At 37.1% G+C, this 72,089-nt stretch overlaps 3 protein-coding genes across 3 annotated transcripts; 1 reads left to right on the top strand and 2 right to left on the bottom strand.

Moving 5' to 3' along the window:
• The first annotated feature begins 26,554 nt into the window (after positions 1 to 26,554).
• LOC149815520 (BON1-associated protein 2-like) lies at positions 26,555 to 27,115 on the top strand. Its single transcript, XM_089990559.1, has one exon. The coding sequence runs from the start codon at positions 26,555 to 26,557 to the stop codon at positions 27,113 to 27,115; it is 561 nt and encodes a 186-aa protein (XP_089846685.1).
• Positions 27,116 to 30,050: 2,935 nt separating this feature from the next.
• On the bottom strand, positions 30,051 to 32,804 carry LOC149815521 (GDSL esterase/lipase At4g10955-like). The gene is made up of 2 exons (XM_089989048.1): positions 32,609 to 32,804; positions 30,051 to 31,868 (listed from the first exon to the last, which is right to left on the bottom strand). The coding sequence occupies exons 1-2, from the start codon at positions 32,722 to 32,724 to the stop codon at positions 30,848 to 30,850; spliced, it is 1,137 nt and encodes a 378-aa protein (XP_089845174.1). The 5' UTR covers positions 32,725 to 32,804; the 3' UTR covers positions 30,051 to 30,847.
• A 14,408-nt stretch (positions 32,805 to 47,212) lies between these two features.
• On the bottom strand, positions 47,213 to 53,061 carry LOC149815522 (urease accessory protein G-like). The gene is made up of 7 exons (XM_089988785.1): positions 52,851 to 53,061; positions 52,551 to 52,745; positions 51,435 to 51,495; positions 49,256 to 49,457; positions 48,406 to 48,527; positions 48,156 to 48,260; positions 47,213 to 47,478 (listed from the first exon to the last, which is right to left on the bottom strand). Exons 1-7 carry the CDS (start codon positions 52,979 to 52,981, stop codon positions 47,395 to 47,397), a joined length of 900 nt encoding a protein of 299 aa, XP_089844911.1. The 5' UTR covers positions 52,982 to 53,061; the 3' UTR covers positions 47,213 to 47,394.
• Between the last annotated feature and the right edge of the window lie 19,028 nt (positions 53,062 to 72,089).

The following is a 72,089-nucleotide window of genomic DNA, read 5'->3' on the forward strand; positions in this document are numbered from 1 at the left end:
TTTAATCAATATGAGGCCGATTTACAAGAGGGTATGTTTGGTTGCATCCCATGTGATTTGGAATCAAATGTGATTGGAAGTCATATGATTTCAAATCACATATTTCACCGTATGATTTGGAATCATATGAGATTCACTTCAGTTTCAAATCGCATTATGTTTCTCATTTGCATGATATTCCATAAAAGAAAGAAGCTTTTCTGCTGATGCAAAAGCACTCCGATAATGACCTGTCTAGGACTGCTTTTATACATACAGTCTGTGACCAAACTGATCTCATATATACGGAGCCTAGTTCAATGATTTAAGCCCCCATAATTTAGTAAGCAAATTAGTGGATGCCTTTTTAGCTTCAACAGTTCCACAGCATAACCCCTCTTCATATGCTGGACTTAGCAGAGGAAGTCAAATGATTTCCATGTTCATTAATCTTGTCCCAAATTGGACCATTAGTCTGAATGGCCTCCTTCAGGAAATTTGCCAAAATCTTGTTTTTGTTTAGGAGTCTTGGAGAGTATATGTGCTGGAAAAGTGAGCCTCCAGATTGATCCCCTTTAAGTGAGACTGCACCTTGTAATGAGTAATCACAATTTGATTAATGAATGATAAAGGAAACTTCAATCTCCCAGCATGCTGATAAAAAAAAAAGAACCGTCGGATCCCCCAAAGGAGGCAGTAAACACAAAGTCTCCACAGCAATCCTAAAAAACTAGTGGTTTGCCATTTTAAAAAAAAAATGCCAGAGAGTAGTATGTGTTGCAATAATTGTGCATTGATCACCATGAACCTCCCAACATTCAGATAGCACTCCGATTTCCGGTGGCGTAGCCGCCTTGCCGTTCTTATTTACTTCTTGAATTATGATCTACTTCATTAACATTAATTGAAATGATTGGTTTAACAATATATATATATATATATATATATATATATATATATATATATATATATATATATATATGGTTCCCTGATCGTTCACATTTTATACTAGGTAAGCAGGCTTTGCTAATAGAATTAGATAGATTACAACAATCCTTAGTTTTACCAACTATACAAAGAGGAATTGGAAAGGCTTTCTCCAAGCGACTACTTAGAAACAACTCTCATTTCAAAGCACAAAAGAGATTACTGTGGAACTTCTGCCCAACATACATTGAGAATTGATCACCAGTAACTGAGTCTAGAAGAACATCCAGAATCCCTTGCTTTATTAGATGGTAAAAATCAAGATTAGGAAACTATCTGCAAGGTTCTGAGTGGTTTGTGCTCAGTCATATGCAAAAAAATGTACATGTTCTTAGAAATAATTGTTGCGCAGAACTGGAGTACATATTCGCATACATGTCATAGACTCCAACTGCTAAATTATTGGAATGGTTACTATAAATGTATGTTCTCTAAAAATTGACCATAAAATTGCAAATAGCACTCTATCCAATTTCTTATGAAACGCATCCATGGGAGCAATTCCAATTACCTCCTAAACCTGTTCTTGAAAACCAATTCAGCACTTGGTGATGCTCTTTTCATCATATACAATCTAAGTTCAAGACGCCACTTTGCATATCAAGTCCTGCGCAAGCGATGGGAAATGGTTATCCTCTCCAGTATTTGTGCATTCTTGAGCGTGAATCTCACTAAATCCAGATCAGATTCAGAGAAGTTCAGCATCCTCAAGACCTTAAGAGAGTGAATTTGACAATGGAAAGGACTCTGACCTTCCCAATAATCTGTCTTAACTGTAGGTTTAGGAGTGTAAACCCTCTGCATGAACAGAAAAAGAGGGAGTAATATGTAAAGCAAATTAAGCAGTTGAGAAAGCTCATACTGATTAATGTTAACTTTACAAACTAAAATTAAGCAGTTGAGAAAGCTCACTTTAACAACCAACTCCTGCAAAAGAGGGGAGTTGCTCAACAAGTAATCAAGCAATGCAACCCAGGACGGTTCCCTTAGATATAATTCTATCTCCAACTTCTTCAGCATTGTGGGAGTAGAATGTGAGGCTAATTTCCAGATGCATCTTGATGAACAACCCTACCGTAAACACCCCAGATTTTCCAAATTCCAAAAAATTATCCTTCTAGCAATTGGGTTAATTTCTAATCATTTCTCGGATTTACTTCTTTGTGGAAGATCCAAAATTCAGGTTCATTGGACCCAAATCTGGATCCAAATCAGATATCTGAATCCAATCCTGAGCCCGCTCCTATTTTTAATCTAAATCTGAAAAATTAAAATCAATTATCTGTGTGTGGCTCGAATATTTGGATCCAATCTCTATTTGGATCCATTCATTTCATTTTCTTAGTTAGAGATCCAAACTCCATTTTTACTCAAAAGCTCAGATCCAGATCCGTTTTTAAAATCCAAATTTAAAATTTGTTCTTTTATTTCAAAAACTCTCTTTTGCAATTCAATATTTTGTAAAATCTTTCAAAATTTCATCTGGATCTTATTTCTTAAAGCATTTGCATTTTATATTTTTTTTCTAAAAATAGAAAAAAAGAAAGAAAAAGAAAAGAAAAACAAAATATCAAAAAAATAAATAAATAATGAAAAATGAATTCAGAATTACTAAGAAAAGTTTTTTTGAAAAACCTCCACAACTAAGCTTTTTTTTTAATTTTCAAAACTTAGAAGGCATTTTTGAAATTTTTTTAAACCACCATCTCCTTTATAAGGAGAGGGAAGACATCGAACAAGAGGAGGAGGATCAAATAATTTTTCAAAGGGCTCTCGATCAATTTTCAAAAGAAAAGAAAAGAAAAGAGGATATCCTCTTTCCCTCTTTTCTTTCTCCCTTTTCCCTCTCTTTCCTTCTTTCCCTTCTCTTCTTCTCCTTCTTCTCTTTCCCTTTCTCTCTTTGTCCGATTCTCTCTTTTTCACAGGTGAAAATCCTGCTGGAGTTTCCCTATTGAATCTACGGTGAAGAACTTGGATCAACTTCTCTCTCAATTGATTCCACTGGATCTCCAATTAGCTGGTAAGTTTTCTTCTTCATTTTATCTTCTCATCTCTATGCCTTTTCTCCTCCCTCCTCTTCTTTTGTATTTTGTTTGGCATGTGCTCGGATTCACGGTGAAATCAAGTCTGAATTTATCGTGAATCTTCATTTGCAATGGAATCCAATTAAATTCGGAATCGGATGATCCGCCGTAATTGATTTCACGATGACTCTTTGATTCACTGTGAAATCCATCACATCTGTCGGATTTGATGTTCACGATGAATTTCTAGTTCACCATGAAATCTTTGATTTGCCAGATCCCTTTGCTGGAATCATTCACTGTGAAAATCATTATATCTTGTTATAACCAGGATCAAAATTGATTTTCACGATGAATCTCTGTTTCACCGTGAAGTTCCTTGGCAGGAATTCATCACATCTGTAGGAATCCATTGCTTGGCCGGAGACTACCGTGGATTCTTTCATATCGGCCATGAAAACCTCAATTTTATTTCTGTATTTTGTTTCTAATCTGTAGTTTTAGCTTTTAGTTCATTGAAATTTCACTTTCAGTAGTTGTAATCATAATTTCTGGTTTGTGCGTTTTAGATCCAGCGTATTTTCATTTTCCTACGCTTCTTACATTCTCAGCATCATCATTGTTTTTCTTATTGTTTCTCTGCAATCTGTGTGGATCGATATCTGGCATTTTCAATCCAGCATCACATCCTCTTTTTTTTTTATTCATGTCTTCTTCATCATTCCTATGTCGCCTGCTTTGCATCGATCCGTTGCTCTGCATCCCTCTGTTTACCATGATTTACATCCTGCTACTATCATTTACATAACTTCATCACATGTTGTGTTCTCATCTATGCCTCATTAGCATTTCACGCACCTCATTCCATTATCATCATCGGCAATGTATGGCATTGTCCCCGCAACGTCGATTTGTGTGTGTGCTGCATATGATCGATCTGCACTTTTATTTCACCAGCTGCAGTGTATGTATCATCGTGTGTTTGTGCAGTTGAATATTCTCTTCCCATCCACATTGTCTTCATTGTGTTTCTTTGTTTCATTTCTTCTGCATTATTCTTTTCTCTGCATCATATATTACATCCTATGTTGTTATGCACTCTACATCATCTGTATTTTCAAAATTCCATATCATATCCTACTCTACAATTTCCTTTCACTTTCATCTAAGTTGTGTTCTGATCCTTGCATGTCATTTACACTTGTATAGCATTTGTTCATTCTGCAATTTGCACTCACCGTATTTTATATTTTCACTTATCATATTTCCCCTTTTCATTTTATCGTATAAGCATTCTCCTGTGTATTGCATTTATTCATTCCTTAATTACTGCATCAGATAATACAAATGTTAATCCTAATTCATTTCTTCATTTCGTATCATTTAGTCATCACATTCCTTTTCATTTTGCATATCATCAACTTTATGTTTCTTTTATTCTGCTGCATCACATTTTCCTCTTTCAAATTCACTGCAATCAATTGTTTCAATTTCATTACATTTCTTCATTTTAATATAGGTGTTTCTTGCTATACACGTTCTATACATTTGTGACTTTTCATGTTTATGCATCTCGCATCATAGTTTTGCATTCTCTCTGTACTTCATGATTACCCTTTGTAAATGAGCCTTTTGCATTTGGAGTTCTTCTCTTATCATCTATGCATTTCTATCATTACACTTTCAATTTCATAACATCATTCTTTTTCATTTAAATATATTTTGATTCATATCCATCTAAATTTTACATTTACTTTCTTTCTTCACATCTTTTATTTTGTATTCTTGTATTTTGCATTCTCTCTTGCTTTTGTATTGTTTCTTGTTTTGCAGGGAAGCACGAAAGATTAGCTTCGCTTTTGGATTAGAAGATTTCATTATTCATTTTTAAATTTGAAAATTATAATAATCTCATTTAATGAGAATTTCTATTTCCTGTTTAAATTAGAATGTATAAGCATGTAGTTGCATTTTAAATTCTCGTAATTGACTTTGCATTTCATTTTTTATCTTATTTTTCAAAAAACACTATGGTATAACATGAATGACATGTGCACCATTCTAATAAAAGGTAAATAACCCTAAGCAGATGATTCGCATTTATGCCGATAGTTAGAATGCGAACAATACTTAGGATTTTTATCTTTTATGGAATAAAATTTGACCTATACTTTGGGTCCTTTTTTAAAAATATCATATTTTCTTCGTTTATCAGAATTTAAAATAGATTAATTTGATGTATATTTGTGGCCATAGTCATGAATGTATTAAAGATTAATTTGTTTTAAATTCTATAAAAAAAAAAAAAACATCTTTTAAAATGAAATCTTTTTGAATTTCTTTATTAAATGCATTCATCATAAAATTACATCATTTCATCATTTTCATTTTCAACAAGTATTTCCAATATCAAAATATTCCAAGTGATTTTCGAAATTCAATTTCAAAAATTACTTTTAAACTCTAAATTTTCAATTTCAAAATTCCCATTTTGATTTCAATTTCAATTTCTTATTTCAATTCCAAATTTCAATTTTGAAAGTCATTTCCAATTTCAAAGTTAAATTTCAATTTCAAAATCTAAACTCAAATTTGAATTTTCAAAATTCAAATCTCAATTTCAGATTCTTATATCAATTTCAATTTCAATTTCAATTTCAAATCCAAATTCAATTTTATTTCAATTTCCATTTTTATTTTCCATTTCAAATCTCAATTTCCATTTCAAATTTTATTTCAAATAAATTTCTAAAGTCATTTCAAAACACTTTTCAAAGTGTATTTTCAAATCCAATTTTGAAATTCATTTGGAATTATAATTCTGAAATCTCAACTCAAAATGATTTCAAAGCATGCATCATATTTCAAATCATCATTTTCAAAATTCATGGCATAAGCATGATTCAATATGCATTTAAGATTTTGAAATAATTTCTCAGTCAAATTTAGGCAAAGCAAAAGGTATTGATTCAATCCTTGGTTCGATTATCCCTGGTAAAGGTGTCAGGAATGGTTGAACCTTGTACCGACGAGCGAGTCCTTATTTCCTATATTTTTCAAAAACGGAGGTGAGTTAATTTTCAATTTTCTTAAAATTAAAGAGAAATATTTGAAATGCGAAAGGATCCCGCTCAAAGGAAAAATTTTGCAGGGATAACAGATTTGGCGACTGTGATGGGACTCGTCTTTTATTTGATCGAATTAATGCCTTTGCCTTGTTTAAATTTGACTGAGTTATTATTTTTCAAATGTCAGCTTCATTTTCATGCAGCCTTAGAGACCAAGAATCATACCCAGCTGACATTAATGCATATAGGATTAAGTATGGTTTGGTAGGACCAAATTGAGGAGATTTATGCATGTTCACTTAGACTTAGGTCTGAAATACAACCCTCCTCAATCTAGGGATTGAATGCAAACAATGTATGCAAGTTTGTGCTTCTTTATGATTTTCAAAAGTTTTATTTCTTTAAGACTTTGCATTAGAGCTATCTAATTTCCTGCATGCTTGAATCATATTTTCAAAATATCCTCACCTATATTGTCCCAGTCTTCACGTTCCTAGGTTATCTCACTGAACCATAGTTCGAGAAAGAGCCTCATAACTGGGCCACTTATTTGGGCTAATACCCCCCCCCCCTGCCACGTACTAAGAGCCATAGTCCGAAGTATATCGGTAGGTGCTCAAGGATGTTGGAAAAACCATTACCGTAGAACTGGAGAAATTTCTCTGCCACATACTTCGAGCTTTGGCTTGAGTATATCGGTGTATTATGATTGAATTCAGATGATTAAAACCTTAGAGTTAGGATTATGGTCCTACGAGCTCTTTCAAAGTTTGCATATTAGAGTCAGCTTCGAGGGAGTGTTGTTTTGCGTATCATTTCTTATATAATCTTGCTTGTTAAGGTGGATGTTACCTTGTAACTCTTGTTTATTTCTGGTATTTCCTTATATTTTCAAAACCCTGGATATTCCTTCCAAAATTTCCCTCTATTTTGGAAAATTCAGGTGTATATTTCTCTCTTTCTTCATTTCTTCAGATCAGTTTTTTCAAAACCCTGGAAATCCTTCTCTAAAATTTCTCCTCTGTTTTTCAAAAATTCTAGGTGATTTTCTTTTTTTTTCTTCCTTTCTTCTGGATCTCGAATTTTCAACCTAATTTTGATCTTGCCTGCTAATTTTTCTCTTTTCTCCTGGATTTTGATCCTTATATTTCAATCTTGTTTTCAAAATCTCTTCATGTTACTCTTCTTGTGTTTCTCAGTAAATCCCCTGATCATTGCAGTGGGAAACTGTCAGCCCAAATCTTTTGTTTTCTCACTCATTCTTCCATCATGGTTGACGACCCCGCCTGGGTAACAAGGCATATTTTTAGTTGTTTACTTCCTTTATAAGAGTAATAACACAATTGTCATGACTTTCGTGATGACCCAATCCCTGGTAATGGAATATCTTTTCTAACTTGTCAACCTAATTTTTAAATATCTTCTTCATCATCTCTCTTTTTTCTAAAATTTCTTTAGTCTAAACCACCCCCTTTATTCTACAGATGAAGCATTGGTGTTGTGATATGGGAAGAAGACAGTACAACGGTACAAAAGAAATGAACTCTCCAAGATTGGCTAGAGGTCAGGATCAGACAGGCGATGATGACATCGATCCCGCCATGTACAATTTATTTCAAAAGATGATGATCAAGATGCAATCAGATCTAGCTAAGGCAGGTTCAGGAAAGAAACCATCCAAGGGAAATCTCATGAGAGAACCTGTCAAAGTTACCAAAAAAAGGGTTCAACTTGACAGCAGTTCAGAAGGGACAGATTCAACAGAAGAAAACTCAGAGGAAGAGCAACCTACATTTTTCCAAAATCCCCTATATCAGCCCAAGAAAATCGTTGAGGAGCCTGAGCCAGTTAACAAGCCTGAGTTTCAAATCCCGATAGAAGATCAAATCCAATTGCAATTGAAAGAGATGACCCACATGGTCAAAGATCTGCAAGCTCGGGACAAAGAAAAGAGAGTTTATACCAGTGAAGATTTTTATGACGACCTAGAAGGAGATGACAACCTGGAGGACCTTCCTCGTAAATTCATTAAGTTTGATGGAACAAGCAATCTCAAGGCTCATTTAGCCATGTTCTTTGCAGAATGCAACCGGTTTAAGAGGGACAATAGAGCCTTGTTCATATGTTTTCCGTGCAGTCTAGAAGGTGTTGCAGCAAGATGCTATGCTGAACACATCAACCCGATTGAACTACGAGAGTTCGTCAAAGTTGTTAATTTATTCATTGAAAGGTTCTTGTTTAATACTGAGGCACTATCAACCCTCAATCATCTGTATAATCTGAAGCAGAATGACAAAGAAAAAGCCAGAGACTTGATTCGCAGATGGAGAGACACCTGCAACAAAACGAGAACCCCCATCTCAGAGGAGCACGCACTCCAGATTATCCTGAACAACTTCTCTTAACCTCTCAGAGGTCTTATTTTCACTTCACCTTCCAAGTCATTCATCAAAGTTATTGAATGAGCTGAATGGCTCGAGATGGGGAAGGACAACAGAGTTTATGAAGGCATCACCCTCGTCAAGAATAGTCAAGATTAAAAAAAGAAGACAAATTTCACTTTCTCCACCAACTCTGGCAACAATAACAGCAAAGGTAGCAAGAACAACCGTGCAGCTCAAGGGAAAAAGTCTTTCAAACAGAGCAACACGACAGTTCAGTCCAACTTTCAACAAAAAGAAAAGATAAAGCGTGACGGTTGGGGTAGCAACCGCAAGTTTACTCCCTTAGAGTAGCCGCTCGAAGAAGTCCTTGAATACATGCTAACCAAGGGTTTGGTGAATCTTTCAAAAGCCACGGATCCTCCCACAATCATGGGAAGATTCATGAATCAATTCTGCAAATTTCATCGGGCAGTAGGGCATGACACTGATCACTATTTCGTCTTCAAAAATATCATTCAAGACTGCATTGATAAGAATTTCCTTGTTGAAGATGAAGAAGATGATCAGTTAGTCGTCCTGACCAAGCCTTTTCCCAATCATTCAAGGAACTGACAATGCCAGTGCTTTCCCATTTTTGCTTTTGTCGATTTGAAGAGATGATGTAATCTCATTTCTTTCCTTGATTTGTCACTCTTTTCTTCAATGCATCAGTAGAATTTTCAATTTTCCTCATAGTTTGGCAACATCGTCTTTGCTTCTCTTTTTTTTTGCAAAATGTCTTCTTTTACGAAGAGTGACCTCTTTTGAAGGGCCTCCCGAATCAATCAAAAATCTCATCACCTTGTTATCTTCATAAAGCATTTTTCAAATATCCTTTTTCCCTATTACAGTGGGACATCTTTTAAAATTTTATCTTTACTTCAAAATATCCTGTATGCAAACAGGATCAAACTCTTTCATCGCCAATTTGTATCAATTTTCCATCAATTTCCTATTTTGTTCCCTTTCAGGTTAAGGAATAAACCTAAGCCTCTTTCTAATGAGGCATTTCCTTATCCCCATTCAGGATAAGGGGAAATCTTGAAACATTATTTTTACCCATAACATCCTATGGACATACAGGATTGAGAAGGTTTTTCACCATCGTTTTTTTTGTCATCTCTTAATCATCTTCTTTTCTTTCCATTCAAGATAAGGGATAATCCAGGAATCATCTTCATAAGAACGATAGGACTATCTATAGGGATCTGTTCAAAATCAAGAAGATTTTAAAATCTCCCTTATGATCACCGAGGGTTTTTTTTCGAAACAACGGTCTTTTTCAAAAATCAACCTTGGGGTTGAATCCTTCTACAAAAACTGGTTTCAAACCAGTCTTTTCAAAATCAACCCTCATGTTGATCTCCTTTTTTTGAACCAGTCTTTCTAAAATCAACCCCGTGTTGATCTCCTTTTACAAAATTGGTTTTGAACCGGTCTTTTCAAAACCAACCCACGTGTTGATCTCCCGTTTGCCAAAACTAGTTTCAAATCAACCTCTTTCAAAAATCGACCTTTGGGTCGAGTCTCCTTCCAAAGTTATTTTTCATCGATCTTCTCAAAATCAATCCTCGGGTTCAAACCCCTTTCAAAACTATTTTCGCGGGTCATTTCCAGATCCACCCTCAAGATAAAATCTCCTTCAAAATTCATCTTTGTGAAGCAATTTCCTTCCAAATCCAGCTTTGTGTTGGAATTTCCTTCCAAATCCAGCCTTGTGTTGGACTTTTCTTTCAAATCTGACTTTGTGCTAGATTTTCCTTCCTATTCCAACTTTGTGCTGAGCTCTCCTTCCAATTCCAACTTTATACTGGACCTTCCTTCAAAATTTCTGCTAAGGATTCCATTAATTTAAATATCAAGTAAATTCTTTCACCAAGAATTCCAGGATATTTTGCCAATTTGTTACCAAAGCTATTTGTTGATCTCAAAATTTCATTGCACAAGAAGATCACCTCAAATTACCTCTAGTATTTGTCTCAAAAAGGTGAAACTTTTTGCGAAAAAAGGATAAAATTCAAATATTTTCCCTGCTGATCAACCAAGAGGATGAAAGAAATATCCTTGGTATGATTAGCAAAGAAATATTCAATGATGTTGAAAAGCCAGAAGCGAAATGATATTGATCATAGCTATGATGCATTTTAAAAGTTGATTCTTTTGGCAAGAAAGTAGTGAAAATATTCTGAGCAATATAGAATCCCCTCAAATTTTCCAATAAAGCAAGTATAATTGATTATCTGCAAAAGGGATCTCTCAACTATCGTCAAGTTGAAGACTGATATGCGAGTTAGACCCCTGAGGATAAAGAAGATTCGAATCACCTCTAAGTTGAAGGAATGTGTGATGTATCCTTCTAGGAAAAATTCAGACCATCACGGTTTCTTCATTCAAAGAATCCATATTTTTCATTCCCGTTCAGGTAAGAGTTAAACTCGAACCTCATTCTGATGAGGTATTTCTTTCACGTCCCGTCATGGTTTCCCCATTCTGACGAGAAATCCATATTTCTCATTCTTCTATAGGTTAAGGGTTAAACCTAAATGTTATTTTCGAGGTATTTTTATCCCATCCAGGTCAAGGGCTAAACCTGAATTCTTCTGCATTTTAAAAGCTTATTTCGTCTCAATCCATGAGACATCTTCTACATTTTCCCCTTTTTCAAAAGCTTTAGGGATTGTATTTTTACAACCTCACTTCGTGAGGAGCATTTCTCAAACCAATTTTTTTTCCTCTAAATTTGGTGTGTTTTGTCTTTGCCACTAAGCTCAGCTTTTAATCGGCTTAGCGACAAAGAGGGGCATCTGTAAACACCCCAAATTTTCCAAATTGCAAAAATTATCCTTTTTGACCTTAAGTTCCACTGTCTGAGTCATTCAGAAGGGCAATTGGGTTAATTTCTAATCATTTCTCGGATCTACTTCTCTGTGGAAGATCCAAAATCTAGGTTCATTGGACCCAAATCGAATTCAAATCAGATATCTGAATCCAATCCTGAGCCCGCTCCTTCTATTTTTTATCTAAATCTGAAAATTCAAAATCAATTCTCTATGTGTGGCTCAAATATTCGGATCCAATCTCTATTTGGATCCATTCCTTTTATTTTCTCAGTTCAAGATCCAAATTCCATTTTTACTCAAAAGCTCAGATCCATATCCGTTTTTAAAATCCAAATTTAAAATTTGTTCTTTTATTTTAGAAACTCTCTTTTGCAATTCAATATTTTGTAAAATCTTTCAAAATTCCATCTAGATCTTATTTCTTAAAGCATTTGCATTTTATATTTCTTTTTCTAAAAATAAAAAAAAGAAAGAAAAATAAAAAAAGCAAAATTTCAAAAAAAAAAAAGAAAATAATGAAAAATGACTAGAATGACTAAGAAAAGCTTTTTTAAAAAAACACCACAACATACCTTTTTTTTTTCAAAAGTTAAAAGGCATTTTTGAATTTTTTTTAAACCACCCTCTCCCTCTCCTTTATAAGGAGAGGGAAGGCATCGAACAAGAGGAGGATCAAATAATTTTTCAAAGGTCTCTCGATCAATTTTCAAAAAGAAAAGAAAAGAGGATATCCTCTTTCCCTCTTTTCTTTCTCCCTTTTCCCTCTCTTTCCTTCTTTCCCTTCTCTTCTTCTCCTTCTTCTCTTTCCCTTTCTCTCTCTGTCTGATTCTCTCTTTTTCACAGGTGAATATCCGGCTGGAGTTTCCCTATTGAATCTACAGTGAAGAACTTGGATCAACTTCTCTCTCAATTGATTCCGTCGGATCTCTAATTAGCTGGTAAATTTTCTTCTTCATTTTGTCTTCTCATCTCTCTGTCTTTTCTCCTCCCTCCTCTTCTTTTGTATTTTGTTTGGCATGTGCTCGGATTCACGGTGAAATCAAGTCTGAATTTATCGTGAATCTTCATTTGCAATAGAATCCAATTAAATCCAGAATCGGATGATCCACTAGAATTGATTTCACGGTGACTCTTTGATTCACTGTGAAATCCATCACATCTGTCGGATTTGATGTTCACAATGAATTTCTAGTTCACCTTGAAATCTTTGATTTGCCAGATCCCTTTGCTAGAATAATTCACCGTGAAAATTATTATATCCTGTCATAATCAGGATCGGAATTGATTTTCACGGTGAATCTCTGGTTCATCGTGAAGTTCCTTGGTTGGAATCCATCACATCTGCCGGAATCCATTGCTTGGCCGGAAACTGTCGTGGATTCTTTCAGATCGGCCGTGAAAGCCTCTCTTTTATTTCTAATCTGTATTTTTATCTTTTAGTTCATTGAAATTTCATTTTCAGTAGTTGTAATCATAATTTCTGGTTTGTGCGTTTTAGATCCAACGTATTTCCATTTTCCTACGCTTCTTACATTCTCAGCATCATCGTTGTTTTTCTTATTGTTTCTCTGCAATCTGTGTGGATCAATATCTAGCATTTTCAATCCAGCATCACATCCTTTCTTTTTTTTATTCATGTCTTCTTCATCATTCCTATTTCGCCTATTTTGCATCGATCCGTTGCTCTGCATCCCTCTGTTTACCATGATTTACATCCTGCTATTGTCATTTACATAACTTCATCACATGTTGTGTTCTCATCTATGCCTCATTAGCATTTCACGCACCTTATTCCATTATCATCATCGGCACTGTATGGCATTGTCCCTGCACCGTCGATTTGTGTGTGTGCTGCATATGATCGATCTGCACTTTTATTTCATCGACTGCAGTGTCTGTATCATCGTGTGCCTGTGCAGTTGAATATTCTCTTCCCATCCACATTGTCTTTATTGTGTTTCTTTGTTTCATTTCTTCTGCATTATTCTTTTCTCTGCATCATATATTACATCTCATGTTGTTATGCATTCTACATCATCTATATTTTCAAAATTCCATATCATTTCCTACTCTACAATTTCCTTTCACTTTCGTCTAAGTTGTGTTCTGATCCTTGCATGTCATTTACACTTTTATAGCATTTGTTCATTCTACAATTTGCACTCACCGTATTTTATATTTTCCCTTATCATATTTCCCCTTTTCATTTTATCGCATAAGCATTCTCTTGTGCATTGCATTTATTCATTCCTTGATTACTGCATCAGATAATACAAATGTTAATCCTAATTCATTTCTTCATTTTGTATCATTTAGTCATCACATTCCTTTTCATTTTGCATATCATCAACTTTATGTTTCTTTTATTCTGTTGCATCACATTTTCCTCTTTCAAATTCACTGCAATCAATTGTTTCAATTTCATTACATTTCTTCATTTTAATATAGGTGTTTCTTGCTATACACGTTCTATACATTTGTGACTTTCCATGTTTATGCATCTCGCATCATAGTTTTGCATCCTCTCTGTACTTCATGATTACCCTTTGTAAATGAGCCTTTTGCATTTTGAGTTCTCTTGTCATCTATGCATTTCTATCATTACACTTTCAATTTCATAACATCATTCTTTTTCATTTAAATATATTTTGATTCATATCCATCTAAATTTTACATTTACTTTCTTTCTTCACATCTTTTATTTTGTATTCTTGTATTTTGCATTCTCTATTGCTTTTGTATTGTTTCTTGTTTTACAAGGAAGCACGAAAGATTAGCTTCGCTTTTGGATTAGGAGATTTCATTATTCATTTTTAAATTTAAAATTTGTAATAATCTCATTTAATGAGAATTTCTATTTCCTATTTAGATTAGAATGTATGAGCATGTAGTTACATTTTAAATTCTCGTAATTGACTTTTCATTTTATTTTTTATCTTATTTTTCAAAAAGCACTATGGTGTAACACGAATGACATGTGCACCATTCTAATAAAAGGTAAATAACCCTAAGTAGATGATTCTCATTTATGCCGATAGTCAGAATGCGAACAATACTTAGGATTTTTCTCTTTTATAGAATAAAATTTAACCTATACTTTGGGTTCTTTATGAAAAATATCATATTTTTTTCGTTTATCATAATTTAAAATAGATTAATCTGATGTACATTTGTGTCCATAGTCATGAATGTATTAAAGATTAATTTGTTTTAAATTATGTAAAAATACAAAAAAAATCATCTTTTAAAATGAAATCTTTTTGAATTTCTTTATTAAATGCGTTCATCATAAAATTACATCATTTCATGATTTTCATTTTCAACAAGTATTTCCAATATCAAAATATTCCAAGTGATTTTCGAAATCCAATTTCAAAATTTACTTTTAAACTCCAAATTTTCAATTTCAAAATTCCCATTTTGATTTCAATTTCAATTCCAAATTTCAATTTTCAAAGTCATTTCCAATTTCAAAGTTAAATTTCAATTTCAAAATCTAAACTCAAATTTCAAATTTCTAAATTCAAATCTCAATTTCAAATTCTTATATCAATTTCAATTTCAAATCCAAATTCAACTTTATTTCAATTCCATTTTCATTTTCCATTTCAAATCTCAATTTTCATTTCAAATTTTATTTCAAATAAATTTCTAAAGTCATTTCAAAACACTTTTCAAAGTGTATTTTCAAATCCAATTTTGAAATTCATTTGGAATTATAATTCTGAAATCTCAAATCAAAATGATTTCAAAGCATGCATCATATTTCAAATCATCATTTTCAAAATTCATGGCATAAGCATGATTCAATATGCATTTAAGATTTTGAAATAATTTCTCAGTCAAATTTAGGCAAAGCAAAAGACATTGATTCGATCCTTTGTTCGATTACCCCTGGTAAAGGCGTCAGGAACGGTTGAACCTCGTATCGATAAGTGAGTCCCTATTTTCTATATTTTTCAAAAACGGAGGCGAGTTAATTTTCAATTTTCTTAAAATTAAAGAGAAATATTTGAAATGCGAAAGGATCCCGCTCAAAGGAAAAATTTTGCAGGGATAACACCTACCCAAACAAGTTGATCTTGATTCGTTAAGCATATAAGTGAAAGAAATGAATTGGTTAAGCTAAGATTTTACTTGGATTCACTAAGTTGCAACTTTGTAATAAAAAATTATAACTTTATCTTGGTTTCATGGATGAATAAGGAACAAACAAACACCCCTTGAAGAAAGAAAAGCAAAAAAAATGCCTTCTTGAATACAAAGCTTATCATTCTATGGAACCAATGGCTATTAAAGCTTTAAACTAGAAGGGTGCACCACAACAAAGTCGTGGATTAGCGACGACCACATTCCGTCGCTATTCCGTCGCTAACAGGCTTAGCGACGGATTAGCGACGACTAGGCGACGGTATGCTTACGTCGCGAATTTTTCGACGCTAACTGGCGATGGAATAAATTAATCGCCAGGTTCGTCGCTAATTGCGACGGAATAACGAGCGATATATTTCGTCGCCAATCCGCTGGTACTAAACGGCGACCACGGCTTGGCGATGGATTTATGTCCGTCGCTAGATTTATATGCATAGCGACGGATGGTTCCGTCGCTAATCCGTCGCAAACATGAAAAAAAATAAAAAAATTATTTGAAAAATAAATACCGAGAACTGTACACTTTATATTTCTTGTAAATAAAAAACAAACTGCACAAAAAATTCCATATAAAAGGAATCTACAACAATTAATCATTTCACCTTAAAATTAACAAGTTCAATTAACTACAATTCAATAATTACATTTAAGAAACAAAAAAAAAAATAGAACTTCAACACAATTCTGTAATCATCACCAAGATTTTGTGCGTCTTCTTCTTCATTGCCTTTATCTGTCCCTTTAGCTCCGCTACGCTGATTATCGCTAGCAGCCTACACAAGAAAAGAACAGTCAGTATTGATAAACAAAATATAATAAAATAAATTACACACTATATGTGATTCTATCATGTGCTCATATGTGTTCTAAGGCAATAAAAAAACTTTATATGTAATTCTATCATGCTCATATGTACTCTAAGGCCGGCAAAAAACTATATATGTGATTCGATCATGCTCATATGTGTGCTAAGGCAGTCAAAAATTTGAATATGTGATTATAGCATGCTCACATGTGTTCTAAGGTAGACAGAAAAACTCTATATGTGATTCTATCATGCTCATATGTGCTCTAAGGCAGGCAAAGCAAAAAACTTTATATGTGAATATATCATGAATGATATATGTTCTAAGGCAGTAAAAAAATTCTATATGTGATTTTGGCATGCTCATATGTGTTCTCAGGCAGTCAAAAAACTGAATATGTGATTATAACATGCTCATATGTGTTCTCAGGAAGTCAAAAAACTGAATATGTGATTGTAGCATGCTCATATGTGTTCTAAGGCAGTCAAAAAAACTTTATATATGATTCTATCATGCTCATATGTGCTCTAAGGCAGGCAAAAAACTTTATATGTGATTATAGCATGCTCATATGTGCTCTAAGGCAGGCAAAAAACTCTACATGTGATTCTATCATGCTCATATGTGCTCTAAGGCAGTCAAAAAAACTTTATATGTGATTCTATCATGCTCATATATGCTCTAAGGCAGGCAAAAAACTTTATATGTGATTATAGCATGCTCATATGTGCTCTAAGGCAGGCAAAAAACTCTATATGTGATTCTATCATGCTCATATGTGCTCTAAGGCAGACAAAAAGTTATATATGTGATTCGATTATGCTCATATATGTTCTAAGGCAGACAAACAAAAAATTGAATATGTGATTATATTTGAGAGGGACCTGCAATCGAAGATCCTCTGTTCATCACAAGATTATTGATCTCATCTCGGAGAAAGGGGGCGACGGTGTCATGGAAGTAGTCATTCATTGTGTCCTTAATGATCTAGCGTACATCATCACCGGAAAGAATATGCTGCTGCTTCTTGGAGCTTATGTCGACGGAAGAAGTCTGTGAGCTGTAACTGGAAAAAGCAATAACTGGTGAAGTGTTTAGATTACTCTCAAACCTGAACACGCGACCCTTTTAGGGTTCACCTGCTGCAGTCACCCATGCTGCAGGATCAAATGATGGATGCTGAGTAGCGTCATTGTCATATCGCTCTACCATCTGTTGCTCATATGCCTCCTACAAAATAATGTTTAAAGTATGCATTAATAATTAATGATAACATTATGATAACTTGCATATTGCAATGATTATTAATAGAATAAATACATATTGTCGTCGTTCTCGCCTTCTCTGATACGAAGACTCCCGTGGTCTTCCGTTTATGTGTTTCAACAAACACATCCTTATATATTACAGTGCCTCATTTTTTTGCTTCCTGCGAAGTTAAATGACAAAAGATTTAGTTCACAAGTTTGCAACAATACTTGTAAAATTAATATGATATATTGATGAGTTACCATTTTCTTCAAGTGGCTCCCAAATGTCTTAGATTCACCTGTGTGTAGATGGGCATCGGGCATTTTTGCTCGATTTTGTGCAGCCTTCGCAGAGCGATTTCGAAATGCATCTCCTGCCCACTTATCGCACATTTCATCCCAATAATCTCTCCTGATAGTAATAGGGCCATGGCCCTTCCACTGTAGTGGATCATCTATTACGTCAGATGCTTTTTTTGCTGCAGTCTTCATAGTGTGCAGCCTGCCGGGGTCGACCCCCTGCCAGGGTCGACTCCCTGCCGGAAAGGCAGGGGGTTAACCCCCTTCCGGGGTCGACCCATTGTCGGAAATGGCAGGGGGTTAACCCCCTGCCGGGGTCGACCCATTGTCGGAAACGGCAGGGGGTTAACCCCCGCGTTTTCCGGCAGGGGGTTAACCCCCTGCGTTTTCCGACAGGGGGTTGCCCCCCTGCCTGAAAATGCGGGGGGGTGCCTTCCTTTACCTGTCTCCGGGGGTTGGGACCGGCGAACGGTGGGACCGGGGAACGGTGGGACCGGCGAACGGCAGGAGCAACGAAAGAAGAAAAGGAAAAGCTGTCTGGGATTAGGGTTATTCGAAATTTAGTGACGACTTAGCGACGGATGAATTCCGTCGCTACGCCAACGTAAATCAAATTTACGGAACGAGCGACGGACTATATTATGTCGCCACATCCGTCGCTAAGTAGCGACGGACTATATTCGGTCGCCAATGTTGTCGGCAAATGGTGCGACCGTAACGACAAACCATTACGTCGCAAAATCCGTCGCTAAGTAGCGACGGACTGGGCAATAGACTATATTTCGTCGCTATGTTCGTAAACTTCATTAATTATAGCGACGGATGTTTGTCGCTCGGTAATCCGTCGCTAACTAGCGACGGAAAAATTCCGTCGCTAATGTCCGTCGCTAACAACGTATTTTCTTGTAGTGGTGATTGAATGCACCTACTTATCCAAGAAGCTGAGATGAATTATTATTTTGCACTACAAAATCCCAACCTATCCCTATTTTATAAATAGATGGGTGCAACCAAGTACACATGAAATAAAGAAGAAAAAGATAACAAAAAGAAAAAAGAAAAACATACCTACATAAGCTTCCCACTTAATCCAACCTTCTCCATATGAACCAAAGACTTAAGTAATGCAATAAAACTTCCATGACAGCCAAAGAGTAGGTTACCATTGAAGCCCACTACGCAAGGTGCATGCATGATCTATGAAATCAAGGGATCTTAAACTCTTGGAATTAACCTCAAGCCTTGAAAAGCCAATGCATGTGACCACCTTCAAGCACTCAAGGACTTCAGACCGACAAATCAGTTGTTGGAAGGTCTCCTCACTAAAAGTGGCATTATCAAGGGTCAGATTGCAAAGTTGTGGAAAACCCTTGAATCCTGAGGGTGGCTTGACCTTGCAAATCCTTTAATTCCAATACCTTGAGTGTGGCACAGCCAAACACACTAGTCAAGGAGAAACCATTTAAATGAAGTTGGAGGATTCCTTTTGTAGCAAGTGACAACATCCATCTCTTAAGATCATGTCAGTCAAATCTCCCAAGTTGGTCCACAGAAATCTTGCACTGCTGAACAGGTGCAACAAGGGACCCTAGAAGATGATCCACAACAGATGCCCACCTTACGTAATCATGATCATACGTTACCAAATTCTTCTCCAAATGAAGAGTGGGAAGATGAATCCAAGTGTGCCTCCATCTTCTTGAAAGGACGGAGTTGCCACTGCTGCTTTTGTAGGCAACAAAGATAAGATGGTGAGAAGGATGTCTTGAGGAAGAGCAGATAGGTGATCAACCTCTTCTTGAATGGTCATTTTTAGTTTGTGGGGATATCAATGTTGAAATAAAGCAAAGATATATGCAGCAACAATATAAAATATTAACTTAACAATGGAGTAAAATATTGAAAATCTTTAACACAAAGTAAAAGCAAAAGGTGAGAGATTACACTTCTCGTACAACCTCCAAGACCTCTATTTATAGCTAAAAAGGTAAACCTATAACTGTCACTTCCTCATTAATAGCCACTACTCATGACCCATTTATAACTTATGAATTACATAACTTACTCCTTAACTTTAAGAACCACAACACAATCGTGGATTCTAAAACGTCTCTAACGCATACCCACTAACCCATGACTTATGGTTACCCATTCACGTAACCCCCTTTTGCATCATATTCTATCATTCCCCCTTGATGCAAAACTCGATACACCTAAAGTGGATCTGAATTTCACAAACTTTGAATAGCTTAGTGCTTTTGTAAATCCATCTGCAATTTGGTCATTTGTAGAGCAATATTTCATTGCTACAGCTCCATCGGCAACAGCTTGTCTGATAAAATGATGACGCAACTCAATATGCTTGGTTTGTCATGGCAATGGTTGCTTGATTGTCACAATAGAGTTCTGTTGCATTCGCTTGTTCTTGATGCAAGTCCGCCAAAATTCTTCTTATCCAAATAGCTTGACATACAGTTGCATTTGCAGCAACATACTCTGCTTCTGAAGATGAAAGTGCCACTGTTGCTTGCTTCTTTGACATCCATGACACGGCTCCTGATCCAAGATTAAAGATGAATCCACTTGTGCTTTTCCTGTCATCTACAAAACCAGCCCAATCACTGTCAGTAAAGCCAGTTAATTTAAACTCAGGATTTGATTTGTACCAAATCCCATAATTAGTGGTTGCTCGAATATAACGAAGGATCCGTTTTGCTGCTCCAAGATGATGTATCGTTGGACACTGCATAAACCTTGAAATTAGGCCAACAAGAAACACAATATCTGGACGAGTCTGTGTAAGATACATTAGCCTTCCAACCAAACTTCTATACAACCGTTCATCAGCCTTCATAGTACCATCATGTACTGATAATTTCTCATTAGTATTCAAGGGAGTGGAACACGGCTTGCATGACACCATGTTAAACTTCTCAAGTAAGTCTAAAGCATATTTTTCTTGAGAAATAAAAATACCATCAACACTTTGTTGAACTTGAAGTCCAAGAAAATAGTGTAACAACCCTAAATCTGACATTTCAAATTCATGCATAATGTCCTCTTTAAATTCTTCAAAAAGTGTACTTGACGAGCCTGTATAAATTATGTCATCTACATAAACGCAGACAATAAGAAAGTCAGTACCTGATCCTTTTACATATAAAGTGTGCTCACTCTCACTTCTGTGAAATCCTTGTTGCATTAGGTATGAGTCCAATCTCCCATACCAGGCTCGAGGTGCCTGTTTAAGGCCATAAAGCGCCTTTTTCAACCTATACACCTTCTCTTTCTTCTCTTTAACAATAAATCCTTGAGGCTGGCAAACATATACCTCTTCTTCCAAGAACCCATTCAAAAATGCAGATTTTACATCAAATTGAAAAACTGACCATTTCATATGAGCTGCTAATGCCAAAATAATTCTAACAGTTTCAAAACGTGCAACAGGAGAAAAAGTTTCTGAAAAATCTACTCCAAATTCTTGAGCATACCCCTTAATGACTAACCTTGCTTTATATTTTTGCACGCTCCTATCTGCATTATATTTAACCTTGCAAACCCATTTCACACCAATAGCATTTTGACCTGTGGGTAAATCTACAAGTTCCCAGGTATCATTTTTTGAATGGCTACCATTTCTTCTTCCATGGATTTTACCCATTCTTGTTTCTCACTAGAATCCTCATAGCACATAGGTTCTTCAACCAACAAGGCAAAAGTACATGATTCATAAATCTCTTTTATGGATCTTACCTTTTTAGGTGGTGAGTCTATGTCCTCATTATCACCATTGTTTTGAGACATACTTGTTGAAGCTTCCAATGTTTTATCAGATGCAAGGGGAATGACCTCCATTTTTTACTTATCTGCATCTTGATTCCAAGTCCAAGAGCTTAATTCATCAAAAATAACATCACGACGAATGATTAAACTCTTAGATGTTGGATTATATAATCGATACCCCTTTGTTGTGTCACTATAACCAACAAAAATGCATTTTTCACTTTTCTTATCCATCTTACTACGATCACTATAATCGATCAAGGAATAAGCAACACAACCAAAAATTCTCAAATTACTTACATTTGGCTTTCGCTGCCACCACGCCTCATATGGAGTCATGTTACGCACAACTTTTGTTGGAGATATATTGAGTAAGTATACTGTTGTGTTCACGGCTTCAGCCCAAAATTCATTCGAGAGTCGTTTTTCAGTCAACATGCTCCTTGCCATTTCTACAACTGTACGGTTTTTTCGCTCAGCTACACCGTTTTGTTCTGGTGTTTTTCTTATTGTTAGCTGCCTGCGAATTCCATTCCTTTTGCAAAACTCTTCAAAATCATTAGACAGAAATTCTCCCCCTCTATCTGTACGTAGACACTTTATGACATGCTCACTATCCTTTTCTGCAAAAGCCTTGAATTCTTGAAATTTTTTAATGCTTCTGATTTTTGAGAGAGAAAAAACACCCAACTCATGTGAGTAAAGTCATCAGTAAGCAATAGAAAATATCTATTATTATTTAAGGATGGAGTGTTCATGGGACCACAAAGATCTGCATGAACTAACTCAAGAGGCTTTCTGGCTCTCCACGCCTTTCTGATGGGAAATGATAAACGATGTTGCTTCCCATATACGCATCCTTCACAAATTCCATCATTACACGTTATATTAGGCAATCCCAAAACCATGTTTTTGGTTCTTAGTATTTTCAGCCCATTATAATGTAAATGGCCATATCGTAAATGCCAAAGATGTGATGGCTCATCCTCTTTACCAATTAAAGCAACATCATTCACGTGTGTAAATTCAAGAGGGAACATTCTATTAGGTGCCATATTGACTCTTATAAGAGGTTCACTGTCCATTCTCCTTTTTCTAATTTCACATATTCCATCATAAAAGTTAAGTGCATACCCATTCTCAATTAATTGTCCAACACTCAATAAATTGTATGATAAACTAGGTATATAATAAACATCATGAATCATTCTTTTATTACCTGATTTAACATCAACTTCAATAGTTCCCTTGCCTTCACTTTGTACCTCTTTGTTGTTTCCAAGACGAACATTCATTCTCATGGACTCATCAATATTGTGAAAAAGTCTTTTTTCACCTGTCATGTGGTTACTACACCCACTATCTAGAAACCACATATTATTAACCTTGGTTTCAAATTGTGCAAGGAAAAGATTACCTTGTTCTTGTTCTTCAGCAACATTAACCTGCTTTTTTTATTTCTCCCAACACCTTGCTTCCACGTGTCCATACTTCTTGCAATAATGACATTGTTTGTCTTTATAATTCGGCCTTTGATTGCTTCCATTGTGCCGACCCATTTCAAATCTTCCACGACCACAACCACGGCCACGATATCCTCCTCTACCTCTTCCTCTTCCTGGATATTTATTCTCTAAGGTACCTTCGTCACTCGTCTGCTTGTTGGAAATATCTACCTTGGCCTGAAATGCATGTTCAATGCTTTTTTCGGTTGACATGTTCAATCTAGCCTCATGTGCCAAAAGAGAACCCATTAATTCGTTAATCGAATAATTATTCATGTCCTTAGATTCCTCTATAGCTGTGACGACATGATCAAACTTTGGTGGCATGCTTCGTAGGATTTTTTCTACTACCTTTTTATCATCAATTATTTCCCCGAATGTTCTCATTTGATTTACAGTAGTAGACATTCTAGAAAAGAAATCTTGCACAGGCTCATTTTCTTTCATTAGCAGGGTCTCAAAATCTCTACGAAGTGTTTGGAGTTTTACAATAGTTACCTTACTATCTCCATGATAGGCTTCCTTCAAAATAGTCCATGCTTCATTCGACTTGGTGGCTGCCGCAATTCGAGGAAAAATACTTTCAGTCACGGCTTGCTGCAAAACGAGAAGAGCCTTGGCATCTCTCTTACGCAACTCCTTTACTTCACTTGCTGCCTTTTCTGTTGCTTTTGAGCTTTGTGTCTTTACAAAACTATTTTCAACTAGATCCCAAAGATCTTGAGAAATGAAAAACGTCTTCATCTTAATACTCCAAAATTCATAATTTTCTCCATTAAAAATGGGTACCAAGGCATGTGAGAGATTTATAGAGTTCAGATTTGTACCGTTAGACATCGTGAATTACACCACGTAATTACCAACCAACTTGAAGATCCAGCTTCGGCAATGATCTTCGCAATGCTCAAACACACCCAGCTTAATCGAACCTGGGGCTCTGATACCAAACTTGTTGAAATAAAGCAAAGATATATGCAGCAACAATATAAAATATTAACTTAACAATGGAGTAAAATATTGAAAATCTTTAACACAAAGTAAAAGCAAAACGTGAGAGATTACACTTCTCGTACAACCTCCAAGACCTCTATTTATAGCTAAAAAGGTAAACCTATAACTGTCACTTCCTCATTAATAGCCACTACTCATGACCCATTTATAACTCATGAATTACATAACTTACTCCTTAACTTTAAGAACCACAACACAATCGTGGATTCTAAAACGTCTCTAACGCATACCCACTAATCCATGACTTACGGTTACCCATTCACGTAACCCCCTTTTGCATCATATTCTATCAATCAAATGAATGATCTTCAATGGACTTCCACAAAAAAAAAATTGCCCTAGTGTCGCTTCTGGGACTCTCTCTCTACATTTGGTGCAATGCAAATGAAGAAACCCTCCGTGCATTTGCACAAATGGTTGGTCCAATATTGAACTCTCTCTAGCTATACGTCTATCCTAAGAGTGTCAATGGTTGGGTTTGACCCTGACCCGACCCGTGCCAAACCCTATAGGATAAGGTTTTGATCACCAAGAAAGAGTACAATTACAATTTGGTCGGACTCAAAGAATCTAAGTCCCAATGTTGGCTATCAAATAGTTTAGCCAATTAATAGGCCGATATCGATTCTCAAGTGAATCGTTTTGAATATCGACTAAAAATAATTACAAAATATTTTATGTGAATGAGAACTTGACATGTGTTAAAACTATTAAAACAATGTTATAAAATTAATTTTAAGTATTTTTTTACATTTATTATAATATTATAAGTTTACATAAACGTGGAAATTGAAAACCTACAAATTGGGGAACGTGCTAAATGAAACGTGATATTGTATTTCTAGTTTTTTTTCAAAATTCTAACACAATGCATGTGTTCAACATGATTGATTTACTAGAGATTCATACTTGAATCATGATTTTGGATGAAAAAAATAGTATTTAGAGCCTCAAAATTTATAAAAGTTGTAGGCCGTTGATTTTTTAAACATTATAAAAATTTATCCATGTAATTGAATCAAATGCTCCAAATAAGTGATTCTTATAAAAGAAAGCATATAGAACAAATATGTACCGTCAGAATTTATAAAGAAAACACCAGAAATCCAATATCATGTTTCATTTAGCTGTGCCCATTTTGTAGGTTTTCATTTTTCACATTAAATGTTACTTTTTAAATTATATTATGGTAAATAGTAAGGATTAATAAAATCTTTAATAAAATATATTACAACTAAAATAAATAATTTAAATTTTGAATAACACATGTCTCAACTTTTCATTGCAAAAGATTTTTATTTAAGAAAAACTTGAAAAAAATATATAGAAACATGTTTCCCAAATAAAGGGGTAAGAAATTTTCAGGTAAAGTAAGCAGGTTTCCATGTGATGTGAAATGGGTTTCTCATTCTCGATGGAAAACATGTTTCTCATGATTTTTTATAAGTTTCCCATAAGTTTTGAAAACACATTGTTTTCAGTTTTGAAAACGGTTTTTTAGGAAACGAGTTTCCCACATGTAACTAGAGTTTCTTGTAACTCAGATATAGTCGGATATCAAATCGCTTGTCAATTTTTTGGGTTCGGATATTCAAAACCATTTTTTAAGTATGTATCAATCCACCGTTACATGGATGATGCGGGTGGTCCAATTGAAGTGGCATTTTCTCCTGATGAGGAAGGGATTTAGGTTGTTACGTCTAATGAGGATTCTTGTGTGGATGGTACATGTAGGGTTACCAAAACAACTTAAATGTAAACATGATAAAAAATTTATTATTTTGCCGGATCTGGTTCATGTAGTTTTTATCGAGTTCGGGTATGGTTTCTCTTATGACGGATCTAATTAAACCCGGGTATGGATACGATCCCATACCAAAACATCGGGAACAGGTATGGTTCTACCTGAGTCCGAACCAAACCGGACCCGTTGACACCCCCCTGGTCACACCCATCTCTTTTTCCGTTCCAACACGGCTGCGCTTCGCTGTCAAATCCGTTCACGTTTCCAACGGAAAACCTCGTTGGACCGTCCGTAACGGTTCCAGGCACGAGCTTGCCTGGCATGAGCTGGCTCACACCACCTCCATACAACCCAACGCGGTCCACATCTTCTCACGAGCCCACCGAACCCTCTCACCCGGTTCTGAAACCGCCATCAAGTACCACTACACCACGTGTCATCATCCAAACAGCTATCTCAATCTCAACGTTCGTCTCACTGCCACGCGTCCGTTCTGTGTCAGAAAAGCCTTCCACGGCAAAAAGAACGCCGTCCCACTTTTACATAATTACCGAGAACCTTCCCTCCTCCCTATAAATTCCCTTCAACCCCCTCTTCTTCTCAGCGACTGTTTGTCGTCCTCTCTGTTTTCCTCCACTTTGAAATTTCAGTAGCAATTTTGTTGGATTTTCCGGCTACCGGGATGGCTCCGGAGACTCATTTCGGTCGAAGAAAGGAGCCGGTTAGGGAGAGGACCATCGAGGTCCGAGTCATCTCCGCGCAGGACCTGGAGGACGTCAAGCACCTGACCAAGATGCGGACGTACGCGGTCCTCTACGTCGAGCCCGGCCGCGCTGCCCGCACCCGGGTCGAAGAGGCGGGAGGGACCGACCCGACCTGGAACGAGACGGTCTCCGTCACGTTCGACCCCAGGCTGCCGGAGACCGACGTCCTAGCGGCGCTCAACGTCGACGTCTACGCGCACGGCCACCTCCACGAAAAGCTTGTCGGGAGCGCGAGGGTGCTCCTCTGCGACGTGCTGAGGAAGGAGGACGGCGAATCGGTGGAGCTCGCGGCCGATCCAGTTCAGTTCGTCACTCTCCAGCTGAGGCGGCCGTCCGGCCGGCCGCAGGGCCTCATCAATCTGTGGGTCCCGCCCACCGGGAAGTTCTTCGTCCCGCGCGACTCGTTCTCGTTCGACGACCCCGACACGCCGGTCGCTCCAGCCAAGTCGGACGGTGGAGATGGGCTTGGTAATAAGTGAAAGCAGACTTGAGCGATGGCGATTGTGCTGGGGGATTAGCCGATCTTTTCTTCTTTTTTTCCTTAAATTCTTTTTTTTTTTTGTTCTACTTTCGCCTTTTTGGTTCTTAATTGTATATGGTTGTAACTTTTTTGCGTAATATTTCTGAAAAGGAATGAGGGAAAAAAAGGAAAAACAATTTTGGGTTTACTCATCCTGTGACTATGTAGCTGCTATAAAGATCAAGCCAATGCCGTTATTGTGCCACGTCTTGGAAATCGGGGATATTCTTGGTATATTTGAATATGTTGTGCGTATGTGTCTATAAATATAGTTGCGATCAATGTTCTTCAACTCGAATTGAACCTCTGCTTTAATGGTGGTAGCAAATTTTGCAGCAATTATTTCTGCTTAAAGAATAAGATGCGTACAAGTAAGCCCCACCTCAAGATCTCACATGAGAGAGAGAGAGAGAGAGAGTCAATTACTTGAGAATATTGCCCACGTAAATGTGGTCGTTCCCTGGCAATCTTGGTGGACAGTTTGTCCATGAAACGTAGTCTTCATCAGTTGAGTGGTGGTCCTTATGATAGCTAAAGTTGTGCTATTTGTGTAGTGATCTACTCCCAACATACCAAACACGATAACATATGTCCAAATCAATGTTGTCAGTATCGGTATTGGCTTTGAATCTTTGGTCAACCATTCAGGTGAACCAGCCCGTACCCATTGTACCGATTCTCAAGTGAATCGTTTTGAATCGCCTAAAAAATAATAAAAAATATTTTACACTTTAAAAGTATTAAAAACAAATTTTTTATATTTATTAAAAAATAGCCGTATCAATTTGCTGCCGAGATACTGACAACATTGGTCTAAATGGGATTACTTGAGAACCATGCCAGTGTCAGTTTGGTCATTCTGTGATAATCTTGTGGACTGATTACGTCCATGAAATGCAGCTTGCACCAGTTGAGTGGTTGTCCTTGTACTAACTAAAGTTGTCCAATTAGTAAAGTGATTTGGTTGAGGGTGGGAGAAATTTTACTCCCAATAAATCAAACACGATAAAATCGTGTCTAAGCCAACTCATACTTGGATACTTTGACCTTCCTAGAATAAGGTGATTTTTCATATAGACTTGATCACAATGAAAAAGCAGTTGTTTGATTAGGTAGAAGTTGTGACCAATTTTCAAGGCAAGAAGGCAGAAACAATCACAGCTGACAAACACAATCACACTTGTATTTTTTAGTGTTTCACTGACCTTGAGAAAGTATTTTGATTGTGACCGCAAGATTCAAGAATCAAAGGGTATTGCAAACGTTAAGAGTTCCTTGTTCCATACAAAGAAATATAGCAGCAGGGAAACGCAATGAGAAAGAAAGCCTTCTACGCCAGGGGAATGTTAAGTTCAAGTGGAAGCGATTATTTATGAAAATAAATAAGAGAGGAAACAGTTCTTATAGGGCCATCAATCAAACTAATTTTCAATTTCTTCAATCTTTAAAATAAATCAGAAACTTGGGTCCAAGGTTTTTGCTGGTAACTTCTCTAGACCTAGCAGAGCACAAGCTGGTAGGTTCAAAAAATGTATATTTATGATGACTTTAGTCTTGTGACGAGGGATGCACACTTCAGGTATCGAACTCTCAATGTCCTTCAACTTGAATACCTTAAGCAGGCCCACATAGTTAGGTGCATGGATCTCTGTATGCTAGCTAATCTTGGATTCACTCTGTAGATTTAAAAGAACTTCCCCATGAGTCTTATCTAAATCTTGTTACCCAAATGTTCCTTGTAGGTTTAAATTGTCACATCACTAGATTCACATCAGATATCAAGTATGTTCCCCATGTATGCATAGCTTTAGATAAAGAGGTTTCAAGAAACAGAATAATAATAAGGCTTAGTAACCCTTCTGTATGCGCATGTACTGAGTTCCTAGTTCTTAAAACTGGATACAACCAGTGATTTAGCCACTTTTTAAAATTGAAGTATCATTAACTTGATAAAATCATTTCTTATATTTGGACATAGGACATAAACAACAAGTGATTTGCTTTCTATTTGTTTCTTATATTTCATTAACTTCATTCATACTAGTTTTTTAACAGTCTTAAAAGAGGAAAAGACAAGACAAAATGGGAAAATAGAAAAGGAAAACCGTTTTATGGTTGCCACTGAACAACTTGGATGGCAACAAAGTTTCCATAAATTGCAGTGCTAAATAGCCCTAGAGCAGATTAATTTGGACATGTAGAAAGCAAATAGCACATAAACACAGACCCCACCACCCATGAACCAATATAGAACAAGAATGAAAAAGGAAGAAAGACACATTTCAATCTTACAACCTAATATAAAATGTCCACAGAAGAGAAAGAAAGCCATTGAACATGGTTAGACAACTCGAGATAATTCAACTTAACTAAAATTATTCATGAGTTCATGCTTCTGGCTATATCAAAGTCTGTCACAAGGCAAACATAACTCATGATCGTCTACGTAAAGAAATATAGGCCTATATTTAAATTTTAGATCATGCTACTTAATGCCAATAAGAAGAGAATCAGATCCCCTATGTTAGATGCTATCACTATCGATGGATGATGAATTGGACTTTAAATATTTAAAAGGAAAAGGTGGTAGAATGAGTTCGAGTATTCATTCTCTGTGCATCGATAGTAGCATAATATTTTGAGAAAAGCACTAATGGAATTGCTTTCTTTTCCGACTGTGATGCATATGGAAAGAGAAAACAGCTGATCTGCTAAAAAAGGGTATCACTACTCTCTCATGGCAAAATCCAAGTTTCAGTGCATGAAATTGTTCGTTTGTTTTGGGTGTTTGGGTGTAACCCATGTGCAACAAATCCAGAACTTCTGCAGACTTGAACACTCCAAAATAACAGAATAAGTGCCGAAAGTAGGAGAATGGCTCTCAAATAAAGGTCAAGTCAAGGGTTGAGGAAAAGTGGAGTGTTGGGCATATCAACCATCAAGAACCGGGCATGAGGATATTGTACCATCTTCTGCAACATGAGAGCAGATTATGCAGCTTTCTGTGAGCATGTTTACAATGCCAGGAAGGTTTCCCACTGGATAATGGAACATGTTAACTAAAATGGATATACATGTACGCCTGCTGCTTAAGACAGAAAAAAAGAAGGCTTTTGCATCTAATCAGATGAGAACAACATCAAAAGAAAACATCATAAAAAACCATAAATAGCCTCTCCAATTAAGGCAAGTTCTCAACAAATGTGTCGGAACTCCTATATACATTATGGGTTTCATTTTTGTGAAGGACCTCCAATCAATTTGCTCTTAAGACTTTTGCATCTAATCAGATGAGAACAACAAAAGAAAACATCATAAGAAACCATAAGTAGCCTCTCCAATTAAGGCAAGTTCTAAACAAATGTGTCGGAACTCCTATATACATTGTGGGTTTTCATTTTTGTGAAGGACCTCCAATCAATTTGTTCTTTCCGCCCACTCAAAGATCAGAATGTATGACATCAAAGAATTGTAATAAAAGATATCTTCCAATGGGTATGTGTAATATCATCTCAAAATTGCGACATTTTCAACAGAAACACATCACATATGATAATGTAATGAGATAGAAAAACAAGAGCATCAACCAAATTGGGTAATCAATCACATGGCCTTGTAGAGATACAAGCCAAGAATCAGAGAAAAGATACGGATCATTGCTGGCCTCACACATATATGGAACACGAGAATCTTATTGAGTTTTGCCTTGAGGCAGTGGTTGAACAGTGTATAAGGATCTTAACTGCCTGCTGATGAGCTTGCTATGTTGTGCCTCCTGTAGTTCCAAGTCATGAGACCACCATTGCTCCAATCCATGAGCCTCCAAAAACTTCTGCGGGCCCTTGGACATCACGAACAGCTTAGCTGCCAATTGCCCTTGATCCTCAACCTTTGGCTTGTCTGGACCACCGGCGCCGCCATTTTTTCCTTCAACTGTGCCTGCTGGATTAGTGTAATAACAACAGATATAGTCACTGTTGTTCACATATAGATGGGGAATCCATTTCTTTAGTTCCTTGCAAACTTTACCATCATCACCCTTGTCACTATTATCTTCTTCATCAAGGGATTGAACCTCACAATTAGCAGGAAGAATTGTTCGGACCATATCGATTGCACCCCTGATCCTCTTCCACAAATACTCGGCCCTCTCCCCAATGGTTCTTAAGCCCATAGCAATTGAAACAGAGGGTGGATTGAACAAGTGAGTCTCCACGTATATGCCTTGTTTGGCCAATGCTTTGCCCACTTGCAGTGCCAATCCTGCTCCAAGAGAATGCCCTGCAATGCAGATATTGGAGCTGCCAAATTTGTCTGATGCCGACTTTAGCGCTTCCAATGCTTTGCTGAATCTGACAGAGCCCTTTAAGCTTTCCCAAGTCAGAAAACGTAGATCATCCTCTAAGTCTCTCCTAATGGTTGGGCTCTTCAGTAATGTTCCTCTGAGTGCCAAAACTGCCCGTGGAGCACCACTCGGTCTCATCAAGATGAAGTTAGACAGCGCAGCTGCTCGATCCCATTCCAAAAGTGCCCCAAAAATGGATCCGTCCCTGTCATCTACCAATGTCTGTGTAACCTTGTACTTAAATGGCTTCCACCATTTCGGAGAAAGGGCATTTTCTTCATTTCTTTCATCTTGTCTATCGAGCTCGAGAAGGTATACTGCCTGTATGAAGCAAGTTATCACTGTTCTTCTGTAGTTTGGATCATTCCTGTTATTAAAAGCAAAAGAAAATTTCAGAGAGATAAAAACAATAACCTTTTGGCCGAAATTTGCTTTTGAAAACTAATGAATTTCCTCTTTTCAGATCTCATTGCTCTGTTAATTGTTAAAGACCCCTCAACTAATGATTTTGAATACAACTTATTAATTCACTACATTTATGCAACCAATTTCAAATCAGCCATCAAAAGCCCTTTCATCGCATATATGTCATCCACATTAAAAGAAATTGTATGCAGGTCATGTCCGTTCAAGTACATTCAAGTTCCAAAACAAACATCACAAGAGCATCTTGCATTAGAATGCTACTGTGAGAAATTTCAGCATTTTGTCAACAGAAAAGGAGATAATTTTCGGTAATTTTGCATAAAAACCACTTTTATGTTCACCATCCTATATGTAATATGAAGAAAATCAATTGCTTTTTTCTATAGCACACTTAGAACTTATAAATGAAACCAAAAGCCAAATCAATTGCAAAAAAGAAAATGCAGCACTCCCCAAAGCAACCCGCACAAAGAAGAATCCCAGAACATAATCGCTTCTCTAAAAGGAAAATCCACAACCCACTAAGCAGTTACTCCTTTCCCACCTAAGGTAAACATATAACCACCGCCCACTCCTAAACCAAAAGAAAAACCCACAAAGATTTTGAGACAAAAAAAGGCCCCCATCACAAAATCCCACTCCAAAAGCACAAATGACAAAAATGAATATGTGGGTGATTACCAACTAGAACAGATGAGGTCCCTCCAGTTAGGAGAGGAAAGATTTCGAGGGCCAGAGACGTGGAAAGCGTAAGGGTGGGCTTCTACTGGAACCTCCTCTGCACCATTCTTGGCCATCACTACCAATCTTCTTTCTCCTCACCGTCCACACTTTCTATGTAGAGAAACTCTCGCATATTACCACCACCACTAGAGAAGATGAATGTGGGGAAGAGCAGAGTAAAATAGGAGTACAGAAATAGAGAGGGAAGGAGAGAGGAGGAAGAGGGGGGGGGACACGGCAAAACGGTAAAGAGAATAAATGTGGGGAACACGGTGGCGTGGGGTTTCTCTTGCTTTTGAAGGATTTGGAATCTGATGCGTTTGCCATCCGAAAGTCAAAAAGTCAAGTGGTGGTTGGCCCACCAAGCATTTTTTATTTTTTATTTTAAATTCCTGTATCGTTCCAACGGTCATATTTTTCCTGTGAGCCAATGGGTTGGACCCTGTTGGATATGGGCATTGCCACGTTAGTCACGTTCTGATTATTGGATCTGGACTTGGATTTACAGTACGGTTTTGACAAATGTGCGAGGAGTCCCTTAGATGTTGTTCATTCATGCGATGAACGGCATCTAACCGCCATATTTTTTGGCTTTGCTCTCGCATGTCAATTCGATGTGCAGGGCTGGCAAATGAGCTGAAATCATAAGTTTTGTTTTCTAAAAAATATTTTTTAAAGTGTTTTTAAGGCTTGATAATATATAAAAATATATATAATATTTTTCCATGGTGGTACCCACTTGATTTACATACATGAATCTATGCTCCAAATGCAAAATCTAAAATTTGGATCATGCTTACCATGTTCTGTAAAGTTAATTGAAATATTATGTTTTATACCATTTTTAGACAATCCTTATTTTCATGAATTATGAACTATTGATTTTTCACTGTCTCAAAATTAAGATTTTATGATGTATTAGACATGATAAAACCTTATAACATAATATATAAATCATATTAAATACATCCGTACTATTAGATCTAGAATTTTCTGGTTAGATCCATAAAAAAAAAGAACGTGTATCACCATAAGGTATCATAATACAGAACCACCATATATTTTATTATGTATAATACGTGTATAAATCATATAATATGCATATTATTATGTATATAATATATATGATATATGTATAAAATATATAATATATAAATATATAACATGTAAAATTATCCTATACGAGCCGAGCCAAGCCAAGTCGAACGTGCCATGTGTGTGCTTGGCCCATTTACCTAAACGACCTGGCTCGTAACTCGGCTGGCTGAGCTCATTTTTTGAGTTGAGTCGAGCTGTATGGCGAGCAGCTCATCTCGTTTTCCATCCCTAGATGTGCTCCAAAGTTACTCATCTCGAACATGTAAGGCTCTAATAAAAATTGCGGAGCTCATTAGAGACATGCGATTTAGACATGGATGCATTACGAATCTAGTAGAGATGAAGTGGGCCTGCAGCTCAGAGGATTAGATCATGTGGCTATGAACCATGGTGTCAAAGGTTCAAATCCCTCCTCATATAGTGGTGGACACTATGAAGCCAGTTATAATGATCCTATATATATATATATATATATATATCACTGCCTCACATATAGAACATGATAAAACCTTATACCATAGTAAATAAATATGATTAAACACATGTACCGTTAATCTACCATTTGGTGACTAGATCAATACAAATAAGAGTGTGTAGTGTCTACCACCGTATGATATCTTGGTGTATATGTATATTGTTGGACACCCCATCATTGGACAGGGGATTGGACAAACCCCAGCTGCCAGCAGATTTTTTTTTGCAAAAACGACCTTTAGACCGCCACTAAAGGTCATTTTTTTGCCGGATCGCCCACGCAATACTCTCATCCCAATATGTAGGTGGTAGCAACCTATCACTTTTCTAGCCTATCGAGCTTTGGAAGAGTTTTTAAATTTTTTTGTAAAATCTGACCATACAAATCTGATGTACATGCTTGATTTTATAGGAATTGATTCTTGGATAGCTCAATTCCAACACACAAAATCAATAGTCTACAATTATAAAAAAAATATTCAATACTTAAAAAAAAAATTTATCAAAAAAACATTATCCAAATATCATTTTCTAGCCACTCGATCATGCCAAACACATTCGCAGGGTCAGATTTTGCAAAAACCAACCCAGAAATACCTATTGATTCGTGATAGGCTGACAATAGGTTAAAAAAGTGGTAGGCAGCTACCACCTTTCTCTCTCTATATATATATATATATATATATATATATATATATATATATATATATATATACTCTCTCTCTCTCTCTCTCTATATATATATATATATATACTCTATATATATATATATATATATAGAGAGAGAGAGAGAGAGAGAGACTAATGGGTAGGTGCTAAATGATACGTGTTAAATTGGTTTTTCAGGTTTTTTTATTTTATTTTCAAATTTTGACTGTACAGATGTGATCTATGTACTTGATTTTACAGGGATCAGCTCTTTAACGGTTTGATTACCACACAGGGGTGGGTTTTATAAAGTTAGAAAAATAAATGGTCCAAACTTTTTGTAAAAATTTTGGCTCCAAATATAATTTTTTTCATTGAAAACACGTGATTCAGGGGTGGATTCCTTATAAATCGGCCATGCTCAACACATTTATGGGGTCAGAACTTGCGAAAAAAATATTAGAAGACCAAAAAAACTCATTTATCAAGTATCATTTAGCACCTACCCATTTCTATATATATGCTAGACATTGAAGAGCTCATGAGAGGGAACACTAACCTAATATTCTCTTAATAAGGAGAAGGATCACGTAAGAGGTGACTTTTACATTACCATCAAGAGTGCCCCTAGATGCATTCATCTAAAGATTTACCACATCCAAAACTGCTAGACCCACTATTTGAATGTGAAACCCATTTACATGTTACATGATAGACATCTTATTTATAGGATTGTAGAAGCTTTTTTTACTTGCGTATCTTTTGTAGACACTTAATTTTTCCAAGATGATTAAAATGCTAACATCTTTAAAAGAATCAAACTGCAGGTTGGAGTTCACAAAGACGATAGCATGAAAAAACTCAAAAGGATCCGTTGGACGGCTAAAGCAGTTTAGCCGTTCGACACTGGATGACTATCTCAGTTTAGCCATCTCACCCTAGACAGTTATATCAGTTTAATCGTCCAACACCTACCTTGTTTTTAGACGGCTACTTCAGTTCAGCTGTCTAGCCAATTCAACATTTGGTTTATCCTCTTCAGAGGACGATCATACATGTTTAATTGTCTATCTCTGTACGAATAAACCAGTTTAGTCGTTCAATCAGTTTGAGAAAATGAAGCACATTTGTCTCATCTCCAAGCATTTTTACATAATTTTGAGAGAATATTTCCCCTAGATAAACTTCTCTCGAGAATAACTACTTTCAATTAGCCTCACCTCTTATCCGGAATGAGCACGAATTCATTTGGATCAGATCTGAACCTAAAAAAACTATGACCTGAATTCATTCTGAATACCTACAAATAGAAGTCCACCCCTATGATTAGGGGGGGAATGGGAGAGGTCCAAGCATTGACACGATAGAGAACGAACACGAACTTTGGCATTCTCTCTTCTCTCCAAATATCCTACCTGCATGGGAGTCCTGTCGGAACCATCGTAAGAAGCTACCATATCCCATGTGGAGGTCCTAACGGATAAAAAAGAGCTTGAACGATAAAACAAACCTTCAAGTCTGAAAAGGTACTTTCTAGTTCAGTTTATTTATATCTTTTTATTTATTTAGTCATTATTGACTTAAAATAGATACACATATTCTTTTTATTTTATTTACATAACTTGATCGTGTGATTTATGCTACAAGTTCAAAAAACTTGCTTTGGCTTTACCTTCCCTCTGAAGAAGGATGGCGATGACTTGAACAATGCCCCACATCTTTTAAAAAAGAGTTTTTGTGATTTAAAAGGTAAGTTTCAAAATTTCTATCAACAATTTTTGGCGATCATGGTGGAATGTTGTTTTTTTTAAAAAAATTTTGTAGCTAGACTTGCATTTCAGTCTCTAATTTTTTTTTTGCTATGTTGGATGGTTGAACCAGGTTTAGCCGTCCACCCTGGTCTTTTCACAGACTGGGCAGTCTGAGGGCCTGTCTGAATTCTTATATTTTGACTGCTCTTGATAATATTGTTATTTTGTTTGGGTAGCTAAATTAATTTAATCGTCCATCCTGATTTTCTCGCGGACTAGATGGTTTGAGGACCTATCTACATTCCTGCATTTTGACACTCTTGGTAATATTGATGTTATGTTTGGATGGCTAAACTAGTTTAGCCGTCCATCTTACTTTTCTCGTAGACTAGGCAGTTCGAGGTTCTGCCTGCATTCTTACATTTTTACTGCTCGTGATAATATTGCTGACCTATTTGGATGACTAAATTAGGTTTAGCTGCTCATCCTCCTTTTTTCGTAGATTTGGTTGTTTGAGACCATGTCTATGTATTGTCTTCTCGTCGTCTACTCTATTGTCTTTGACAGGTTTGGTTGTCCATCCAAACTCTGTTCCTAATAGGTTTGGTTGTTCAGCCAGACTCTATTCTTGACAGATTTGGTCGTCTGGTCAAAATTTGCCTTTCTCTTCCTTTTCTATCTCTATAGATTTGTCGTCCAGGTCCTGCAGATCATTTTCACATTCCTTGCCATTTTGGCCTTACAACCTCATTGCAGACTTGGTTGTTCAAGCTCTGCAAGTTTCTTGTAGAGTTGGCCATCCAGGCCCTGCAGCCCTTCACTCTTTCGTCGTTCAGGGCCTTTTTCTATTTTAGTCGTATGGCCAGTTTGGTCGTCCTGCTCTATTTAGTTGTCTGGCTTTATTTAGCTGTTTAGCTTAATTTGGTCATCCGGCTAGGTTTAGTCGTCCAGTTCTGTTTGGTTGTCTGAAACTCATTATCTCAAACCTTGATTCATTTAGTTTCTTTTTATTTTGAATATAAGTTTTTTTACATTAGCTTTATACATAAATATTAGGCTAGGTTTTATTATTTTTTAGAAACCATTGCTAGAGAAGTTGCATGACATTTAGAAATTAGGAAAACATAACCTTCAACAATTTTAAAATATTATATGAAAACCTTGTTTTTTCAATTGGGTGCTTCCTGCTTTTTTCTATTCTCTCTTTTATGATTAAAGCTCTCATTTTGTTTTGGATTTTCAAACCTCCCTTGTCCTACAATTTGGTACATCAAATCTTTCTACCCATACTTTTAAGTTGTTAGCTTGGATATATTGGTGGCAGTACCATTTAGAGCCAAAACATCCATATCAGTACTCATAAATTGTTAGCTTAATTACATCATGCATCAAATTCATAAAGGAACCCCTATTCTAGAACTCAAAGAAACCTTACAAATCGGTTTAGTATTTTTTGAGTAGAGTTAGGATACTCGTTAGATTGCAAAATCTCTCTTTACTTGTTTGGGCTTCTTTAAATCACATGTTTGAGGTATCATGAATACTTGATTTTGGACCAAGAAGGCCAACCCCTATCTATTCGAGAAGAACCATCTCGAGAAAATCTCACTTATGGGATGCTATCCCATTTGCTTATATACCTATGCATGAAATGTCACATCATATATGGATCCAGACGAAGAGACCTACATTGATGTCCCTAGAGAGCTCGAAGATGCATGGAGAAAAGGAAATGGTCTAGTATAGTTGAAGTCTAGCTCTCGTTGGTACTCTTGAGTTTCTCATAATATTCCTTCAACGGATTACAAGACGGACGGCTACAACACATATGAATCAGTCAGGAGACGAATCCACAAAGCTTTTTGGGTTAGATCCCCTACTCAAAGAGTGAGATGAGTTGGCATAGATGAGACGTCACATGAGAAAAATAAAGAGAAAGATAAGGGAATGCAAGAAAAAGAAGAGTATCAATAGGCCTAAGAGGCATAAGAAGAGAAAAGAGATAGAGACACCCAGAAACAAGAATGTTGAGGTGAATCTCAAATGTTTGATCAGGAGAGAAGAGCTCACAGACACTGGATGACCCATCTAGTCTACACTAGATCTTCAGAGTTAGACAAGAAAATCAAATTCCTTTAGGACATGGTCCAGAATCTCAGCACCAGAATGAGATATGCAAATATGGACCAAAGAGAGTATTCTACAGAGGACTTCTTACCTGAATGGTATGATAATAAAGGCATTGAAGTTTCTCCTAAGTTTTTAAAATTTAGAAGAAAAGGTGACCCGAGAAATCACCTAGCATTATTTAAAGAGACCATGACTAAATATTAAAACAACGATAAAAGGCTAATTAATTGGTTCTCCAGGAACCTAAAAAGGAAGGCACTAAACTGGTTTGTCACCCTAAATCTCAAGAACATTCGAGAGTTCAAGCAAATTATCAATATATTTATGGAGTTGTTTCGTTTTAACATAGAGGCTCTGTCCACCATTAGCCAATTGTATGACCTCAAATAAAAGAAGAAGAAGGGTGCCCATGAGTTTATAAACCAATGGAGGTTTATGGCTAGCAAAATGAAGGAATCGATCTCACACTCGCATGCACGGATCATAATCATGGATAATTTCTCCCAACCCCTTTAGAGCCCGATTAGCATGGCTCAGGTGGAGACTTATGTTAAGATCATCAAGAAGGCTATTGCCTTTAAGGTAGGTATTAGAAAGAGAGTATATGACGGGTTCCTAAAGAGCAATAGGAATAATAATGTCTATAAAAAATTAGACTCGTCTAAAGCCCAAGTTGAAATTCCACTAGAGGGGGGTGAATAGTGAAATATGAAAAAAAATCGATAATTTAAAGGATATAGGCAATAAGGCACAACACATAAAACTCAAGATTTATACTGGTTCGGTCGAGTTACTGACCTACATCCAGTCCCCAAGCAAAATACTTGAGCCTTTCACTATAACATCCGAGTTACCGGATAAATAGTACAACACCCTCTTCCTCAGAGGTCTTCTTCTCTCAACAGAGAAGGGAAACACCCTCTTTCTCAGAGGTCTACTTCTTTCAACATAGAAGGAAAACACCCTCTTTCCCAGAGGTCTACTTCTCTCAACAGAGAAGGGAAGCACCCTCTTCCTCAGAGGTCTACTTCTCTCAACAAAGAAGAAAAACAGTGAATAACAGAAAGTTACAATACTTCCTATAGAACCTTCAGAATGATATGAATGCACGAATGAAGGATTCTCAGAATGTTCTGTTTTTTTCACTCAGATGATTCTCTTTGTCAAAGAGTTTTTCTTGACTTTTTCTTTTTCTTTTCTCTTTCTTTTTCTAGGTTCTCTTTTTCAAATATCGAATATGAATTTTTTTCGTTGTAAGCTCACATGTCTTGTTTGAAATATTATTTTGTTAGTGTATATATAGCCACAAGAAAATAGTCGTTGCCTTTTTGAAATGATTGTCCTTTTGGGATGTGAGATGTCAAGTCATTTCAAAAACAATTTTGTGTAAAAAGATATGTGTACTATATTGCTTTTTTGAAATGTCTTCTTTCCATAAGTGTAGTATTTGGGGTACACTATTCGTTGTAGTATTTTAGGTGTGATATATTTTGTAAAAGGTCTATTCTCATAATAAATGATTTGTAGTACATTGAACGTTGGATTGTAAATCATCATGTAGTTTTGTCTTTATTCAATTTAATGATTTATAGCATATTAGTATTTTTATTACAAATTGTCACTTCTTTTCTTAAATGTATGTAAGTAAAATAAATGCTTTGTTGAGTACTTTATTTATAAATGGTCATTTCTCAACTGCTTTATGAGGTGTTATTTAATGTCTACAGAAAGAATGATGACTTTAAGTAAGTCAACATTCTAGAGTTGTATAAAGTAATTAAAGTCTTTTCTAAACATAATATAATAATAATATTTGTTTTCTTACATTGTCAATTCAAGCTAGATGATTTTGTATTATGACTTAAATTCATTTTGTCTTTTTCTTTCATACTTGAAATCATTAGTTTTTATTTCTTTTCAAGTTGTCTTATTTATAAATGCATGTTAGAAGGTACAATTAATGCTTTTGAAATCATGAGCTATTATATCTTGTCAAAATATCTTTTTCATAAATGTTTGTAAGAAAGTACAATGATTAGTTTCCAAAAAGGTGTTTTTTGAAATATAGTATGCTTTTATGAAACATAGCTTTTGTAAATAGATGGCTTGTATGATAAAGCATGTAATATGAAATATGCAATATGCATCCTTCTGAAGGTTCTGTTACATATGACTCTAAAGAAGAAAAAAAAGCTTCATCTTGAAGTAGCCGATCTCCTTAGATGATCTTTAAGAATGTATGGCCCATCAAGCTTTTTCTTCAGAGAGTATGATTGCACCAAAGGTTGTACTTGAGCAGGTAGTCTCCATCCTCTTTAGGTGAAATAACCTTGCATCAAATACTCGTTAAATACATGACAAATCATATTCAGTCATAATATAACATTTTTCATGAAGGCATATATGACAGTATATCATATTATGTGTCATCAAAACATAGTTTCTCAACACAAGTCAATATTGTTTGAACCTCCGAACAAGGTCAGAAACAGGATCATCAAGGCCATAAGAAGGGTCACCTAGACCATAGGTAGGGCCACCAGAGCTAAAGGGGAGGTAACTAGAGAGGTGACCCTAACAAACAAAATGAGAAGAAAAGTGAGTACGATGAAAATCTGAAATCAACCAGTGACAGGAGGTTTACAAGGTTCAAACCAACCCGATCATAGGTTCTAAATTTGCTATTGTAGGATGGTCTGATTAAATTAGCCAAAATATCAGACCCCCGCAGATGAAGGGTAAGGACCCATCTAAGTATTGTTGGTTTCACAGTGCAGTGGCCCATGACACTAAAGAGTGTTATGTCCTCAAGCACATCATTCAAAACAATATTCAAAGTGGCAAGTTATTGGTTGATGAGGAACCACAAAACCAGAGCAACAATGACGGTCATTTTTTAAGAGCACTTTCCAAATCATAATTCAAAAGAAAAGGTTCAGACTTGTGAACAAATGGAGAATTAGCTCCCAGAAAGGCTATAAAGCAAAGACCACTTGCTAACTTAGTGATTTGCATCCTCCGGGTCCTCACATGCAATATCAGCCCTCAACAACTGCCTGTAACTTCATAAATGTGTTTCTAAGGTAGGGTGGGAGTACAAAGAAGGCAGATTTTAAGAAAGAACCAAGAGATATCACGAGAGTCCCCTCAGATGAGTACAATTTGTATGGACCATCCAGACAAAAATTACACCAGGGTTCTTCCCCCAGTGTCTTATTACAGAGACACTGACACAAAAATCAACAGTCGCCCTGCACTCTCTCTTAAGAAGAGTAAGCCAAAAATAAATGTAAGTCAAACCGCACATCCAGAGAAGACTTATCAGGCAGAAGTCCTGAAGAAAGTATCGCCCATGATGCCTCACCAAATCGCCTCTCAATATAAATTTGGTGAGGGAGAGGTAACCCCCTCCCCAAGCTCAGTGATGAATGGGGAATCATTTAGTTTGGGTCAAGCCTTAATTATGGACCCCTCTAAAAGGCCCCAAGACTTCTAGAACATGAGCATAATAGATGACTCTCACCTCAAGAGTCATCCCTTATACCAGCATGTTCGAAAAATGTGAAAAATGAATGAAGAATCTCCTTACACATGGGGTACCAACCTTTGGAAGGATTAAGCAAAAGTCAGAAGGGCATAGGAGAACATCTTCCAACAGTACCAAAGGCAAAGACCCAAGGTCTATGCTACAAAGGACCTGAACATAAAATAGGTAAAAAAGAAAAGCTCACATGGGTCGTGAAGAATCACTTCAAAAATGGGTCAACCATCATCAACAAAGTAAAGAGTCTGGTTGCTTCAGAGAATACAGAGTTAGCACTTCCTTTGCATCAACTTAGTTTAGGCTAACAAAAGTTAAATAGCCACTCGAGCTCCTCTTCCTCTCCTTCTGAAAAAGGACAGCATGCTTAGAAAAAGGTGACTATAAGTCAGAGTAAAACTGCAATGGTATGGAGAAAAAAAGCCTTTTGCATGGGTCATCATCCCATGACCCCAGATAAGCCTTTTAAAACTTGAATTTTGTAAAATAGTCTTTTGAAAAACCAAAAAATAAAACACCAATAATTTCAAACAAAAATAAAAAAGTTCTTAATATCGAAAAAAAATATAAGAAAAGCTCAAAAAACAATTCAAAAGATTTTTCTTTCTAGGGTCCAAGCTATCATTGTCGTTGCAAGAGCATATTATTCCTATCGACGAGACTAAGGAAGCTATTGTCAAGTTCTTATTTATTTTCAAACTATTTTTAATGATGTTTTTTTGTCAAAATCGTGTGGGGGCAAGTCAAAGGAGTTTGAACCTATCCAAAACCTAGAGATAGAGCATCATAAAGCCATTTCAAATTTCATACCTCTTAAACAAGAAGGAACCTCTAACAGCCAAACATCTAATCACAAACTGGCTCAACCTCATTCGTTGAGACCCAAATAGTCTTAAAAGCCCAATATACCTCTGAACACTGGCCCGACCTTGTTTTAAGGGACCCATAACAGTCTCTATACCCCAGTTGTTCTGGACATTGGCCTGACCTTGTTTGGCGAGACTACAAACAATCTTGATGCCTCAATCATCTTTGAATTGATTTGACCTCGTTTGGCAAGACCCACAATGGTCTTGGCAGTTCAGTTCACCTTGACTTGCATAGTCATAAAAAGATAATAGAACTTCATCATGATGTTAATCATATCATTACATTGATCATTAAAGGTTAGGGACCTTGTCCCAAGATGGATCCAACTATCTTCATAACAATCATTCTCTAAAGTAGGTCCTTGCACCCGAGAGTCTAGCACATAAGACATTCAATTCTTAGGGTAAGATAGGAAGTGACACAGTGAAGTCAAGGTACTTTTATCCAATAATTTTAACCTATGAGTTTATAAGGATGAATTATAGGAGTATGAGATTATTATCAATGCATAAAAGTAAAGCTTTTGGAAGCTCACCTAGGTGACCAACTCTTCAAGAAAAGAGTAGGGGTGGTGAATACCTTCGATGTTAATATGCTTATAGGTCGGTCTTTAGAGAGACATTTCATTCTATCTCAATAGGAAAATATTGAAAAAGCATGCAAAAAAAATGAGTAGTGCTTTTTAAGGTAATACTTACCCTTGGGACCACGGAATGGTAGCAGACTTCAGTTATGAAACAGCCTTTGGGGCAGGGATTGAAAACAAAAGTGTGTGCTAGGAGAAAATCAATACTTACCTTTAGAACTTATGACAATAAGGCAAACTTCGATTATGTGTTCTTGAAGATATAAGTTGGATAGATAGGAGCATCTCTCCTAGATTGGGTAGTCATGAAACCCATGATTGCCGAATCTCAGTTCAAGGGATAGCAAAAGTAAGGAATAAACCCTTTATGGGATAAAAGCCGGGGCTAAAAAATGACTAAATTAGGGGCAAAATTCGTATTTGAGCATATTCTCATCCAAGCTCTAGTCTTTTAGAGTTCAAACCTTAGTGAGAGCCATTAGATCCAACAAAAATGCTTTGAGACCTAATCTCATATCCTTATAACTAGTTGCTTGAAACCAATGCAAAATTAAAGCTGAAAAATCCTAATAAAGTTGAGTGTTGCTACCTTATACCAACCTGAGAGGATAAAAATCAAAAGTATATGAATCATGACTTATTAGGAAGGTTCTAATTTTTTGAAAAAGTGCAAAAAAAAATCATGACTTTAAATGATTAATCATTCATAGGTTACTTACTCTATGACAAATGCACGAGTCTCACTGCATAAAAGTTCATTGCATGCATTAAAAAAACTAGCCATAGAGATCCTGAGTATAAGTACACAGAAAGATTTGCCCTCTTCGTCATTACTAGACCAAAGTATGCCTGACTTTCTTGACTGAGCTAGAAAATCTCTCCTTACTAGGTCAACTCCATCATATCCATAAACCCACAAGAGGTGTAGGACTCCTAACATTTGTTCTCATAAATTTTCAAAAAGAAAATCGTCAACAAAGGCATCAAAAAAATCAAAACTGGTCAAAAAGTAATGAAAGGGAGTCACATTTCTCTTATGTTATCCATGCCTGAAGCCCAATATTTTTTCTTTCTTTACTATAAAGAAAGTGTTTTCGGATACTAGCACTGACCTCGTTCAGTAAAACCATTGAATAGTCTTGGCAATCCAGTCATCCAGGATCTCTTAGTGAGACCAAGTACGATTTTGAAAACCCAATTCACCTCTCAACACTGGCACCAACCTCGCTTGGCAAGACCACTAAATGGTCTTGGCAATCCAGTTGTCCTAGGACTAATCCGGCCTCACTCGGTGGGATCCATAACAGTCTCAAACAATCTAACTCTTCTTTATGATGTTGGCACCGACTTCGTTCGATGAGACCAATCATGGTCTCGACAATCTAGTTTTTCTTCAGGCATTAGCCCAACCTTGTTTGGCAGGACTGAATTCAGTCTCGACAACCTAGTGTTTCAAACCTTAAGTGTCTACTTCTTTGTCATAAACCGAATAACATCGATTACTGACAAAGAGGGGTATTTGTAGGCACCCAATTTTCTCAAGATGCCAAAATACTAATATCTTTAAAAGAATCAAGTTGCAGGTTGGAGTTCACAAAGATGATAGCACGAGTAAACCCAGAGGATTTGTTGGACAGCTAAAGCAGTTTAGTTGTCCAACACATGCCTTGTTTACAGATGACTACTCCAGTTCAGTCGTCCAGTTAATCAAATATTTAGTTTAGAGGATAGCACGAGAAAACCTAGAGGATTCGTTGGATGGCTAAAGCAGTTTAGTCATCCAACACCTACCTTGTTTGCAGACAACTACTCCAGTTCAGCCGTCCAGTCAATACAACATTGGGTTTATCCTCTCCAAAGGAGGGTAAAACTTGTTTAGCCATCAATCTTTGGACAAACAAACCAGTTTAATCTGTCATTTAGTTCGAGCAAATGAAGTACACTTGCCTCATCTCCAACCACTTTTGCATGATTTTAAGAGAATATTCTTCTTAGATAAACTTTCTCCCGAGAAATACTCCTCCCAATTAACCTCACCTTTTATCCAGAATGATTATGGATCCATTTAAACCAAATCCAAACCCAAAAAGCCTCATGATCTGGATTTATTCTGAACACCTACAAATAGGGGTCCACCCCTATGATCACAGGGGGAACGAGAGAGGTCTGAGCATTGACATGATAGAGAATGAACACGGGCTTTGTCATTCTCTCTTCTCTCTAAATATCCTACCTGTACGAGAGTGCTACCGAAACCATCACAAGAAGTTACCATATCCCACGTAGAAGTGCTAATGAACAAAAAAAATCTTGAACAATAAAATAGACCCTCGAGTCTGAAAAAAGTACTTATTTGTTTAGTTCATTTATATCTTTTTATTTATTCAGTCATTAGTAGCTTAAAATAGATATTTATACATATTTTCTTGTTTTATTTTTCATAACCCGATCTGATTTATGCTACGAGTTTAAAAAACTTGTGTTAGCTTTACCTTCCCTCTAGAGAAGGATGATGCAGCAGCGGCCCCACATCTTTTAAAAAAGATTTTTTGCGATTTAAAAGAAAAGTCACAAAATTTCTATCAACACTCCCCAAGAAGGGCGTAGGTGAAAACTTAGACATCTAATCTAAAGGTTTTTGCATTCATCATGATAATTTTACAATAATTTGCAACATATACAAATCATTATCAATACCAGTATTGTACTGGTCCATATGGCTGGGCTTTGGTAAATTAATGGATTGATCTTTGACATTTTTATTAAGATGAAAAACAAAATGATAGAAGCCAAAAGCTGCAGATATATTTAGACACCAAAAATAAGTGTTTCTTTGCTAAAATGAAAACATGGTAATAAAAAAATAAAGTAAATAGTTACTTTTTGCTATTAAGAGACCATTTGGATGACACTTAAAATGAAATTTCGGAAACTTTTTTTTTTCAGGGCTTCACAAGTTTGAAACCCACAGGTGGCGTCTCTTGCCACAAGGTTGAAGCTGGGTATACTCCCCAGTGGACAGGGGAGACATGGGTTTTACCAATTGAAAGTGGGTGATGGAAGGTTTTTCCCTTAGATTATTCAAAACAAAAATCTCACTTAGAGTCTTATGTCTAGGGGGACACAATCAGACACGGTAACACGACCTGGACTCGTGCAAACACAATTTTAATACATTTTAATAGTTTTTAATAATTGTTCATTATATTTTTCATATATTAAAATATCACATATAATTTGTTATTGATTAAAATTTTTGAAAGAAATCCATGGCCTCGTGTCTTATTTTCCAAAGAAATTTATGAACTCACGTCACCAACTTCACAGTGGGTAGTATTGTATCTTTGTGGCACAGTTCAAAAAGTATTTTTCTTTTTTAATCACTAAAATGGTGCTTTACTAAAAAAAGGTAAACCCCAACTTTTCATAAACAGTAGTATCTAGGGTTGTAAACAGTTTGGATGTAGTTAATACCATGTCTTACTAATAGGACATTGGCTAAAGGATTCATATTCAGATTTGAAACTCTCATGAAACAGTAACCAACACAGCACTGAATTCTTCATCAATGTCTATAACCAAAAACGTTTGTTCCTTGCATACAGCAAGATTTCATACAACTGAACCAGGCATCGAACTTGAAGAGTTAGTGGCACTTCTGGTCAGTAGCTGTCTGCCAAACTTGTAACACATGATCCACAATTTCTGCCACACCAACTCCATGCTTCACCTGCAAGCATACGCACATATGAAGTTCAGTATATCTATGTTTCCCATGACCAGACAGGACTGTGCATATAGCAGAAAACCACAAACAGCACTTGAAATTGATAAAGTTTCAAATATATAATGATTGTTTCCAAGCATTGCTGCTAAACAATTCATCATCCAGGTCCCTGAAGGCACGGGTTAAGATCAGGATCTAGATAGATTTGCTGTAATCAGAAAGTCAAGGCCTGTTGCTTTTTTTTTCATGAAGGATGGGAAAACCACCCTCAGGATCAAAGACCAAGTTGTGTTGGCTCAGCCTGCTGTACCTACGGTTGCCTTCCCGATGGTGTAAACCCGTGGCGCACCCCTTTCCCCCAGAGAGTCGCCCGGCTTCGGCTGAGCAAGGGCTTATCCCTTACCCACATTAATGCAAGCGGTTTGACACTTGCGGGAATGAAACCCTGACCACCCATCTAGTAGCCAAGGCCTCCTCCGCTGTGCCAAACTCGTTGGGGCTAGTCAAGGCCTGATGTTTGTGTTATAAAGACTGAAATAAACTTGTAATCAACACTTGTCAGTATAGGCAACCCGGAAAGATTTGCATGTTTTACAGTGAAAAAAAGCCCAAATCTAAGTCTGCAGAGTTGCACAAATAGTGATATCAACTGAAAAGAAGACCAGTCCATGTTACACAACCTGAGCAAAAATAAAGGGCCCTCCATCACGCATCCGAAGTGCATCACGTTCCATAACCGCCAAGTCAGCTCCAACAGCTGGAGCAAGGTCAGTTTTGTTTATGACCTGAGAAGTGAGAATGTTCCATCCCCATAAGTAACATCCAAGACACATGACCAAGGTGATACATGCGTGGCAGCCAGCTTACAGCTGCAGCGCGAACACACCAGCACGCATGTATGTGTGTGTGCATGTGAGAGAGAGAACTCACTAGAAGGTCTGCTTGGGTAATTCCTGGGCCACCTTTTCGAGGAATCTTATCACCTCCAGAAACATCAATAATGTAGATGATATAGTCTGCTAGCTCACGGCTAAAGTTGGCAGCAAGATTGTCTGTCAAACCTCAATGTTCAATCACATAAACAAAATAAGAATTCTGTTCACAGATGTTCTCTTCTTCTTTTGCCCGATGAAAGTGGTATTGTTGTTTGATGATAATCATCATAGAGTACATGTGATATCTCAAAGGGATTTTAATTAGAGATGTAGGAAGAGAACTATTTCAAGAACAATGTTATACCAAATACTACCCCTAACTTTCAGCTTTTAGGGAAGATTTGAACTTAACCAAACAAGTATCAGACAAGTCACTCAAGCATGTGGCAGGTCTTTTCACATTTTTCTTGACATGTACATAAACTGGAATAGAAGTCATATGAACATGAAAATATGAGCCCAAAAAGATGTTGTAGTAGGTCATGCAGATTGCGGGACCAATTTCTTACAGCAAAAACAAACAAAGAAACTAGGTATTGGATGACTTATCAGGCTGTGTTTATCTATATTGAGTGCTCAGTGGCATGAATCTGAAGTGGTTTTTAAACCATATGTGCCCTTCTCTAGCCATAATCATGACTATTATAAAATAGAAAGAAGCTACAATTAACAATGTTCATTATAGAGGTACATGGTAACCAAACACGTCTATGGTTTATGAAATCACAGCAACATAGATGAGATAAGAAACATATCATAACTGATGAAAAGACAAAAGTACAAGATAATCATATTTTCAAAAAAAAAAAAATCAAGACGAATACATTAGCAAAAGCTAAATATACCTCCCCCAGATTCACAAAGAAGGATGTCTGCCTTAAACAAGTTGGACAGCTCCTCAAGAGGACCTAGGTTTATACTAATATCTTCTCTAATTGCAGCATGTGGACAGCCACCAGTTTCCACAGCCCGAATCCTTTCCTCAGGAAGTGCTCCATGCTTCACCAAGAACTCTCCATCCTCTTTTGTAAATATATCATTTGTTACCTACAAAAGAGCATCATTTACATAAGAGAATTCTAACATAAATATTCCAGGTCAACAACACCAGGACTAATGTTCATGTTTGGATAAATACCTGCATATTTATAATCAAAACAGTCAAATAATTAAGAACAAACAGAACACTCAAGGAACTGCATAAATACCATAAGGGAAGCTTTGGTTCCAAGTACAGGAAGATCTTGATCTTCAAACTATGTAACATGGGCGCACTTCTACAAGGCTACTCCTGGGTACAGGTCAACTGAGTTCCAGGCTTGACTTAACCCATTTTATCTATCTTATGATCCGGTCATGTTCAATGTGGTCATTGCATGAGATAAAAATTGCTCAATGTAAACCATATATTTCTTAAATATCAATTGTAAGTTAACCATATATCCTTGACATGTTTTAGAACTTTAATTCATGATTGGCAATATATAGCTTCACACGTAGAGAAAATTGCAAAATATAGCATAAGCATGCATTTTAGCATGTGTGTAATTTCTGTATTGGAACTTTTACACGCATTCATGAGACTCAGATAGGAGGTTCTTTTCCACTTCCCATTTCTTGGCTTTTGCAGGATGCTCACCTCTATCCTCAAGATGGCTAAATCATCAGGTTTGTTGAACAGGTGCCCTTTACCAGGTATGGAATGTCTCATGGGACACCAACCTTCATGCATTACTATTACTCAGTGAGGCATACGATAAAGGAAGTAAGCACAATTAAATGTATAATCCAAGCCTTCAAATTTGTCATTGTTCTTAAAGTTAAGATATAAGAGCATTCCTCTCTTCAGTCATGTGATGCAGGGCATTGAACTTGCTTTTCTACAGGATGCAAGTTAGAATGGCTGGGCAGAACACATCCTGTGTATAGTGACATCAACTAAAAATGGTTTCAGCAATCATTGTTATCAATGAGTGGTTACTCTTTATTTTGCATTTAGTTCTTTGTTTATTTCTGTTCCATATGGTGACACCGTGTCAACTTTTTTTCCACCCATTTTGTCTAATAAAGCTTCTCAAAAATCAAAAGAGAAAGGAAAAGAGAGGGGTATGTTAGCTATTCATCAGTAGATATTCTGGTAATAAATAAAAGTTCCAAATACAAAAGTTCGATATGTTTTCTTCCATAATACCATGCATGCTCAAATGCTAACTTGCAACATCTTCTATGTCTGCTATGCCAGAAAGAAGCATCCTAACTAATAATGCTTTAACTCTGCATAAAGATGAACCAAGACTACAGAAGTTTTGGGTAGCAAAAAACTTATTATGCAGGTTATTCACATTCAACTAAACCTAAGAATAGAAAGGAACAAATAAGTCACACACTTTTCTTTTTAGGTGATTGAGCATTCAGATGAAAATAGATAATGTGCTCCCTGAAACAGGGGTAAGTTTATATATCTATCAATATATTATGGGTTTACATTTGGTACATCGATTGTACTGACAATCTAGTTTGAACCTGATGATGCAAGTTGTTTGACACAATCTAACCACATAGATGTGTTCAGCATGCTCGATTTAGTAGAAATCGACTCATGGATCATGTTTTTTGGACAAAAAAACATGTTTTTATGAGTCCAGAAAATAGATGCCTTCATAGCTGTTGACTTTTGGATCACCGAAAAACCTGTATACAGGTCGGATTCCGGCGATCCAAAAGCCAGTTCCCACTAAACAAAACATGTAGATCACATCTATGGTGTTGGATGTGAGAAAAAACAAACAAACAAGGGGGTTCCATATATATATAGATAGATAGAGAGAGAGAGAGAGAAGGGGGGGGGGGGGGGGGGACAAACTTGCCTAACGAACCAACATAAAGAAAAGATGTATTTTTCCAATTCCTAACCACCTAATCTTTAGATATGAGCCATATGAACATCTATGGTTGATTTTGCTTAAATTTATCACTGAGTGCCGATTAAACACTCTAAAGCCATAAGTTATATCAGATACATACCACAGCTAGGCTGTACTTGTCACGCAATGATTGGCAAAGCGCCAACAATAAAGCTGTTTTCCTGGGGAAAAGAAAAAAGAATCTGCATCAATTACTCATTGGAATGCAGCTAGTTTAAAAACATGACAATTAGAAGAAAATCAATTTGGAATTAAAAACGAGAATGAATTTGTTTAGTGCAAATATGAAGTGAGGTCTACAATCAAGTACAGAACCCTCATCACAGAAACAAGGAAATAACAACTTACTATCCAAAAATACAATAGTTTGCAGATAAGCTCATTACTGATCACTTAACGGAAATCCGTAGTCTTCAGCATATTTGAATACAACCTTCACTTAAGGTTAGAGCAAAAATAACGGAAACTGATGCCATAGAAATAACATGCAAAACAGGAAGCTACATTTTTCGATTCCGAACTTACTGTGACTGCAGGAACTTTTAGAAATTCTAGAGATTCAAGCATGTCATCATTTTTCCCGGCAACAGGTTTTCAATGTAAGTCACTGCGCTTCGATCGGAAGAGTTTGCGCCTGTGCTGAAAGAACCATCCTAATGCTAGCATCACCTTGAGGAATACTACAACCATCTTCTGAAATCATGATCCTAGAATTTCATTCTTCTATAAAGCACCCACTTTGAATTTCCAGTTACTATCTTTCAGTGTTTAAGTTCAACTTGAAGCTTCTGTCGACCATAACTCAGAGTTCTGAAAGATCTGTATAATTTCTCTAGGCCATGATTCAGTATCAATTGAAATTGTTTTTCTTGACACATTACAGCAAACTCTCTAACAGTGAAATAGAGCCCAACCACACAAGAATCATTCAGTACACAACCAGTGGGAGATTGGTAGTAACTAATTTCCCCTAACAAGTATATAAACAATGATTGGTACACTACATGATATTCATTATTAAAAACTCAAAAAGAAAACCCCCAATGCCACAACATAATTTATATCCAAATCAATCCAGACCACCAAGATCCAAAACGTTGCATTCGCTATTAAAAACCTGAAGACCCACAAACTAACTCAATGAAAAATCCAAAACCCATAACAGAAAATAAGACACATCATAACAAACTGAGGGTAAGCCTATAACAGAGCATACCCAGTACCAACGGGACCACCGATTCCGACGGTGAAAGCGCGCTCACTGAAATTCCTGTTCTGGAGGCGAGGTGCCCTTCTTGAGAAGTAGCCAGGGGAGTAGACGGGTTCATGCGAGTGTGGGGCTAAGCCATCATGGGAATGGTATATCCTCCCGTCAGGGCCTACCAATGATGATGAATCATGACCTTCCCCACTAACAAATAAAAAGCATGATAACCAAAGAAAAGTAAGAACTTTCATGAGATTAAGAGAGTCATGATGTTGCATTTGAGAGAGAGAGAGAGAGAGAGAGGTTTACTGATGGTGATGAGCATGGTCGTGGTGGTGATGATCACGGTCATGAGCATGGTGGGCATGGTCGTGGTGGTGATGATCATGGTCATGAGCATGGTCATGATCATGATCATGGTGCGGATATTCAGAAGCCATGAAGAGATCTACAGAGAGAGGATGAGAACTCCTCTGAACAAGAGTGAGAGAGAGATGGGTCTCCTATTTTTTTTTGCCAGAGGAGTCAACCCTATTAGCAATCCTCTCTAAGCTCTGTTTGGGCGAAGCAGGTTATATGTCCCCCCCGGAACAGGGCCGGTACTGAGATCTCATGTTCGGGGGTTCCACAATCAAACCGACGGTTCCTTCATAAACCTGGATTTCCCCCCAGCGTAGAAAATTGTGGTCGGTGAAGCAGACGAAGACAGCTACACGACTGACGATGGCGAATCATGTGTATATTGTCTTCACATCGTCTTCATTTTCAACAAAATACGTCTCTTTCAAGCCGTTATTTGCGATTTGTGGTGTGTACTATGTAATGTAATTTCCATATCGTTGATTGCAATGTCCTTATTTATTTCAGTAGAACATCTACCGACGAAGTTGGGCGAAAACTTAGTCAATCACTCGTGGAGGACATCAAACGAATGTGCAATGAATTCTCAGAATGCAACATGATCAGTAATTTTGTTCGTATGAAACTAGTAGGAGTTGTCTATATACGTAAGCTATGTGTACGTGCGTTAACAACAACATATTTGCTTCAAACAGACTATATCTGATTTCGTCAGTTATATTAAAAGCAACGCACCAAGCCAAACTATAAGCATCGTCAGCCCATATTTCATGGTATATCGGTTGTATTTTACGTTGCTTTTGGTTATTGATTAAGTCTGATTGATTTGTATGTTAACATTGTTGTTAGCAATGTTTCGGTATGCAGACGATCTTACGTCGTTTGCCATACTCCAGTGGATTTAAAGACGGCTTACCTTATTGGGTTAACGGTAATCATTGCAGAGACCTTTTGTCAAGTGAAAAGGTAAGCAAACAAACCTAGAATACAAGGTTACAGCATGACAGTGCTAACAACATTTTTTCGATCCATTTGCAGATATTGATTCCTACACTCTGGCAATCAGAAAAGCATTGGGTCTTATACGTGATGGATTTACACGAAAAACAACTTTGGTGTTACAATTCTTTGGAAGTTGATAGTGGTTTACTGCTAGACAATTCCCATCTCGTAAGATTTCATCTATATGAGTATCGTGTCCTGTACTGGGGTCATGAATTTACTTTGGGTCGCATTATTCTCAGATCAGTTTCGTCAAAGCCATTTTGGGAGTCGATGTTAGCGAGTGGATCTATCGCACGGCATACCATGCTCCATTACAAGATAATGGCGTTGATTGCGGCGTATTTGTAATGAAGTACATTGAAGCGATATACAATTGTGCTGGACCCTGTTTCGACGCTGTATGTTATTTCTTGTCCTATGTTATTAGTGATTAAATGCATGTCTATTGGTTCCACATTATAATTTATTTTTGCAGGTTGATATACCTGGATTCCGTGAAGAACTCTGCCAAATATTGACGTCCTTCCTAATTGCGGAGGTGAAACTAGCAGAGCCGCCATGAGTATGTAAAAGGCAGCGACCAGCAGTGCCCAACACGCATGATTGACAGTCGCAAAATTAGATAGTGATGTATGCAATGAACAAAGCCTTGTAATGTTCGAAATGATAATAGTCAACATCGTTATGAAATGTTTGATGTGTAAACATCGCCTTATTGCTGACACGCACAGAATGAAAATCGCAGAAGAGACTCGAGATGAATGTGGTGAACAAGAGCCAAAAATGTCACTTTCGTAATTACAAATAGTACACAGCGATAAGACGGGTTTGCTGTTCAGAAATGGTGGTCTAACGTCAGCTTCACTACTACTACCATGAAATGTTGTGTAAGAATTTGTAACTTTTTTTAATTTCAAACTACTATTTACTTTAATTATGATATTGCATACATATGAAAAAAGTCTACATGGATACAACAACCGCGTCGAAGCGTCTATACACTCGATTCAAGAATAAGTCGCTTTTGCGTAAATTGTCGGTTTGTCGGTTCCTTATTCGCGAAGCAAAATGGAACACATCCTTAACCTGTGCGATGTGTCATTCAAATATTAATGAAACATCCTATCACCTTCCGTCAGTTTTCAAACTAATACGACAGTTTTAATAAACAAAGAGCAAATTTCACATAAAATACCCTCCGCATTAATGAATTTGAACAATGGCATGTCAGACAGCTATTCTCAAAACTAATCAATGTGATGGGACCTGGTAGTTCAAATCACGGTAGCACGTAGCGGGTGGGTTTTATTGTAGAAATAATTTTTCGTCTTATATAAAACCACAACTTTGTTCAGAGCAAACATTACGTGCCTTTGTTACTAGGAATCGCGGTGATCCATTTCCGCACTTTTCGTTCACGGAAAGCGAGCTATACAGCGATTTTGGAACAACAACAAAATATCTTTCGCTGTACAGTATTTTAAATTACCGAAGACCAGCATTACCAGGATTGGTTAAGCGCATACAACACAAAACTATGTCTCTATACGACTTAGTTTTCTTAGATGTAGCAGTACAACGATTTACAAGAGTGTGTTGTAATGTTCAAATTATATTTCAACGGAGACAGATTTACAATATTTGTAGTTTTACAAAATTTGCCTACCGGAAGATGAACCCCCGACAACGGAACCGGGTTAGATGAACCCCCGTCAACGGAACGACTGCTCCTCTGAAACCTCCTCCTCACGAGAGGAAAAGGACGCGATGAAGCTCCTGATGGTCACCCTTAGCGCGGCAACTGCGTCCCTCGGCACCACTGACAACCGCAAATTAAGTGCCCGCGACTGCATCGCCGGCAGCTCCACGTCAGCCAACTCCACCTCTGTTGACCGCTCCTCACCATCTTGCGACTGCACAGCCGTAGTTGGGCAAGAACGGTGATGGCGGAGTTCGTTAGGTTGTATAGAGAGAGCAATCTATAGGTTTCACATTACAGATTATGTCTCCCGTTCTTTTTGAACTCAATCAAATTTTCACATATTTCCACGCGTAAATCCGATATATCTTCCTGCAACAAAAATATGTAATGTGAAACCAATATATAACAGGACTCCCCAATAACAGCGGATGCAAAGTTCATACCGCGATGAAAATAGCTTCTTTTCCTTTGTATATTGCTTCAATGTGCGTCATTACGAATATGCCACAATCGAACCCATTAGTTTGTACAGGAGCATCATCAACACAGAGCAACATCCACTCGCCAATGTCGACACCCAAATAGTCCTTTAGGAATCCCGCCTGTGATAAAGAGAAAATATAGTACAGTCTGATCCACCACAAATAGTTACGCTTCACCTATGGGCAGAAGCTTACCAAATGCATAGCGTCACGTTCTACACCACTATGGCAGTCCAATTAGTTGTAGCGCCATAGTTGTTTTTCCACAAAATTCATCTCGTATAAGACCCAATGTTTTGGATTTTGCCACAGTGTAGGAAGTAAAATCTGCGAATCGATAGAATAATTTATAATTCCATAGACAGATCTTGATGGGGATGTAACGACTAAACCTTGGAGAAGAGGTTTGTTAACCTACCTTATCAAAATTCACAAAGTCTACGAACTCTTCACCGTTGTTCCAACAAGGTAGTGCATCTGCGAATCCATTGGTGTATGGCTTTCGCCGGACGTACATTTGTTGCACGAAATAGTAAGGTTTAACCACCAAGAAAAGTGAGTAAGTCATAAAAGCAAATAAAACAATGACAGACCAGACATACCATGAAATAAGGGGTGATGATGCGTACTGCATTGCTCGTTGTGTTGCTTTGAATATAATTGACAAAATCACACATTGTCTGGTTGCAAAAATTTACAAACTTGAGAACATACAAACCGAAGACCTAGTAAATGATACTGGTTGCGTACGTACAAAATTACTGATAGTGTTCCTGTCTGCAAATTCATCTTGCATCTCCTCGATGTAATCTAGAACCTCCTTAGGGAGTTGCCACCCACCCTCATCTGTGAATGTTGCACTGCGTGCACCATGAGCGTAGTATTCAGAATTCGACATTGAAATTATTTTCTACAGTAAACAACAAAAGTCGAAATAGGATATGAAAAGGCAGAAATATATGTCTTAAGCACTAAAGCTGGTACTGTGGGAGTGGTTGTCTTTTCCGTCGGCGACGTGGCTGGTCGTATTGCTCCCATCGTGCTCTGCTTTGGCGCCGTGATTGGTCGTATAGCTCCAATCGTCCTCTCCTTTGGCGTCATGCCTGGTCGTACTGCTCCCATCGTCCTCTTCTTCGACGCCATGCCTAGTCGTATTTCTCCCATAGTCCTCTTCTTCGACGCCATGCCTGGTCGTATTTCTCCCATAGTCCTCTTCTTCGGTGCCATACCTGGACGAAGATATCGATGCCACCTTTGCAACGCAGATACGGAATTGACGTCGTCAGTCAAATATAAATGAAACGTCCCTTAACATGCCACCTTTTTTTGAAAACTGCCCGCAAACTAGATTATTGCGTTTTAAATAATTAATAATACGTCATTTCACATGCCGCCCTTGCTCAATAAACCCCCGCAAATGAAATGATTGCGTTTTAAATAATACAAAATATGTCTTTACCCATGCCGCCCTTTTTCGAAAAAAAACCCGCTAATTAAATGATTTCGTTTTAAATAATTCAAAATCGTCGTTTCGAATACCGCCCTTTATCGAAGACAACCCGCAACTTAAATGATTAATCACATTGAATGGGAGATTGACCCGACCCGAACAAACACGTTTTCCAGGTATGAATAATCTTTGATGATTACTCAATTGATTATCAAACATTGATACAACGATATATTCATGCCAAATATCGTAGTCGTTGTCGATTTTTTAACAACGTTCATTGTTGTTTTATACTAGTATCATTTAACACCGCAAATCCTTGTTGACTTACAACATTTACAAAGGGACAAGCCATTGTCGTTCGCGTTGTTGACCTCATGAATTGAAATCCTCGCAAATGAGCGATTTCTGACAGAGAACAATATCGTATCGATTTTGGCTGGCCGGCATCCTATTGCGCGATTGCAATTTACTTACTGTTTACTTATGATCATCAGTAGCGATTTCGTCGCATTAATCTTCTCTGATCGCTATTCACTGATGTCATTTACGACGTCAGAACTCGTTAAATTATTGTTCACGGCCTACATGGCGGTAGCACGTAGCGGTGTTAGTCAACACCGAATTGTGTTGTTAAACGATACTAGTATAAAGCGATTGTGCTGCCGTTTGGTGATAAAAACCAGAGGGATCTGAACGATCCCATGTTAAGAACTCCAAAGCGATTGTGAGTCATTGTGGAGTACCACTCACACTTGCACTTCCACTGTTAAAGCGAACAAAGCTCACCCTGTAACAGACAAAGAGGTTTACTTACCAATTAAGAAATGAAGTGAGGAAGAGAAACGACACATTGATTAGCCTTTTATTTACAACATATGGCTAAAAGTTTTCACAAGATAACAATTGGAGGTGTTGGGAACACGAAAGAATTGTTGCAGAAGAAGTTGAATTGACGCCTTTTAATTACAATCATAGCTTTACCAACTAACGTTGGTAAATTGACCGGAATTCCTTCTTTGTTCCATGGTTGATCTTTCTTCGTCCAGGAATGGCGCCGTTGAAATGTAAGGTTCGATTTCTCACAATTGCTTGGAGTTGCGTAAGTAGACTTCGTAATCGTTGCATAGCCAATTGTGGTTATCGCGGGAAAGCGATTATGCTGTCAGCTGGACAGGAATCTCGTGTGGGCTATTAGTTTACTTGTCATGCCTCTTTGCATGACCCGATTTCAACATCGTCGGATTTGTTACGAGTTTATAGAGATTTGTCATCGACGACTTGCGGTCTGTGCTTGTATTTTGGCTTTAATCGATAAATAGCGATTTCTGGCTTCTGTTGGTTAATGACATAACTTAATGGCAATTTTTTGGTTATCGTCAAATAGCGATACTTGGCACCGCAGCATAATGATTTGGGGGTATTGTTCGACTGTCACTCTAAGCGTTATCTGAGTGGTTGTTCAAGTAAGCTTTTTTGGGGCATTGATCATGGTTGTGTTTCATTTCAGGATCTAAGTAAGATTTCATTTGCGTGGTGATAGCTTACTCAGATCATAAAATGAATCGCAACCTTGATCAATGCCCCATAAAAACTTACTTGAACAACCTTTCTCAACTGTAAACACCCCAAATTTTCCACATCCATTCTCAAACAATCCTCCTCAGGCAGTGCCAACCCTATTAGGTCAGTGTAGGAGTCAAACCCCGAGTCAGTTTCAGAAAATAACCATTTTACCCATTTTCACTAGGAAAATTATCATTTTACCCCTAGGTCATTCCGGACCCTAGTCAGCCGGAGTCAACAAAGCTCACTGGTCAGTTCAGAACATTTAGAATATCAGTCATTCCAAAACTTATTTGAGCTCACAATGAACAGATCATTTTCATTTCTGACAATTCCTGCCAAAATGGGATCATTTCTTCAGAAATGAGCTCATTTCCCACTCAAATCCAAGCCAATTGTCTCTGAGTCAGTCATTCATAATCAGTCATACTCCCCAGAGTCTAACTTGAGCTCACCAGAAGTTCAAGCGCTCCAGTTTCAGTTCAAAATCATTTCCAAGTGTCCAGGAGCCCATTTTAGTCCATTTCAGCTGAAATTGAGCTAAGTTCAGTCAATTGAGCTAGTGTTCGAGCTTCGATTTTAGTTCATGTCAGTATTACTGACCTTTGTTCTAGCTCGAACCCAGCTTAGGTTCGTAATTCACTTCGCTTCAGTGATCATTCCGTACCATTTTTCTAAAAATGGCAGCTTTTCTTGAAAATTCAGTCGGAAAGGTCAGTTGAGTCAGTGTCTGGTGAGTTCATTTGAGTTTTGAAACTCTAAAACCCATCTCAATCTAGCTCATCTCAGTTTAATCCAGCTCGAACTCCAATTTTCAGTGTCACTCTGACCTAGTAGAGTCCCGAAAACCATTTCTTGAGCTATTTTGCAAATTTTATCAATTTTAATGCTTTTTAAACTGGTACAAGTGTCAATCGGGGTCTGACATCCAAAATTCTTTATTCAGGGTTAGCATTTCGCATAGCATTTCATGTCATTTCTCATCATTTCATATCATTTCTCAGCATTTCATAACATTTCATTTCATTTTCGAAGTCCAGAACTCCAGTTTTATAAATTTCAATCCAGATCGAGTTTTAAAAGTTTTCAGAAATCAATTTCAAACCTCGGGTTTTTCAAAATTGACATTTTTACCCCCCAAGAGTCTAAATTTGGAAATATTTTCTCAAGAAAAATAATCTGGATTTATTTCAAACTCAAATTTTGAATTCTACACTAGATTTGCTTCGCAACGGGGTATTGAACTTCAAAATCCGAGCTCGTTTCAAAAACTACCAAAAATAGCTCGTTTCGTCTGGAAATAAATTTGGAAGTATTTTCTCGAGAAAAACAATCTAGATTTCTTTTAAAATCAAATTTTTAAATTCTACACTGGATTTGCTTCACAATGAGGTATTGAACTTCAAAATCCGAGTTCGTTTTAAAAACTGCCAAAAATAGCTCATTTCGCGTGGAAATTTTCTGAAAAGACTATTTTACCCCTCTAATCGTCAAAATAAATTTCAAAAGTAGAATTTGGACCCGCTCTGAGATGGACCACCCATTTACATTTCTGTTTTATTAAAAAAAATATTCTTTTATTCCTTTCAATTTTCTTTTATTTGTTCATTTTTTTATTTTATTTATTTATTTTGCATTTTAGAGAGGTGGGACCCACAAGATGGTCACCCAAACCTCCAGCCCTCACTCCTTTACTTCCTTTCCTTTTTCTTTTTCCCTTTCTTCTTCCTTTCTTTTCTATTCTTTTTCTTCTTTCTTTCTTTTTTCTTTCCTTCTTCCCTTTCTTCTTTCCTTCTTTTCCCTCTTGCCCAGCCATTCACGTAAAGGGGGTCTCTCCCTTTTTCATTGACTCATAAAACCCTAGGTAGGAGCCCAATTAAAACCTAAGTTTAAAACCAAAAAAAAAAAGAACGGCTGCCCCATCTTCTAACCACACGTCTCTCTCTCTCTCTCTCTCTCTCTCTCTCTCTCTCTCTCTCTCTCTCTCTCTCTCTCTCTCTCTCTCTCTCTCTCTCCTCTTGGCTGCCGCAGCCACAGCTTACACTTCCAGCCATCGCCTCCACGCACAGCAGCTGCAGCCACCACGAGAACAGTTCAGCCATCTTCTTCCTTGCAGCCGGCAGATCCACTTTGAAGCACCATCCTCCATCCCTTGCAGCTCTTCTTCAGCCACCACAGCAACCAGCATCTCCAGTCCAGCCAGCTGCAGCCTCCACGCCCATACCGGTTCAAGCCTTCTAGCAGCACCTCTTTGCAGCCTCCATGCCCAGCCGCTCCAGCCAACTTCCAGCCATTGAAGCTCCACAACCTTACCAACTCCATTGCAGTCGGTCTCCAGCCCATACAAAGAAGACGCCCAGCCCTCAGCATCTTCAGCTTTCTCCATTGGCTGCAGCGAACCTATCTATTGCAAGGGAGCACGTAAGGACCTCTTTGGTGGAAAACCCCCATTAGCCGATCCAAGCTCTCCCTTTTCAAGGTAAGATGTCTTTCCTCTTCACAATATGAATGATTTTTTGTTCTTCTTACCATGTAATGACCTGAGTTGCTTCTCTTTTCAAAAAAAATTTTTATGTCATAAATGCAACGAAAGCCTAATTAAGACTGAATTCATATTGATTTCATGGCATAGATCTAAATTAGTAGATGATATCGGTTCCATCATGGTAAAACCATGGAAAAGAGGCCATCCATCCGACCAATGGATCGGATCCCTCATTCCGATGGCTAACATAGAACATCAATCATATCTCCCTAAGGCTTTTCATGCATTATGATCATTATTAGGTAAATTGCATGTTTCTTATTCATTTGATATTGCATCTAGTTTTCTTTCTTGGTTAAATAGTTGTTTTACTCAAGTAGTGTAATTTGATTAACATTCCATAGTATCCCAGTCTATGCGCAGAGTCCATCTATGATTTCATGTAGTTTCTCTTGTTTAAAAATCTTGAAAATTTCATGATAGTTATGATTACTTACCATCAATCTCCTGCCAAAATTTTAGATCAATTTGGGTTTCATAACCCTCTCTAATAACCCAAATTCCTGATTGGGATTTCACCCTTTCCAAAAATTCAAGTTTAGTTTTAGCTGACAAGAACCTCCGGAACCACCCTTGTGGGAGATTTGTATTGTACTCCAAAAATCACAGAAGATTTATGATTGAATCTACTAATGATCTGAAAATTTTGAGGTTTTTCCAAGCAGTTTTGATGTCTGTAAAAATTGGATTTCTCAGAACCCTGGGAAAATCTCGATTTTTCTTTGTCAGGGTATAGACAGACCTTAATGCACCAAGTCTACTCAATATGTAGCTCTTTTGCAAAACCTTTAAACGCAAAAGTTATTACTAACATTATTTCCTGTCATTTCCCAAAAGTTGAGAATTGTTGGATCTGTTTCAGTATTTTTCCCGAATTTTCTCTTTCTGTCTAACAGATTCCAATATCCAGAAATTCCAGAGATTTAGGTCTATGATAACAGTGTGACCTTTTCCAAACCGTAACCCGAATCCCAATTGTGTAAAAAAATAAAACTTTCCCCAATTTGTTAAAGATATTTTCCCATAATTTCAACCTTTTTCCCATCTGTTTACTGTTTTTCCCACATTTTCTACCGAAACCTGTCTGTTTCCCCCAAATCCTGGAGTCGCCGGATTCCGATCCGACTTGCCGAAGTGGCACAGCTCCGACCATAGGTCAAAACCAGAAAGTGTAAAATGAAAAAATCCTTGACTTACTGTCCTCTGTCACCCCATAAAATTTGGGAAATTTTTATGGAAGTTTGATATCCTAAATCTCCTTTAGAATCAACATTTTAGGCAAAAATCACAAAATTTAGGGTTTTTAATTAAATTTCCATATTTAAAAATACAAAAAATTAGATTTTTGAGCTCCATTCTGTTTTTAGTGATATTTTAGGTGTCCATGCCAAATTTGGTTTAATTCCAAATTCATTTGCTCTATGTGTTAGTTTATCTTTAAATTCAAAAGCAAAAATCAAGCGAAAATCAGGTTAAATTTGATATTTTATGATATTTTCGCCATTTTAGGGTTTTTATCATGTACATGAGCATGTATAACCATATTAGGATTAATTTCAATGTCATTTGCATTTCACATTTTCCATTTTTGCAAAATTTATTTTAGAAAACCCTGATTTCAAGGCCATAGTCTTGTTGTCGGGGGTATTTTGGTCATTTTGACCATAATTTCGAAATTTCTAATTCTACAAAATTTCATGCATATCATCATATTTTATCATATTATGTTTGATTTATTTCATTTGATTTTCAAAATTCCAAAATTTACAAAAATTCTTTCAGAAAATCATGATTTCAAGGTCATCAGGGGTATTTTGGTCATTTTGTCCCCAATTTTGAATTTTCAAGTTTATTTTCGAAATTTATTCATTATTTATCATGTTTATATCAAAGGGGGTATGATTTTGGGTTTATATCTGAATAATATCCGATACTTTCCCATATTTTCGGATAAATTCAGAAAAACCTACATTTTTGTGCTAACCTTGTTTTCCAGTTTTGCAGGAATATTCATGAAGAAGACTTATCCATTTTATTTATTTCTTTTATTTCAATTCAATGTAAAAATCAATGTAATATTTGGAATAAGAGTTACTTTTCTGCTTAGAATAGGGTTGCATTGTATATAGTTTAATTTCTGCAAAATTCCAATATCTGATATATGATCCATGTGCATTTATTTCAAATCCACTATGGTTTACACGAATGGCACGTGCACAATTTTTTATGGAGTTTATAAACTCGGTGGGATTCATATTTATGGCCATAGTCAAAATACGAAGAAAACCAAGATTTATGATCTTTATATCAGCCACATTCAGCCTACACTCTTAGGCTAACTTCAAAATGCACTGCATTTCTCAAAGTTTTAAAAGGATTTCCCAATTCCTCAATGAAATTCCCTTTTCAAATTCATATTTATTCAAATTGCATCATTTTCAAATTCATTTTCCAATTTCAATTTCAGATAAATCAGTTTTCCCAAAAATTTCCAAGTTTCTCAGGATTGGATTTTCCCAGAATTCTAAATTTTCAAATGAGATTTCAAAGTATTTCCCAAGTTCAAATCAAGATTTTCCAATGTTAACATTCTCAAATTTCAAAAATCCCAAGTTTTCAGAAATCGATTTTCTCAAAGTTCTCATTTTCCTGAGAATCCATTTTCTATTTCAAAAGTCATTTTCCAATGAATTTCTTGATTTTCTCAGAATTCTCAAATCCATTTTCTCATAAAATCAATTCCAAGTTTCCAATCTCAAAACTAATTTCTCAGATTTTCAAGTTTTCCTGAGAAATCACTTTCCAATGCAAATTTCTGATTTTCAATGAAATTCAATGATTTTCCCAGAAACTCCAATTTCAAGCACTTTTCCAATCATTTTCCAAATGCATTTCAATTTTCCGAAGCAAACATCTTATTTTCTCAAACTTGCATTATTTTCAAAATTTCATAGCACAAGCCTGATTCTCTGTGCATTCTAGGAAAAATAGAGCATAATTTAGATATTTGAGTCAAGTTAAAGCACGTAATTGATCCTTGGTTCAATTACCTCTTGTAAAGGCGCCAGGAACGGTTGAACCTCGTACCGACAGGCGGATCCCATTCCACAGAATTTTCCCGCAAATTTTCAAAACGGAGGCGAGTTAATTTTCAAAAACCATTTTCAAAACTTTGGTCGAGTTTGACTCGCGGAATTTGTTTCTCTCTCGCAAGGGAGGGGAAAAATTTTGTGATGATAACAGGTTTGGCGACCGTGATGGGACCTGTCTTCGCCTGATCAATTATGTGCTTTAACTTAGCTCAGTTATCAAAATTATATTCTATGGAATGTCAACTTTAATTCTTGATATCATGTGAACCTAGGAGCCTAGACTTGAACCCGGCTGACATGGATTGCATGTAGACTAGGCATGGTTTGGTAAGACCATATTGAGGAGAATTATGCATGCTCACTTAGACTTAGGTCTGAAATACAACACTCCTCAATCTAGAACTTGTATGAAAACAATGTTTGCTTCTTCAAATATTTCAAAATTCTATCTCTTTAGGACTTAGAGCCCTCTGTTTACTTGTATGTGCTCATATTTTCAAAAACCACCCCACCTATGTCTACCCGGTCTTCACGTTGCTGGGCTCTTTTCCAGAACCATAGTTCAGGATAGAGCCTCACAACTGGGCCACTTATATGGGCTAACGCCCCCCTGCCACGTACCAAGGGCCATAGTCCAACGTATATCGGCAGGCGCTCAAGGATGTTGGGAAAACACAAGCTTAGAACCGAAGATGAATTTTTATGCCACGTACATCGAGCCTCGGTTCGAGTATATCGGCATAGCATGATTGGACACAACTGATCTGAGCCTAGAGTCAGAATTAGAGTCTTAAAGCTCTTTCAAAATTGATGCATTTAGAGTCAGCTTCTTAGGGAATGTTGTATGTGCATAATTGTTTGTGATTGAATGTATGATATTCATTTCCATCTTATTTTCCCATATTTTTCCTAGTTTTTCCAAAATACTGGATAATTTGCCAAAATACTTCATTTTTCCATTTATAAAGCATTTCTTTGTAAACCCTGGACGATTTTTCCAAATTATTCACGTTTTCTTCAAAACTTCAGGTGATTTTTCAGTCTTTCGTTCCTCTGAACTTCGAATTTTCAGCATTTCATTTTATTCTGCCTGCAATTTTCAAAATTCTTATATTTTTCAAAGTCTAATTCCAATCTTCCTATCTTTTAGCCCAATGGCATCCAGTCAGCTCGATTTTGTTTTTCCTGAGAGTCACATCTCCTACGAGGTGCGACAAAGTCTTCCCGATCATCGAGCTCTCAGCACCAGACCCTTCTTCCCCCGGTGGTACTATGTTTGGTTTAAAAACTTCTCTCGTATGTTTCCGGACCACTTGAGCGATTGCAGGTTGGAACTGGCATCTGCAGTGGGAAAGTTGACAGTTAGTGGCAATCTGATCCATGCGCTGGCAGAGCGGTGGAATCCGCGTACCTGCACGTTCTGGCTTCCGTGGAGCGAGATGACACTACTGATGGATAAGTTTTCAGAGATTATGGGACTGCCTGAGCCAGCCGGTCAAACTGGAGATCCGTTAGAGCAACAGTTTCTAATTAATGTCAAGGGTCTGGACCCTAAAGATGTCGTGGCTCGCATGACAGGGCGCAAGTCTTGTCCACTGATTGAAGAAAATGGGAACGAGTACGTGAGCCTGATCGAGATCTACCGACAGTATGGAGAATTCGTAGAAGTCAACTCATTGTCCAGGACAACTCGAGAGAGAATTCATCAGGCGATGGTTCTGTGTATTGTAGGACTTGCTTTCTTTCCAGACGGACAGAACTATGTGGATGTCAGAATAGTTCAGCTTCTGAGGAGAAGTCGACAGACCAGCCGTCTTTCGATAGCCATGGTCGCGCTTGCTTTTCTATACAAAGGATTGACTTGTTTCACGTTTGGAGAGTCCATCTTAGTCGAGGGATGTACCTATGATCTTCAGTCTTGGTTCCTTCAGCATGTACCGATCAAAGCTAGTTCGTTCAGATATAACGGCAAAGAGCTCCTTCCAGTTGCACGGTACTGATTCCTGATCGATTACTGCAAGAAGAAGTGGTGTGAGACTATTTTGATCGAGAGTTATCACCTCCCAGATACACCTATGCATATGGCAAGAGATTCAAGCTACTCAGCCCATTTTCTGTACCTACTACTATCCAGAGTGATGTGTCAGACAATTTTCTCAGAGACAGGAGCGCGTAGAAGCTCTGCTACTATCAGGGGTTATGCCAGAGTTCGACTTTGCATCAACGCAGTGATCCGGAACATACCATTCTGCCAAATATGGCTGAGATTCTTTCATCATTCCCACTCTTTTCTCCAGTCCTCGTGTCTCTGCTAGTTATAAAGAGTGGTGGCAAATTGTCTGTCCACCCCCTCTTTCCCAAGTTTATTATTGATACAATCATGTTTTCCTTTCAATAAATAAAAATCTTTCAAATTCTTCAATTCTTGGTTTGACGACCTCGCCTACGTAACAAGGCATAAGTTTTAGTTGTTTATTTTCTTTGCAAAGGAATGACAACGCAATTGTCGTAATCCCAACAACGACTCAATCCCTAGTAATGGGATATTCTTTCAATTGTCTACCAAAATTCTCAACAAATATTCTCTTCCAATCAAAATCTCTTTCAAAAGCGTAATCATCAATTTTGCCCTTTTCAAGAGAGCATTCATGATATTCGATGGTTCAGACAAGGTCAAGGAAGAAAATTGCACCAGTCGAAGGCATCGCATATTCAACAGCCTCGGACGAAGAGATGGATTCCCCACGCTCGGGCAAGAATCAAGGGCAGCAGGTTGAGGATGACATGGATCCTTAGATATATGCCATGTTCAAAAAGATGATGAGCAAGATGCTGGCAGAATCAGCTGAAGTCAGTGTAAAGAAGACCCAAGTTAAGCAGAAGGCAAAGGTCCAGGTAGTCAAAAGGGTTTTGAAGTTGTCTAAGAAGCCTATTCAGGATGGTGATACAACAAATGAAGGGAAATCAGTAGAGGACACTGATAAAGAATATAAAGCTCAGCAAGCATTTCAAAGATCCCCTCATAGACAAGGGATAGCCTATAAATTGAAGAGTCAAGCAATGGATGATCTAGTCCAAGTGCAGTTGAAGAAAATGGCTGAGGTGATTAAAAATTTGCAAGACCGTGACAAGGGCAAGAAGGTCTTCGCGAGCAAAAACCTCTATGAAGGCATCACTCCTGTCAGGAATAATCAAGATCCAAAAAAGAAGATGAACCCCGCCTTCTTCGTTAATGCCAACCACGATGATTGCAAAGATAGCAAAGGCAATCATACAAGTCAGAAAGAGAAATCTTCTAAGCAGAATGGAAAATTGAGTCAACAGAAAGAAAAGATAAAGCGGGACGGCTGGGGTTACGATCGCCAGTTTACTCCTCTCGAGCAGTCTCTCGATGAAATCCTTGAATATATGTTGGCCAAAGAATTGGTAAAGCTCCCAAAAGTCACAAATCCTCCCACAATCATGGGAAGATTTATGGACCAGTTCTGTAAATTCCATCCGGTGGTAGGGCATGATATCGACCACTGTTTTGTCTTCAAGAACATTTTCCAAGATTATATCGACAAGAATTTCTTCGTTGAGAATGAGAAAGGATATTGGTCAACTATCTCGGCCAAGTATCAACAGAAGTCAAGCAATCAGCAAAAAGTACAACATGACGGTCGAAACCAGAACCGCAAGATGGCCCCATTGGATCAAATACTCAAGAGTTTTTTGGAATACATGCTCACAAAATATATGGTCAGATCTCCAGAGGCTCACTTTACTCTTTCTGCCGATGATTGCAATCATGATAACTATTTAGAGGGATCTAAGGGCCAAAAAGGAAAGTTCTCCAACAATGATAAGCCTCTTCAATCTAGTCATCAGCATAAAGAGAAAGGTCAAGAAAAGCCAAAGCACAAGGATTGGAGAAAAGATCGAAAGTTCACCCCTCTGGATCAGACACTAGAGAGTGTTCTGGAATACATGCTCGCAAAAGATATGATCTGTTTACCTAAAGTAGTTGATCCTGCAACAGTCATGGGCAGATTCAAAGAAAAATTTTGTAAATTTCATCGGGCAGTAGGGCATGACACTGAGAATTGTTTCGTCCTGAAGAACATCATTCAAGATCGCATCAACAAGATCCTTGTTGAAAATGAGGAAGATACCAGTTGAGCATCCTGATCAAGTTTTCCAAGAAACTGATAATGTCAAGGCTATGTCATCTTTAATCAGTTTGCTTTTGGTCATTTTAAAAGGACAATACAGTCTCCGTTTTCTTACCAACTTGTTATTTCTCTCCAATGATTGAATAAATTACCCATTTTCCTCATAAACTTGATGTCACCTTTTATTCTCCTTCTCTACAAAATGTTCTTTCATGAAGAATGACCCTCTTCAAAGTCCCAGAATCAATCCAAAGTCAGAAAGCATTCTTCAAATATCAATTACTTATCCTTTCATCCAACTTCTCACTCCCCAGTTATACTGGGGCATTATTTTGAAAATTGTCTTCAAAACATCCTGTATGCAGGCAGGATCAAACAAATCTCTTATTTTGCATGCATGTGCATTCATTTACATCATTTTGCATACATTTGCATTTACATGCATTCATTCGCATCCATTTACATTCATTTGCATCAAATTCATTTCCCCTTCAGGTTAAGGGATAAACCTGAACTACCCATTCAGGATAAGGGATAAATCCTGAGACCTCGACAGTTGTCTAAGTCATCGTGAGGATGAAGATTAAAAATCTTCTATTAAAATCAATTGGTAATTTTTTAAAAAAAATAGTGTTCATGTTGGTAATTCTTCAAAACCCAGTGTTCGTGCTGGTAATTTTCAAAAATCCAGTGTTCGTACTGGTAATTCTTCAAAAACCCACTGTTCGTGCTGGGAAATTTCCAAAACCCAGTGTTCATGCTGGTAAATTTTCAAAAATCCAGTGTTCGTGCTGGTAAGACTTTCAAAAATTCAGTGTTCGTGCTGGTAAAATTTTCTAAATCCAGTGTTCGTGCTGGTAAATCTTCAAAATCCAGTGTTCATGCTGGTAATTCTTCCAAAAACAGTATTCGTAGTGATCCATTTTCAAAATCCAGTACTTATACTGGTTCATTTCCAAAATTTGGTATTCACACTGGTACATCTTTCAAAATCCAATTGTTATTGGTTGGACTTTCAAAATCCAATTTTTATTGGTCAAACTTTCTAAATCTGGTTTACTGATTAATGTTTTCAAACCTAATCCATGCTAGTCTAGTTTTCCTTCGGGATTCGAGTTCCGACTCGAATTTTCTTTCCTTCTAATCAGTCTAGTTTTCCTTCGGGATTCGAGTTCCGACTCAAATTTTCTTTCCTTCTAATTAGTTTAGTTTTCCTTTGGGATTCGAGTTCCGACTCGAATTTCTTTTCCTTCTAACCGGTCTAGTTTTCCTTCAGGTTCGAGTTCTGGCTTGAATTTTCTTTCCGTCCAATGGATCTAGTTTTCCTTCGAAGATTCAAGTTTCGACCCGAGTTTTCTTTTCCTTCTGAATTGGTTTAGAAAATTAGATTTCCGACTCGAATTTTCTTTCAAATTCAATTCAAATGTCTAGAATTGGTCTAGAAAATTAGAGTTCCGACTTGAATTTTCTTTCAAAACCCAATTCATTTAGTTTTTCCTTGAAGATTTGAATTCCGATTCGAATCTTCCCTTAAAACCCAGTTTAGCACCTGGTTCATTCAAAGCTCACAAGTTGTATCCTTACTTCTTAGACTGTGATCCCTAGGTTAAATTCCTATGGAATTGATAGTTCTTAGGCTGAATCCCTATTGAACCCATGTCGTTCCCAGTGAACTAATGTCGTTCTCAGCAGAACCAATGTCGTTCTTAGGTTGAATTCCTATTGAACCCATATTTTTTCCGGTAAGCCAATTCTCAATTTCGACTTTCAGGTCATCCAATTTCCAAATTTTCAATTTCCAATGCCAACTTTGACCTTCGGGTCAATCAAATTCTGATGTCGGCCCTCAGGCCATCCAATCACCAATGTCGGCCCTCAGGCCATCCAATTACCAATTCAGCCCTCGGGCCACCCAATTTCCAAATCTCTAATTTTGACCTTTGGGTCACTCAATTTCCAATTTCAAATACCAAATTTCAAATTTCCAATTCCCAATTTTTCAATCTCCAAAATTCCAATTTCGACCTTCAGGTCAATCAATTTCCAAATTTCCAAATTTCCAATTTCGACCTTTGGGTCAATCAATTCCAATTTTGGCCTTCAGATCAATCAATTTCAAAATTTCTAATTTCCAATTTCAAAATTTCCAATTTCTAATTTCCAATTCCAATTTCGGCCCTTGGGCCACCCAATTACCAATTTCAGACCTCCGAGTCAACCAATTTCCAAATTTCTAATTTCGACCTTCGGGTCAATCAATTTCCAATTTCGACCTCCGGGTCAACCAATTGTCAAATTTTCAAATTCGACCTTTGGGTCAACCAATTCCAATTTCGACCTTCGAGTCAATCAATTTCCAATTTCCAAATATCAATTTCCAATTTCCAAATTTCCAATTTCTAATTTCTAATTTCAAATTTTAAATTTCAAATTTTCAAAATTTCAAAATTTCAATTTCCAATTTTGACCCTTTTGGTCACCAAATACCATTTTCAATCATTTCCTCTTGCGAGAGACCCTTTTTACAGGGAGAGTTCGAGGGAGCTCAATCTTTTCGCATGCTATCCTTTGTTCACTTAGCCCCTTTTCAGGGAGAGTTTGAAGGGACTCATGTCTTTGTGAACAGTTTGCAAAACAAAATTCCAATTTCATACAAGAAACCCTTAGTTCAGGGAGAGCTTCGACGGAAGTTCACTTTCCTTGTGATCACAATTTCATACTAGTCCATTTCATCATGAAGTACCATCTTTTCAAGGAGAGTGTGATAGACTGGTTCCTTTATGACCAATTCACCGACCTCACCATTATCGGCCCCCTTTCCATAAGAGAAGCCTAATGTTAGGAAGTTTTGACGAAAGCTTAATTTCTCTTCGAAAGTTCGTTTTGCAAACACCTCCTCTTCAGGGAAGAGAGGAGTAATTCATATTTCCAATTTTGGAATCTTCTCCTTTGAGGAAAGAAGAAGAAAATTTTTGTCATAGATGTGTTGCGTTGTTCTTCAAATACTCGCTTCCACAAAGGATTTCAAGAAAATCTTGCCAATTTGTCATTAAATATTTGTTGATTTCAAAATTTTTATTGCACAAAAACATTACCTCATAATACCTTCAGTATTATTTCCGAAAGGTCAAAGCTTTTGTGAAAAAGGATTCAAAATTCAAATTCTTTCTATTAGCCAACCAAAAGTATGAA

Source organism: Nuphar pumila, chromosome 15 (assembly GCF_984573655.1).
Source record: "Nuphar pumila chromosome 15, dmNupPumi1.hap1.1, whole genome shotgun sequence".
In the NCBI taxonomy this organism is placed as follows: Eukaryota; Viridiplantae; Streptophyta; class Magnoliopsida; order Nymphaeales; family Nymphaeaceae; genus Nuphar; species Nuphar pumila.

Excerpts from the sequence above, each read along its gene's own strand:
- LOC149815520 (XM_089990559.1), top strand. The coding sequence starts at position 26,555 with ATGGCTCCGGAGACTCATTTCGGTCGAAGAAAGGAGCCGGTTAGGGAG.
- LOC149815521 (XM_089989048.1), bottom strand. The coding sequence starts at position 32,724 with ATGGCCAAGAATGGTGCAGAGGAGGTTCCAGTAGAAGCCCACCCTTAC. Across the intron at positions 31,869-32,608 it reads GACCTCATCTGTTCTAGTTG|GAATGATCCAAACTACAGAA; the intron begins GTAATCACCCAC and ends TTTTAATAACAG.
- LOC149815522 (XM_089988785.1), bottom strand. The coding sequence starts at position 52,981 with ATGGCTTCTGAATATCCGCACCATGATCATGATCATGACCATGCTCAT. Across the intron at positions 52,746-52,850 it reads GACCATGCTCATCACCATCA|TGGGGAAGGTCATGATTCAT; the intron begins GTAAACCTCTCT and ends TTTATTTGTTAG. Across the intron at positions 49,458-51,434 it reads ACAAGTACAGCCTAGCTGTG|GTAACAAATGATATATTTAC; the intron begins GTATGTATCTGA and ends GCTCTTTTGTAG.